Here is a 72,089-nt window from a genome sequence, read left to right on the forward strand (position 1 = left end):
TCATAATTGCCTCAGTGAAAACAGTTGCACATCTATTTGCTAGTAAACCAAAAATCTCTTCTGGTCTGAGCCATATTAAAGAAGTATCGCCAACCTAACATCTATACTATTGTCCCGTTCAGTGGTCTGCATTTCTACCCATGACAATGTGAATTTTCTGATTGAGCAGAAGAAGATCAGCAATGTATTACATTAAACTGGTGTGTTTTGTTCAGTCCTGTTTTGTACTTTGCACTTGGTCAGTTCAAGAAGCAGACTAGGACAGAGCAATGTGATCCTGTGGTCTTCTGTTAACTCTTCTCTGCTTTGAGCTGCCTTGTACCTGGCTCAGCACTGACCTCTCAGTGTGGTGCAGGAAAGGAGAAAGTCAAGGTCGTGGTGCTGGCTTTTCCATGGAAGGTCTTTCCTCCCAGTTGCTATCCTTACAGTTTTCTACGGGAATTTTGGTTTTGTCATAACGCAATGCAGGACAGGGAGAGAGAATGGAGTCATGTGAACTCTGGTATCTTTAAAAGTAAGTTTTTCGATTTCTACTTATGCAGAGTGGTCTGTTCAGTATTGAAAATTCAGAGATGCTTAAAACAAAGTACAGCTCAGGAACAATGCAGGAAAGCTTGCATAAGTGATTTTATTTTTAGTTTAAGAGCCAGCAAAAGAGCAAACAAAAGCATCCTGTATCTCACCAGCTGTGGTTTGTCTTCTTTCTCTCTTTCCCTAGTACATGAAAAAAATGTAACTGTGCATACAACAGATGTTATCCACCCAGAAGAGTACACAAAATTAAAGAAACTGAAGATATTTCTAGTGGTACTCAGGTTTTAGTTAAACTGATAAAAATAATTATTCTAGCTTCATTTTGCTTGAGGAGCAAGATCACAATACCAAGAACATGATTCCATAAGAACATGATTCCATAAGCAGTGGCAGCATGCCCCAGAAGCTGCAGCAGGTTATGGGCAAAAAGCTTTTAATGAACTTCTACAAGGTATAAAGTACCAGAGGTACAGTGCTGGCACTGAAGGGAGGTGTTAGTACCATATTAATTAGTTTCTCCATAAAGACAAAAATGTATTTGGAGACAGTTTAACCAAAGGTTAAAAATGAGTCTGAATTTCTTGAATTTCACATATCTACTTCTGTTTTGACCAGATAGATTTGGCCTTTCACTGTTACAGTGTTAAAAATCTCTTTTATAAATGCACATTCTAATTTTTCCCAGCCTTTTAAGGAAGAGCCATATTAAGAAATATCTGAACGTATTAGCTGAGGTGCAACAGAACAATTTAGCTTGAGGGAAATAAATTCAAAGAGGGTGTCTAGAGCATCAAAAGTTATTCTAACTTTCACCCTGAAGATTTCAAAGCTTTCCACTTTATATACTGTGACAACAACATTTGTGATGGCTTTTACAGTTGTGACCTCGCTTTGCTTTTTCTGTAGCTTTTCTAGGTTGGGGGTAATGGTGGGGGTATTTTGGCTCCCTGGTGGTATGTTTCTGGGTCCCTCTTGGAAACAATTTTACATGTATGCAATGTATAAAACTTCATCCAACAAAAATAATTCCTTGTAATTATTGCAGAAAACATTGTGGGTATAACTCATTGATTGTGCCTTCTGGTCCCGCCTGCCTAACTACATTGCACCAGTGCCTATCACTACTCCAGCCAAAACCAGAAGGCCTAAGGGAGCCTAATTATTTGGAGCCTAATTAACAAATCTGTGACATCTGAGATTGAATCAGTGAGGTTTCAGACCCTGTGGTAATCAGACCATAGACCATGCACTAGCAGTGGAATTGTCTCTTAACGTCATTTTAGAAAAGTCCATTAAGTAACTCCAAAAAAAAAAGTATTCCACAAAGAAATGATGCAATCCAAGATAAATTCATAAGCTGAAAAAAAACACCCTCCATACTACCACAGAAGTATGAAATTACTTGTATAGACTAGGAAACTCTCAGGTAAGGATCGAATGTGGTATTTAAATAAGTAACTGTTCCATAGTATTGGCTTGATCCCTGTTGCTACTAGGATTAAAATTTCAGTCCTGACCTGTGACTTTCGTTACTTTAGAGGGTTTGTCTCAGGTTATTAACATCATTTTATTGCAGTACTACTATGTAAATTATAGAAATAGTGGAGTATGCCAGATACTATGTAATTATTCCTCCATGTTTACAATAAAGCACAATTGAACATATGGCAGACATGGTTAAATGTTCTTTATGCTAATCTTTGCATACTATTTAGCTCACCTAATTAACTATACATGGTATGCTAGACACTGCCTTGCAGCAGAAAATTGGGGAAGAATCCTCTGTAGGAATCCATAAATGCTTAGGAGAAGAGGGAAATCAGTATCATACTCTATTATGACTTCTCTTCCAACTGTCTGTGTCTTTATTTTTAAACATCTATTCTTTCTTCTGTAGCCAAGACATGGTAACTATGGACCAGATCTGGCATTTTTTATCAGTAGAATACTGTCAACATTTCTAATAATCATATTATTATAGAATGCTCAGGAAAAACAAATGCTGAAGTATTTAAACATTCTCATCAGAAACCCATCCACTAAGGGAACCACAATCAATTCCTGTTAACTTATACATGTAATCAGACCAAATAACTGATTTTTTTAAAAAGGTAAAAGTCTGGTCTTGAATTAGATTCAAATTTCAATTTCTAAGTTGTAAGTTTATTTTAGAAAACCATTAAATTAAAAATATATGGTCACTGAAAAATAAAATTCCTCTTTTCTTAGCTGCAGTAGATTATTAAGAAGCTAAATTTTGCCAAAAGGATAGACTTTCTTTCTTTGAACTTAGATAAAGATCAAATAAAAACCATTCATTCGTAGTCTCAAAATTCTTTGCATGGTTACCAATATACCAATAGCAAATAGTACCCAACCATCCTTAACATGCAGGCCACAATCTGTTAGAAGGAACATAGCAGACTCCATAGATGACTGCATACCTGCTTGCCACTTTAAGACATGTTACAGAAAAAAGCATCTAGCAGTGATGGACCAGGCTGAGGAAGAGATCTCATCTCCTCGCTGACAGAGACAGACGGTAAAGTAGCTTCAGAACCAGGGAAACCTGAGGCAGAGCGGCCCATTCCCATGTACACAAGCCGCTCTTAGCTTGGGCTGTCCCCTGACTCAGGTTCTGCAGTGCGATTAGGAAAAGAAGCTCACTTTCTGGTAGCCTCCTTCAGGTGATGTTGCTTTAAATTGCTGCAGGCCAGTTCAGAGCCCATCCAGAATGAGTTTGTGGTCTCATCAAGCATTTGTTACTGATGGCATTAATTTTATTTTCTTAAGGCTCCAAGCTTAACCTTTATCTAGAGATTGCTGCAGCAATGCTGTTTCTGATGCAGCAAGGATATCCTGAGCCAGAGAGAGCAATCACAGACCTCTGTCTACGTGACAGAATATATATACTGAGTTGCTTGTTGCAGATCTCTGATCTTCCAGTCTAACAACTGCGCCCCTTAGGGCAATCTTGACGAGTCAGTGATCAATATGCCTATGCAATTAAAGGAGCAAGTGTTGCTTTTGCCATTTCCTCCAGCCAACCTCAATTGCTTCAGTCTTGTCTAGGGGATAACTCTCCATCTTGTACTAAAACACATGGCAGTGTTGGACCCATTGACCAATTTGCCAACACTATTTCCTTTAGAAACCTTTGAGAAAATACCAAGCATTCCAGAAAACAGATGTGCTAAACCTTTTTAGGGAAAAACAAACAAACACAACAACCGTCAAACTCCACCATGTTTTTGTTCTTTTGTTTTTGGCTGGATTATTTTTTTTTTCCTGTTGGTAGTGCTTACAGTTCAGATAAATGTGATTTCTGCTATGGAGTTCTAGAACAGTCTTTTTTCACAACAACATGGTTGGAAACAGGAACCCTTCGACAAACATAGCTTTTGTATGCTTGTTGTATAATAGTGATAACCTCACAAAAACCTCACGTTACCAAGATGCATTATTGTTTGATTTAACAAACAGCTTTTCTTTCCTTTGTTGTCTGTGTGCTGAATACACTTGCTCCTTCATGCACTTTATGCTGCTGCTGTAGAGGGTTATGACTTAATTAAATGTCTCTTCCTTTTTTCTTACAGTTTTATTTCAGAACCTTTAAGAAAAAAAAAAAAAAAGGCAGTCAACTGCTTGCCTCTGATCCACTTTTATCCCTCTCATTTACAATCTGAGAAAAAATGAGCACACTGGATACCTCCTAGTGAGTGGCTGACAACTAAAGATGAGCAAAACCTAATACTTTGTTATTATCTAGCCTAGAGAAAAGTTTACAGGATAACCAGCTATTGACCTTTCCAAGTAAACATATTTAAGAATTCAGTGGTTGTGGGGAGCTTAGACAAGCCACAGCATGAACCCTTCAGAAAATGTCCAAATGCTTGTACTTGAAGTTTAAGTGTATCACTGAAACAATTTTTCTTTTTTACCATTTGTCTAACATTTCAGACAAACACAATGGAGCTGAGGTTCCATTTTTCACATTATATATATTATAAACTAGGTGTACAGTTTGAACATCTCTCAAGTGGCACAAGAGCTGACTTTAATCAGTACCCTTCACTCCCTAAACTTGCAGAAATGCTGCTGCAGTGCTATCTGAAAGCATACACTGGTGAGGAAATTATGATCACTTTGAAGTATAACAGCAATGGACCTTACCTAGTGTCCTTCTTTTTTTCCTCTCATCTTTCTTTCTCTCCCTCTAACCTATTTTTCTTTTCTTTTTTTATTTTTTAAATTGTTTTTTTCTTCTGTCGCTGTCATCTGCCTTTCTGTTTCTCTTTATCTTCCTTTAAATTAGGTTTCCATTTAATTGACTATAACCAGGATTAAAGCGAGATGTTTTTCTTACAAAATTGAAAAAAAAAAAAATTAGAAGAGTGTATTTGTCAATTGCTGCCCATTTGCCATGGTGAGTTCTGTGGTGCATGTTGATATAGAGAGAAACAGGGATTGTTTTCCGACATGAGTAACCAGAACAGATGAGCTTTTCAAGGTTGTTGCTTCCCTTAACTCTTCAGGAAAAAGAAAGGTGGAAAATTCACACAAATCTCATTAACTGTAAACACATTTGCTTTAAATAAACTTTCATCAGTTTCCTTGACGTTTTTCCATACCTTTCTATTCAAGTTGTAAATATACATCCAAATTGAGGCTACCTAATTTTTTTCTTTCTCTCTAAAATGTTGCACTTGAGTTATTCTCTTGTCTTCCTGAGGACAGCAACACACAATGAGATATGTTATGTCTGATGACATTGTTTTATGTGTTCTGGTACTTTATCCTGCAGGTTGGGGTTTCGTTGGGGTTTTTTAAACTACCTTGTTTATTTTTATGCTAGCTACACTGTAATGTATCATTCCTAGTTAATGTTTGCAAGCTGAAGCATACATGTGTCACAAATCCTGACAGTAAATAATTAAAGTATTTAAATAAACGTGTGTCTGTATGGTAGTTTTGTGGTTGTACAAATTTGTAGAGCAAGATCTTATACTGATCTATAATTATAACTGCCACTGACTAGCATGATCCTTACTGAGTCAGATTAATTTACACATTAAGCAGCCATCTGTAGAAATTTTCATAGTACCTTGTTCGCAATGCCAGGGCTCACACAGGGATTCAAAAACTAACTTGGCCTCTAGGGATTTTTTTTTAGCACTGCTATGGGACACATTTGCTGTGAACAAATTATTCTAGACACTGACACCTTTTACCCTTTGTCACTGTTTTATATTACAATCAGCAAAGGCTTTTTAATATTTTGCATATATAACGACAATTGGTAAGCTCAGAACAGTATAGATACACATATGTGTATGTATATTTTTAAAGTCCTTCACTCTGTGTAAAAAATCTTTGCAATACTTCTGAACCAGAACAGATTTGCCATCATCTGTAGTCATAAAAGAGAAAAACACAACATATTTTGGCTACAGTAAGAAACATATTGCAAGCCTGTTGATGCTAATTCTCTAAAAAAGGAAAACGACTGCAGTGTACTGTGTAAGAGTCTTATGCATGAGTGTTTTATAAGTAAGCACAACTCGTGTGCTATAAAGGGGAGATAACAAAACCCACTTTCCCTGATACAAAAATAAATTGTAAAAAGTAAGTATAAATACCGTCTGTAAACCCAGTTTTCTAAGATGAACGGTGTGTTCTTCAGTTATCTTCAATCAAATGAGTGAACAAAAGAGCTGCTGAAGTTAGAAAATGAAGGTTATTGTCCCCATTTCTATCATCAACACGCTCTGTAGTGGGGAGCAAGTCACTTCATTGCTCTGCTACGCTTTTTCGTTTCTCACTTTTGCCTATTTTACCTGTTCAGACTATCAGCATTTTCAGACAGAAAAGTCTTCTAGTTCTGCTAAAGCACCTAACATCATGGGGCTTTAATCCACATGGGGGCTCTGAGCATTATCATAATACTAGTAAAAATAACTGTAATGAAACAGCAAAAGCACAGTCACCTGCCAGATTCAGCCAGAAAAACGGGCTCTCTATAATATGTAGAGAGTGTTCTCGTATGCAATAAAATATTCATGATACTGAGGCCAAGAAAGTCATGGGTATTCATGGAATAGATCCAACAATAATATATTAAGTCACTTTCCATCTTAGAACAGGGCTTTTAAACAGAGGAAGAATTATTTAGGGTAAATCTATACTATTTAAGAGGTTCTAACTCATGGCAAAGCAAAATCCAGTATGCCCACTTTCTGACGCTGTATGAAAAATGGTAGCAGGAGTCCACCCAAGCTAATTAAACCTGATTAACAAATACACTGGAAGAAATCAAACTAATTTGTACACATATGCACACACAAAAGAGCTTAATGCCAGTGAATAATTGGCCATGTCTTGCTAGCATTTCCCAAAAATATCAGCTGATCACAAACCGAAGGATAGTAACAGAGATCCCAGTTACTACAGTGAGTAGGAGGATGAGACCAAATCACCCAGCAGCTTTTTTCCAGCCACTGGCCGTCCGATGTGGATTCTTAGCAAAGGCATCTAAGGACAGGGCAAATGGACCACTCCACAGCAGAGCTTTCTAGGTTGTGATTCAGTGGTTCAGTCTCTCAGAACCTCCCATCCAACATGTTTAACAGCAACCAGTATGGATTTCTTTTGAAATAATTCACATCTCTTTCTCAATTAATTTTACTTTTGCTATCTACAGCAGCCTGTGTTAGTGAGATCCACAAAGGCAAGCTATGTGAAAAACTACTCTTTTTTTTGTTTCTTTTGTTTGTTTAAAATCTATCATCTGATCATTTCATTAGAAAACTTTAATTCTTATTTCACAAGAAATAGTGTACAATATCATTTCCTACTCATTTTTGCTCCATCTGTGGCTGTATGGGCATGTCAGTCATATTTTACAGAATGAATTCTAAAACTTCTGATTTTCTCCTCACACAGAGACCAACTCAGCCCTTCAATAATTCTTTTGTTTAACAAAACATTGTGCCATTCACCAGTGTTCTTTATGCAGAGAGCATGGCCAGAACAGCACACAGTATTTGGGAGGAGTAGCACAAACCTGTAAAATGGCATGACCGTATTTTCTGTTTTGTAGCCTTCCAATAATTACTAACCTCGCTATAATTCTTTACATTATGTTTGTCTTTCAGATCGCTCATGAGCACAGCTATGGAATTTTGGAGGATTATCCATAGCATTGTCCACTTCAGACTGTTTTATTCCTATATGAATTGCATGCTGTGCTGGCAGTTCAGTTTTTAAAGTAAATTTTCTGAATGATATTATCGAGAAAACTTTTTTTACACCGCCATTCACTCACCTTCCCAGATCATGTATAAATATGTTGAATACCTATGTTCCAGTATCAGTCCCTAGAGGATCCTCTTAGGAAACTCTATTATTAAAAGCGTTCCTGCACCTTATCTCTCCCCTTTGAACCAGTGTATGAAAACATTTCTTCCTGTTCCATAACAGCTGATTTTCTTTAGGAAGCTCTGGTGAGAGGACTATTGTGAAGAGAAGGCCGTTCTTTTTCTTACTGCCTCTCAAATACTTCTGCCTAGGAACATAATGCAGGACTTTCTCTATTGGTCTTCCTAGATCTACTAACTGTATGTTATTTGCTTGGGCACAAAAAATCAGATAAAGCTGACAAATCTGTAGTTGTACAGGTCACACCTGGAACCTAAATACTGACAGTGTTTGACACTTTCAGTTTCTGCAATACCACCATTGATTTAAGCAGCAGGTGTAGGCACCACCATTTACTGAGCAGCAGTTTCATATTTGTTGCCCTATCAAACTGTGAGGAACATCTGGAAATGTGCTACTATTTGTTTAAATGGTTTGTTCTTAAAATTTTACTGGTGCTTCACTCTGAGGCTCAAACTCTCCTTACTGTTCTCCTTTCTTTATTGCCCCATTTCCTTGACCTCCATTTTTACCTCGGTCATGTATAAAGGCTGGTAAGCGTTCCACAGAATTTTCTTTGTACTAATCTTAATCATGTTAATATTTAGCTTGTGTTATTTATTACTTTCTTCATCTGGTCATTACTTTCACTTTTGATTTCTAAGAGATTCTGCTGTGAAGAAATTCCTTTCCTCTTCAGTTTAACCAGGTTGGTTTTATAATGTTTTCCTGCACTTTTTTTTTTTTTTTTTTTTTTTTTTTATATAGTGATGTATACTTTACTCTCAGCCACTTGATGTGATGTATACTTTACTCTCAGCCACTTGATACTGAAAACTATGAAATAAAGTTAGTGAACAGAAGAGGCCTCTTGCAATATAACTTATGCTGAGGATTATGACCTGGTAATGTTGTGAAACCTTCAGAACTCTACTTGATAATCATGAAGTGATACTACAGAAGCACTTACCAGAGAGTGCGGTGGTGGCTAACGGCACTGTCAGCTGTCTTTTGCATATTCTGGGCACAGCAGACTTTCTGTGCCTTGTGATGCCGAAGAGGCTTCTTTCCCATACAGTTCACCCCATGCCTCAGCATTGTGGTTGCAATTAAGCAAAATTTTTTGTTTACTTGGACTAATCCTACTCACAATTCTCAGCTGGATCTTTGAGAAAATCACTCTGTAAGATTGGACAGGATGTTTGTGGGAATTTTCTTTTCATCAAGACTCACATAAATCGTTACAGTGGGAGTACTAGGATCTCTTAATATTTTTTTCAGTATTCAATTTATTCCAAGGCAGTTTGATGTATTACTTCTTGTATGGAATGATGACTGGGCATGTTAGATGTAATTCTAATTTAGAAACAGACTGGGAGTAAACAAAGAAACTAAGATTCATCAGGGTAACAATTACAGGTTACTAGTATAATACAAAAGTTGAGTATATTATTATGAAATATATTGTATATCTTCCTTGAAAATCAACTTCTTAAAGAATATCTCCTTTGGTAATAAATGTTTAAAAGGTCTTCTCGTCGAATATCATATGACATGCCTCTTGGGGCTGGCCATAGGTACTGGTAAATAGATTTAAGCTAAAAATGCAATGTGAAAGAAATTCTGTCCACGATTACAAGAACAATTGGCTGGCAAATGAGAGCTTTATTTCAATTCAAAGATGATTTGAGACAAAAACTTAGAGATTATATAAAAATTTTGTTAGAACTTTCTCTTCTGTCCAAGTCCATGAATTAAGACTATATAAGGGAGGGTGTGCGAGATCAACTTTTCTTTATGGGAAGAGCTATGAGGCGAGGACTAAAATAGCTACTATGAGTAGGAAACAAACTTGAACATACTGATCTGACAAGACAGGTTTTCTGAACAGTAAGTGGGGTATCACAGTTTATGAAATTCCAAATAATTTGGAGAAGGTTAAACACTCTTGTGATATGTGCACAAAGAAGTTTAACACACAAAATTGTACTTACTGTTATTACAAAACTGAAGATTACAATCACATTTACAGCACAATCTCCAAAAATTCTACACTAATTCCAGCTACAGGAATGACGCCACTGCTGGGTATTCCTACTATTTGATAGTGCTATTCTGCACTGCTGAGCAGCTATCTTCTCTATGAGGATTTCAAAATATTCATGTACATGCTCTAATGGTGTATTTCTACTCTTGAAAAAAAGAATGAAAATGTGCACAGTAACGTGAAAAGCTTAACAGTTGCCTGGAGAGTTAAGGAACACATTTCCAAATGTACATTACCCTTTGCTTAGGCTGCTTTCCTAAAATACAACTTGTCATACAAAATTCAGAGGAGCCATAATTTGCACAACCTTCTTTTAGGGTATGGAATAACTATTTACACAGTCCCCAGTCCAAAGCTATCAATGGTTTAGTCTCAGATTTCTCAGAAGAAATAAGTTGTGGCAGGATCAAGCAACTGACCCAGGAACTAAACAGGATTTAAGTTCATCTAAAATTACAGCCCCCACGGCCTGTACTCCAAACCACCCTATCTAAGAAATACCTAAAATTTACTATGTACGTGCCTGCTCGGGGCACTGCAGCAAAGCGTGCCTTCCAGATCCCACTGCCGTGCATCAGGATGACTGTGGGAGCTGGGTGCCTCACCGCGAAATCAGGGTGGATCTGCACCTCTGCACAGACAGGCCTCCAGGCAGCACGAGAACTTGCAAGAAAAATGCACAGCATTAGCGAGTCCAAGTGCTGCTCAGACGTTTTGCCCAAGTTTTTGTGTTGCTATTTTGGACTTTCATACCCAACATCTTGGTTTTGCTGGGAGAATCCTTTCTTTCAGTGTGATCTAAAGCCAGTGTCTGCTCTCCAGAATCCCTGAAAACTCAAAATGGAGTTTGCACAAGTATGACCCAAAACAATTACTTAAATACAGAACAACTTTTACAGTGTTACCTATATTAAGTATGGCCAAGAGCAAGGAAATATTGTAAATACAGGTGAGTTATCCTCTATCTGGAGGAAAATCATCAAGATTTGAATGGCCACTTCTGTGCCCCTTTGCCTGGCAAATATCTTCCATGTGATAATGTTTGAAGCTATCGTTTCAGGATTATTAACCACCTCATATGCCAGTGACCATTACTTTTACTGGGAAGTAAAAATACAGGGAATGTTTGAAGAGTAAAACTAGAAAAGGTGGTCCTAATCTAGGTAAATTGGGAGGACAAACTGAAATTTTAAAATCTATACAATCTGGAAACCAGGTGGCTCAGAGGGGAATTTAATTGTAATACATAAAATCTAATATGCTGCAGACATAGTCAATCCAGGTTATTGTTTTTCCCCTAAAACAGATATTGCAGCAAGAGGACATACTGTAAATTGAAGTTACAGAAGAACTCTAAGACACGGGGAAGCAATTTTTTCCTTAACTAAAAAATATTCTGCAAGACAAATGTACAGAAAAAAAACCCACTGCAGTCTTCCAGAAACAATCAAATGTTATTATACAGGAAAGCTGGGATAGAAAAGTATGCCTTAATTTGTCAGCTGTTTTGCATTAAATCCAAATTTTTAGGCCATTATATTTTTTCATACTGTGCATACATGTAAACAGAGAAGTTCATTTGTGTGACAGTTTGGAGACACAATAAAGAATTGCAATAAAAAAAGAAAATATAAAAGGTTGTGTGAGGGAGATTATATTTATTTATTTTATGGAATACAATTTATTTGAGGAAGCTAAGAATATGGCTATGTGGAAACGTGCAGACAGCAACCCGCTTAGTCAGCCTGTGCTCTAAGCTAGCTGGGAACGTGCCAGATTTGGTCCAGCACTGTATGACCATACAGTGTGTTCGAGGTAAAACGTTCTGTGAGATCTGTTTGCATCCATCTTTGTAGACATGCCTTAAGTTTTTAAAAAAAAAAAAAAAAGAAGAAAGAAAAAAAAATTCTCAGTTTGCATATACTGTGTGAAAATTCCTGGAACTTGGCAGCTAAACTGTCCAAGGATTCCTCTGCATTTAACAAGCGCTATTCTTGGGCTGAGCAGGATTCACTGTAATTTTCTCTGCAGTTGTTCCTCCTACCATCTAGAGACAGGGAAAATACTCCTCCAGGGAGCCTGTCGTCTACTGCCTGGTGCTTGGGAAAGGATTAAAAACAAAGGGTGCCAAACCCAGAACTGTTGGTGACAGAGGAACGAGGCAGACATGAGTGCCTGGAGAGCGACACTCTGGTAAGCGTGTCAGGTGTGGAGGGCAGAAAGGATGGCACGGAAGGGGAGGCCCCCGGCCAGAGTGCCCGAAACCATGGACCCCCAGAGCTATGGCTGCCGTGGTGCTGTGCAGGGGCCCAGCCCAGACTCTGCGCATTTCTCTGGCTCTGAATCTCCCTCACACGTGTGGGTTTTCTCCCCCTCGCTCCAAGGCCAACAACCACAACACCAACGCCATAGACACTGCAGCAGCAGAGAGTGTTGTGGCGAAGCAGCACAGTCATAGATGTAGTGCTTAATTCTGCTTTCTACTTACTTTGTATAAGGAAATATAAATAGCAATTAAATGCCTCATTTTCCTGTATTCATATTATTAATGTCATTTCTAAGAATCACAGTCATTACCCTGAAAAAAAAAAAGACTAAATGTCCAAGACTGTCAACTCTTTGTAGCATCATCCATCCACTACTGTTTATGAAGATAAGTTTCAATTGAAATAATAAACTTATTTTAAAAAGAACAGATGAGGTCAGATGTTTGTCTCTTCTTCAAAAGTCTAGAGAAAGGAAATGTTTTTTCAACTATTTAGTTGATGGAAATTTATTGTTAACTTTTGCTATGTAGAAATTTGACACAAGTTTTCATTTAATTATTTGCTGTAAATGTCTCATGGACTACTGTCTGAGGAACAACATGCATGGAAAAGCACTTAAGAAGCACCTGGAAGAAAAGAGCAAAGACCTAAGTTTTTATTCGTATGGTTCAGGAAGAAAGAATTGAGAAAAGCTATATTCAAGTCCATTTGTGAACACCCAGCAAAATTTTAAAAGGACTATTCAAGAACTTGTCTGCAGTAATAATAGTGACCGTTCCTAAAGAGCCACAAACTAAAGCAAGGACACATGTGAGATATAAAGGAATCCAAATTTATCCAGTCAGACCTTTAGCAAAACTGCATCTTTTCTTTTCCCCTTTCTATTGCATTTTTTAGCTATGACAAATGTCAAATCAGCACTGTTTACCAGTAGTAAAAAGGAAATTTGAGGTTTTAAGTCCATAAGCACAGATATTTAACTTTTAGTTTAGGTGACTATTCCCACTGTCTAACTGTGAGATGAATCTATGGAAGAACAGATCTCCGTTGCTCTATTTGTGTGAACAGAGCTGTGATCTGCCACACGGACATGCACAGCAGTCCAAATTTAGCTAGCCTAGATTCCTGCCCCTGTGTTTCCTGCTGGCTGCTTGGGGGCCTTCAGGGGCACCTGGCCAGTGGGAAACGTGAGATTAAGGAACTTAGGTGGAATTGAAGCCATCCAAATCTGGGCCAATGTCTCATTATTACTGCATCTGTAGAAGTGCTTATCAGGAAATTCATTCTACCTATTCATTTTATTCAGCTATTTTGATCATTTATGTGCCCTAGTTCATTCCCTAAATTGCCAGTAATATGCAATGATCGCAAAGGCAGCATGGTAAATCAGGGCAATGTAGCACAGCTCAAGTCTTCAAAACCAATTCCTGCACATTCATTAAAAAACTTGACAGTATGTTGAGCAAAGCTGGTAAAGCCAGTAAGGTGGTTCTGTTTATAGCAACGTGGGTAATCGATGCACATGCATCTTTTCCTGCAAGGTTGCTCGAAGTAATTAGTAACAGTGATACAGGGAATTAGAAAGCAAAACTGAAAAATAGCAGGTATCAGCTACGAACCACTCAAACATAAGGACAGCAGGGTACAGAAAATTCTTGGCTAGAAGTTACTTTCTTCATGGGGGATTTTAGCTGCTCATAAATCTGTTGGGAAACAGATATATCCAAGCATGCTGTGTCAAAGAGAGAATTTCATCGTTTGCAAAAAAAGGCAAAACTGCCCTAGATCTAATTCATACTGAGAGGATGGAGCTGCCTGAGGATATGAAAATAAAGGAATATCCCAGAGCCAAGGACCATAAGCTGTTTAAATTTAGTATGGCAAATGATGGATCCATTGCAGAGTACAAAGACAAATGAACAAACTTACATTAAAACATTTAAGCTAAGTTCTTGGCCATTTCAAAGTCAATATCAATGTTGCCATTGACTTCAGGAGGTCCAGAATTGCTTTTCTGGTTAACAAAAATGCATGGAAGATGACAGAGGAAGGATATTAAAATCTTCCTCTTTTCTACTACTCTTAAATAAAGAAGCAGCCAATGCTACTTCACAAGAAAAGAGCATGGAGTTTAGTAAAATAAATACAAATTTCTACTGAAATTAGAATATAACCAAATTAAATTACTTTATAGCCAACAGAACACCTTCTTATCACTGTAGGATAAAAGTTGTAAAAGAAAAGAATAAGAAAGAAATGTTTAGGGGCTGCGAGAACAAAAAAGATTTAAAGTGCTCCTAAAAATCCTAATAAGAAAGGAAGTCCTTTCAATAGAAAAGGAAGATTACATTAATAACAATTCAGAATTATAAAGATGATGAACTATTATTTAAAAATATGCCCTTAACAATAATAAAAATGAAAAAGAATGGAAGACAGTAAAGATAAATGCGAACAATTAACAAAGAGGAGTTTGTATTAATTGACTCTTACAAAAGAGCAGATAAGAGCATGTTTCACAGATTTGAACACAGCTGAGTCAGCCCTCCCTAATGTTATTGTCCTCTGATATTAAGAGATTCTACAAACATGTTTTGTACCATTGACAAATATTTGCTGAAAAGCTACTGGAAGAAAGGAGGAAGTTTGTCTACAAGAAAATTGCAGGAAGCCTAGCAATTACCTTCTACTTAGGTTAATCACTGAAGTCTTTGTCCTGGAAGTCATAGCTCAGTTTAGGTGTCCAGAGGCACATACACATCCTTCTGAGAGTCAAGCCTACCAAAAAAATAGAACAAATTATAAATAAACCTCTTATCCAGGCAGGAACAGTTGAGAGAATGAGTGTAAGGAATAAAACTTGCAAGTACTCAGTGTAAGTTAGAATTGCTAAGTATCTTACTGTACTAAATTCAGGATCGAATAGAGGATCAGGAGAATGCCACCCCGAAAAAAAGAGCAAAATCAGGAAGGAAAGTAGCCAAATCCTAGAAATGGAACCTTTCTAGAGAATCCTTTAAATAGAGTTCAATAAGAAACCACAATTCCATCATTTACACGATGATGAGGAAAGCTGCTTTCTCTGCTGTCTTTATGTCTGTAAATATATTTGGTTCCAGCATTTTAACAACTGGGAACTGCAGTTGTCTTTTTTTCTAGCAGCCCCTCTTTTCTTATCACTTTAGGTATTAACAGTCAGGAATCTGTTAATCTGGGGAGCATGATTTAGCTTGATTAACGTTAACAGTGTATCCCTTCTTCTTTACTGGTTGACTTACTGAGAGGGACATGTAACAAACTCCTCACCTGGCTTTGTTATCCACCTTTTGTCTCAGTTTAAAAGGTAATGAAAAGCACACAAACGCTCTTCCGCTTTCACAGATGAGGAGGTTCCGCAGCTCAGCGTGATCAAATGCTACTGTCACAGGAGCGACGTTGAAATGAAACGGCAGCATCTCACAGCCTCGAGAAAAGCCCAGGCACTGAAAGGGATGTGCTTCCAGTCCCCAGCTCATCCTCCTCCCGAGGCCGTAACAGGACTATAACTGTGTGACACGGGAAGAGACAGGTACCCAGGTATTTATTAGTATGCATTATGGAGACACCTACTCTCTTGCATTGCCCCGCCCCAGGCTCTTCCAGTAGCACCACTAGTCAAGCTCTTTCATTTGGGAACGCCTGCTACAATTTCAGTGCAGAAGGAGCAAAAAGAAACACTCCTTCAAATTGAATTTTATAAATATTGCGGTCTGCAAACACGGCAAGCAATTCCGACAAATTCTTAGTCGTCTTCAAGCCAAGTTCATCCAATCCAAACTGTAATTACATGTAGCCAGGACAGTCATACTGTACCCATATTAACTTGGATTAATCTTGCAAAACAGTTCTCACAGAAACAAAAATGCTCAGTCCCTTGGTTTATATTATGATGTGCAGAAGAATTGCTGATAAATAACACTAGAAATTGAGTAAAGCTTCTCCAGAAATAATCTACAGTACGACAAAATGAAGGCTACACAGTCATTGAGATATTAAATATGAAAGACCTTTCCGATTTACTTACAGCATTCAGTATAACGGATTTATTAGCAGTTCCTATCTTTATGGTAAATGATGCATAAATGATGGCAAAGGTGTACAAGAGAACTGTATAAAGACTCTTGCAGAGTGAATAAATTGGTTGAGTGCCAGCTTTTCTAAGGGTGAATGGTTCCACTGACTTGTTTAGGGCATATCATGCAATGATGGATGTAAAATTACATTTTAGAATGCCAGCAGTTCAAGGGAAGATTCCAAATTTATGAGGGACAACACTCTTATTCTGATAAACCAAACACGTGGCCTCAGCCTCTCCCCGCAGGAGAATCATTTTTCTGTTCCAAGGCAGGAGCAGTGGAACAAAGCCCCTTGTATGCACAAGAGCTCGATTTTTTTGTATAAAGCTGAAGCTCAGCTGAAGACCAGACAACGACTTATTTTTTTTGTTTTCATAGTTGTACCTGTGGATTTTTAAGGCAGTCATTTCCACGTGTAATAATGTCATTTTGAAATGAGACCAGCATTCCAGCAAGCCTTCTGTGAGATTCGCAGCTTCTTTTGCACCATAGTCCATTGCCATTTCCACAGGGCTTTTACAGTATACATAGGGAAAACGTCAATTCAAATTCAAAGACACAGACTACCTTATTTTGATGAAGCATCCTGTATATCATGTTCTAGCTGGAGGTGTTCTCGGCTGCTTGACAGGGAACAATGACATGACAAGCAGGGAGAGAAGGAGCTTTTAACCAGTTTAATGTGCAGAGAGTTGGCACTCACTGAAAAGTAATTTGCCTGTTTGCTATTTTTTTAAGTATGTCTCTTTCCTTTGACTTGTCATTACTCCTGTAATATACAATTTTGTCTTCTGTTTGTAATTTTCTGCTGCAGTGATTCCAACGGTTCAAAATAATCTCTTTCTATCTTACTGGAAATAAGATAACGGAATGTGTATCTAAGTAGTTTGCTTATTGCAAAACCTAAATGAGGTCCCATTTGGTATACCTTTCACTGCTATACTTTTCTTACTGCTGCTGCAGAGACCTTACATGAGTCTTACAGTGCTTGTGCTCTATACTTTTCGTATTTCCTGGGAGTAATTTGGGCCAAAGACATTTTTCATAAAAGAAAATGGAAGTCTGTTAAGCACTGTTCTGTGGACAAAAAAAACTCAGAAAGTCATCGCCCTTTTCTTCTGGGAGAGAGAATTAGTCTATTAAATGCAAGGCAACGCAGAATTCTACTTCAAGCTAAATAGCATTATTTTGAGCTGTTATCTGGCACATTACATTAAAGATAAAAGTTAAGAATTGGTAGAATTTCTACCATTCTTGCCTGCAGATTATTTTTCAAGTTAAGCTTTCAAATATTGAAAGTTCACATTAAGTGCCTTGATCAAAAATGATAAATGAACTACTGAATTAGAAGAAGATGCTGCTATTATTTTAACCAGTAAACTAACTCAGGGTTAATCTGGGTGTTATTTAGCCTATTGAAAGTGTTTGGAGTGAACATATGGTTTCTATTGTGAAATCAAGGCACAGTTTTAACTATGAATATAGATAATTACCCTTTGGACTTTAAACATTTATATGTGTCACGTTATGTTGGAGCATTTTTCATGGTCAATAGGTTGAAAGGTTATAGAGTCGAAAATGTAAATTAAGTGTGTTTGAGTAAAACTATCTAGTGTAATGATAGTACAATTCACTACTGCTCTCTCTTGGAAAGAGGTAGTAATAACAGTCAGCATGAGCAATGTAACAGGCTATGCATTTAAATACAGATTGTTATGGTAAAATATTTTAATACGAGAATTACAGGAGTTCAACCATAGTATATATAGCTAGAAAATCCCTGGTTACTGGAGCTTAATTTGATATATATACACAGTATATTTGGGGGCCTAATTATAATGCTAACAATAAAACCTTTAAATAAACCGTTTGTGTGTGTGCGCACGTGTGTGTGCGCGCCTTAGAGCCAGGAGTATTGCTATATCCCCAATACATTCTGCTCCTGATTTAGGCTTGAGAGTGTATTTAGTTTTACTCCCTGAGTGCAGCCCTTGGCAACACCCCCTTCCAAGGAGCCAGACACGCTGTCTGCACTGAGGATGGCTGAGGGACCCAGCCGGTGTGTGCGAGGAGCACTGATGTCCCGGCTGCAGCGGCCACCTCGCAGCAGCCCCACCATCCTGCGGCAGCTGGAGTGACCCCACCAGCCCAGGTTACCATCCCACCAGGGGCTCCAACAGAGAAAGCTAAAGGTGCTTCTGGTCCCTGGGCTAAGGGGGCACGTTCTCATCCTCCCTGAACAGCTGGAGGCATTTCAGGTGAGGTGAGCAGCTTCCTGCTTTGTCCTCATATTTCACCGAGATGCTGAGCACTAAGGCAGCTCCTGAACCTGAGCTTATTTCTTCAGGGCTAGCCTGCATTTCTCTGAACACCAGTGCACACCTCAGTATGGATGTGCCCTCATGTTAAATGTAGAATGCCTGTCTTATCTCCATTGAACTTCCAGCCGTTGGCAACCTGTGACCCAAATCAGCTTTAATCAAAACTGGCTAATTATTTATTAATAATTAATAATGTTGGAGTGTTTAATGTGCCTTAACGAACACAGAATAAGGCAGTAGACCACAAACAGTTGCTACAAGAAAACCCAGAACTTCCAAATAAACCACACAAATGAATGTTTATTCTTCTGAATACTCTTCTATGTGTTAATTATGTTTTAAATTTATATTTCTGTCCATTGTATCAGACTTTGCAAGAGAATACAGTCTTTCTCCATGCACACCAAACAAACAATGAAATCACTTTTTCCCTGCCCCACGTGTTGTGTGTAATGGGAGCCATTTTATTTAGAGCACATCTCTATTCCTGCTATTTCCCATTTCCAGAAACACACACACAAAAAGCACTTTTTAGTCATTTCTAGAAGCATGCATATTTAAAATATCCTTTGATTACTCTTTATACCATTGAACTGCATCCAAAACAGCTTCACTTATCTATTGCTTTCCATGGCAACCTGGTTTTTAGCACTTTCCAGTGTTGTTTTCTAACTTCTGAAGAATTACTTCTTTCCTTCCCTTCCATCATAGATGGTCACTCCCTGTCACTGTCAGTCTTGGAAACACACAGTGAGGTTATTGCTAATATCTAGTAACTGTTCATCAGTAAGAGCAATTAGCAAAAATACGTTGTTCTGTGAAAAATCCCAAATAGTCACATTTCAGGGTGTTATTTTGAAGCAGGATTAAATGTTGAACTATTTTTTTAAATAGATTTTTAAAAGCTGGGATTTTCTTTCATTGCAAAAGATGGGTTTTTCTCAGGATTTTCACTTAAATATATAATTTTATTTGTTTCAAGTCATCCTAAGCTGCGTGCCCTATAGTAGTTGCTCTTTTGGTGTGTAACAGACTCTTTAGCTGGACTTAAGGTGTAATAAGCCCCAGCTGCTGAGTGTCCAATGGATTATGCCATTTAAAAGATGAATTCCCATGAATCCATTTCCAGTTTATAAAATGCAGTTTCTGAAATGTTTTGGATCAGTTCAGGTAGCAAGCATTTTTTATTTTGGGTGAACTGAGATGAAACACGATAGTTTCTTCCAGTTTTCGTGACAGAAAAATTGAATATCATTGGCCTAGTTGAACTGTGTCAAGTGTCACAGAACTGTCAGTTGCTGTTAAAAATCTTAAGGTGAAAAATTATTGAGAAGGTGTCCCAACTATTACCATTACTGCTCTTTACTGTTTGTGCTACAGTGATATTAAAAGGCACAAGCTGAGAGCAAGGCTCTATTTTGTTAGGCATTGTAAAAATATATATAACGGGAGATCTTTCCTGAGAGAGTTTAGAATATCTGTGGAGAAGATAAGATTGAGGTGAGTGACCAGAAGAAAATGAAGGCTGGAGCAGGTTGATGGCAGAACTAAGAATAGGATACTTTCATTTTATTTTTGTTTTATTTTTAAACCTCAATTTGTTATTCCCTCAAAATAAGCCTTTTTGCTTCTTTTTAAAAGTGCATTGTGTTTATTTTCTTTTTGTGTGTCACTTTGCCTTTTTCTGTGTCACTCCTTACCTTCTTTTCCTTTCTCCCTCCCCTATCCTCTGTTTCCCAGTCTGAAAATCATTTTCCTAAAACATTCAGTTATACCATCTCATTTAATCTATTTTGTTTAGGTTTTATATCAACTCTTGGACCCATATATATATACCTCCTCTGTAAGGAAGTCTGTCTTTGTTAGTCCACTCCTATATCAAGTTTTCAGTTTTGTCTGCTGTTTTTATGTTTCCTGTTTATGTGCAGACAGGACTTTAGATTCCTTGATTAGAGATGTGCAGACTCTTGGGGAAAAAGAAAAAAAAATCCCTGAAGATTTCGTAAGCAGTGGTGGAGAAAACAAATTACCATGCTTTGCTTTTAATGAGGAAAGGGAAGAAAGGAGCTACCAGCGCTCTCCAGAAGTTATGCCTTCCTACCAGCTGGTGTTGGAGGTAAGCCTAGAAAGAGGTGACAATTGCATTTTGTCTCTTCACTTTGAATGGGATTTCTGTCGAATACTGCATTAACATAAAAACAAGCGCTGCATGGAAATATACTTTCAAATATGCAGGAAACCTTTTTTTTTTTTCTTATGAATTTTCAAGCCACTGAAGTGACCACCGTATTTTAGGTCACACCAGAAAAAAGTATCCCAGCAGCTGGCCTTGGCCTTCCTGCCACTGTTTCTGGCTGTCTGTGAGGCCTCAAGCTGCAGCTGAAAAAACATTGAAAATGGGGTCACTACATGTTTTTAATCCCCCCTCTTCCTACCACCAAAAAGATGTATTTTCTTTTGCCATGCAAATATTCATCCCTATTTCTCTCCTAATAAGCTTATCTTGCTGATAGTTTGACTAAGCTCATGTTGTATTCAAAACTCAAACTTTCCTAATTAAAGCCCAATTCCAGTATTCCTCCTTAGATATTCAGTGCTTCTGCACACTATGAAGAAAGATATTTTTAGAAAACATGGGCCACTTAATTCCCGTTAAGTTTTCTATAACAGATGGTATAGTTATTTGATTTATGCATTCACCTTCACATGGCCCTGCTGACTGCCAGGGTTTTTTAAACCTCTGAAATTCTTTTTTGTTATGCACTGAAACTTCACCCTTTCCACTGTATGAAATATTAGTTTTACTTAGAAAATCTAACTGCGTGCAATTTTCACGTTACTGAAATTGTGCACGGTCTGGTGATTAATTGTATTGTCTTGATCACAGCCTCAGCCTGATGTTCAGGGCTCATTACAGTGGGAGGAATTCCGCAGAACACGAATCTTAACCAGGTGTGGCTTATTAAAGTGGCAGTGCCCAATTTAAAGAACATAAAGGATTTGTATCAAAATTGATGCTTTTAGCTACTTTCCCCTCCCAGTATCATAGATATGTAATACAAAAAGGACAATGTAGCTTTCTCATGAAAATCACTCACATCCATCATGTGAAAAAGCAGCTCAGATCTGTTCCTCCCTTGAGTGGGAAGAGTTGCAATATACCTTTAGTACAGCACATTCATACCAAACATCTTCAAAACTTTCCTTAGTTTGACACAGATTACAGTTCCTAATGCAGAGTTTGCATTATCTACTGAATTGTGTATTTCTCATCTCTCAGGAAAACGTTTTTCTTTCCTCTGAAGATGCCCTTATAGCATCAGTACAAATACCGAGGAGAGGTAAATCTTGTAGGAAGCTATTGACAGCATTTGTCTTGAATTCAACCCAGACTTCATATTTCCATTCCATATTTTATGCAGTCTAATCTGATGTAGGGGAAAACGGCATAGGGAAAAGGAGAGAAAAAGAGAGAAAGCAAGCAGAGAAAACTTTTTACTACCCGGTGAGCTTATCTTCACCTCAGTGTGAGTGCTGAGTACATCACGGCTGATGCTAATATGCTGGTGTTAAGATGTCAGGTGGTCAGCAAGGCTCATTACCTGCCAGAGAAGCAATACAGCTTGCTGTTTGTTTAAGTGTTGGGAGCTTTCAGAACAGAGAAGGTTTAAGTGGGATTGTTGCCCCACTCTCAAGCTTTAGATAAGCCATGTGAGTTGGTTGTGCTTTTGTTGCTACTGTCGTGAGGAACTACAGCCTGACGCTTCTCTGCCTCAGAAATGTGAGTAAAACTTCACGCCTTTTCACAGCTATAGAAAACAAAGTCTAGGTGAATGGGCTAAATTTGAAATTGTAGTTGGCTGCCATTTCATCATGCTCTGTTGGTGTCAGGTGAAAGTATCAAATGTACCCACATGTTCATTGGTTATAGCATTTAAAATAGCTGCTCCTCGCAGGTCAGTGCTGGTTTGTGCTTCCCTAAAACTGACAAGTATTTTCCTACTGTCAAGAATAGAACTGGGCATGCTGTGAATCTTTTGAAAAAAAAGTCTCTGTGACCTTTTTTATGACTACAAATGATTTGATCTGGTGACTTGATAGCCATTTTCTCATAGTACGTGCCTCTGAAGTGCTTACAAGCAGAAAACAGTATGGGAACTCCAGCAACTTAGTGTAAATATTGAGTGTTTAAGGATAGTGACTAATGTAAGACTAGTTTTGTTCTTATTAGAGAAAGCAAAGAAAGAAACAAAGTGTCTGTGAAAAGCAATTGAAGCTTAATCCTCATAAAATCCAGAACTTTACATGAGATTGTTTTGTTTTGTGGGGTTTTTTTATTCTGAATGCTTTAGCATTGGTTCTAAATGAATTGCAGACAAGCAAAGAGGACTTCATTGTTCCACGTCCACATCCATCTGATATACTTCCAGTAGTCATTGAAGGGAAGGATTATGACAATGAGAAGCAATTGATGATAAGAAAGCCATTGGAAACAAAGGTTATCATTTCAGTGACTTCTTGTCTTTACTTTCACGAAGATTGTATTTAAATTCTCCTTGATACTTAAAAATTGTGGATGGAGTGGTGTATATTTTTTGAAGGAGGTTCATTCCTTAGATTGTGTATCTGACAAATGCTTTGATCCATTAATTCCATGTGGCTGACCAAGAAGTTTGGCAACAGGTATTCCTTATCTGAAAAGGAGTAAGTAAGTGGAAAATCAGCCTTGCCAAAAGCTGTTGTTATGGGAAGTTCAAATAAGGAAGTGGGAGAAGGACAATTCCTGCTGACAGCAGTGACTCTGACGTGGGCTGGTAAGAAAGGGAATTCCCAGGCAGCCAAGGCTGAACCAAAGGGAAAGTGCATGTCCTGGCAGGCTCTAGATAAAGGAGAGGACGCTTGAAAGCTTACACAGCTTCAGTGGCGGTGGGGCCTGAGGAATTAGTGAGCCAGCCCAAAACACGTCCCACAGGAAAAGCGGCATTGTTTCAAAGCGTAGGAGTGTTATCTCAGTGGGCAAGAAGGGAAATGCACGGGAAATGCTGTTGAGGACGTCCCCAGGTATGGTGTCTGCCCTGGGGCGCAGCAATGCGCTGCGTGCGTGCGTTGAGCTGCTGGGTTCCCGTGCAGAGCTGCTAATGCTACAGTGAGATTATCCATCCTGCTTCCAAGCCTGTCATTCCTAATTCTTGTGTGGCTATTCCTTTTACTGCCTCTTAGCGACTGTGGAAATCTAGACTGTGGCTGGTGTTGTGGTGTATGTTTCTTTAAGAAGGTGCTCTATAGAGATATCTTAGAATTAGCATGTGTATCATGAGACATAGAGGTTGCCATGGTAAGTACACATTTTTTAATTGAATAGCAGACTAATAGGCACATAAAACCTCCATAACTTGTTGGCACATAAATTACCTCTCCTGGGGCTGTAGGCAATTAAACATACTTCTTTTCTGAAATTCTTTCCAAGTCTTTTTTTCTGTTTTTGTTTAGATCAGAGCCTGTCGTATTTCTTTCCTTTTTCCCTCAACAATGCTTCTTGGTTTTCTTTTATCCCTTTTAGATTACTCTACCTGTCTTTCCTGCCTTCTTTTGAATGTCATATACTTCACAGAGCAGGGTAATAAAGAGGATATCGAACTATAAAAAGAGTCTGGTTGCTTTTTTGTATTAGTATTATTATTATTTAAAAGGCAAAATTTGGTAAATTCGCTGTTCATGGAATTCTCAGAGTGCAAAATAATGTGAGGCTTACACAATATTACTCACCTGTTTGGGCAAGTAAATAGAAGTGGCCAGTAAATCCCCAAAGGTATGTTCAAATCATATGCATTGGTATACTACAGTCTAAGTAGATGTTTCAGTGATCACCTTTATGCAGCTCCCCTAAGACCACATGTTCACCCCAGAACATAAGTTTGTGACATTTTGTAACTTTAGAAAATGGACTAATGCTGATGTAAATCTTGTTTGTTTCTTTTGCTTTATTTGAGCTATTCTGATTTGAACTGGCTGGCCCAGAGATCCTCTGATGTTATTCTCGACAATACTTTCCTCATTGGGCATGTTTTATTTTGCACTTTCAGTGGGGTAATGAATACATCATTTGCCTATGCCCATTGTTTCAAAAGTGGGCATTGTCTCTAATCTCTTCAGCAATACAATAAATCAGAAGCTGAGGCACTGCCTTCTCATTCCAGGTTTTAAAGATTTTTTTTTTTTTTTTCTTCCCTCTTTTCCGGTTACACATTTGTTATAGAGAAGCAAATCGAGAGAAGGTTATTTGTACTTGCTCATTCCTCAGCTATTTTTAGAACCCGTATTGACAAATTTTCAACTAGACATTGTATTTCTTAAAGAGCGCTGCCTTGAAATCACTGTGGCTTGAACAATAAGAAAATTCAGGACTCCAGGAGGCCAACACAACAGGATATCCATAAGTAACAACGCCTACTTATCAACAAGGGGTGAGCTTAACAGTCTTGTTCCTGGCTGTGACAAACAGTGAGCAGAATTCCTGGCGAGCCAGAGAGCAGCAAATAAATGCACAAGATAACTCTGAAGAAAGATTAGGCGCGTCTGACTTGGTCTGTTCCTTTGCACAAAATCGAGAGCAATTTAAAGCAATAATGACTGATAGTTTTCCACAGACATCCTGACTTTTATCCTATTGCAGTACGTAGTTCATCCACCTTTGTTTTTTTGCTTTGTTTTCAGTGTTCATTTTTTATGATGATGAAAGTGGTCTTGTCTTGAAGGAACAGATGAGTAGTCTTTTTTTCATTTTTTTTTTCTTTCCCCTGCGTAGTTCAAAGACACATTTAACAGCTTAGAACAAAAGGAAATTATTGTACAGATCAAGGGATTACAAAGCAATGTTTTTACAGATTTAAAATAAAATATAAACAGCTGTTGAGAGATGAATGGCACAGAGACAGTTGTTGCCAATTTATTAATAATACCAACACAAATCCACTCTGTTTATTATGTTTTTAACCCATGTTTGTCAACAGGGAAAAGAGTCATAATTTGAACTTGTAAAAATAATGAATGTATACCAGGTAGGTTCAGTACAGAGATTTGAGAATACCAGCGTGACTAGTGTTTGCCAGCTGTGTCTGTGTAATCAATATTTTCTAACAGTGTAATGAGAAATAGCTCATTTATATCCGTGCCCCTTTGGCCAAAACAATTAGTCACTGTTTGTAGCCTTGTAGGTTTGCCTGGTTTAGGAGGGGGGTTGAGAACATAGGCAGTGGCATGTATTAGTGCGTCCTGTCTCAAGTTGGAAGGAATGTACACAAAGTCTGTTTCCTTGAATGCGACAGAAACAAACACGTTGCCAGTCCTCCCTGGGCATGGAGAGCTTTGGATCTCTGGACTATTCGCTCAGCTGCTTCTCTCTTTGCTGCCCACTTTTCCAGCTATGTCTGGGCTGCCACCGTGTCCCTCCCCACCGTTGTTTCAGTGTGGAGCTCCCTGACCACCTCGGCTGCTCCCGCAGCCCATTGCTTTGGGCAGCAACTTCACATGTTCCCTTCTGGCTGCAGGAAGGCAGCAAAAAGCTTCTCCAGGCAGTCCGAAGGAGGGAGGTTTAACAGTTGCACAGCTGTAACCAAATCTGTGCCATTCCAGGGGAAGTTTGATAGCTTCTATTAATGCTTTAGGATAGCAGAATTTATTTGATGTAGACTGCCCAGCACACTAGAAATACTGCTTTCTAATGGAGCAGTAGCAGCGCATAGCAATAGTGATCAGGCTTGAGTTCTTTGTGCCATGTGACAAGTACACAAAGAAGGGACCTGGGACAAGCAAGGTAATGCTTCCTCAGCTCTTGCTAAGGGCATCGTTGTTGTGTAGACTTGTGGCTAAACAGAAGTTCCTGGGGGACTTTGAGTACAGGACAACAGATTTTGTAATGGAGTGGTAAACTACATCAGGCCTTCATCTCACAGCTGTGTAACAGCTCTCACGAAGAAAACACTTAATTTCACTGTATGTTTATAGCAATTTTCAGGCTATAAACTGCAAGAATTAGGTTCTTAAATATATGAGAGGGTTTTGTTGTTGGGTTTTTTTGGCGATGAAAATCTCACTATCTCTCTGTACCTGTAAGGTATATTACAAATTGATAAGGTACAATCTGAGAAGGGTAAGTACGGTAGATAATAGTCCACTCTGCAGAGAAAAAGCTTTCCACTCTTTGGAAAAAGCTTTCTGTAATTGAATAGACTTATATGAAGCTTTCTATAGAATTTCTAAACTGTCTGTCACTGTATACTAGAGAATTACAGCTTTCAGTTTTGGACAATCAATTCTGAAACTTTTGCAGTTTTTATTGGCTAAAGTTGATATCATACAGGTCTTTAGGTTTCAGTGAGCAAAGGTTTAGGCTGATGTTAATAGTGTTAGCTCTTTTCCTAAAATCAGCCATTAAATCAGTTTATATATTCCCTAAGTAATCTCCCAACTGTCAGTGTTATTGTTTCTTGAAAGGACACCTACCAGATATAATGATATTTAAGGGATCCAACAATATGAGAAAGATAGGCAAATGCATTGGATTTTTTTTGTTTTGTTTTGAATGTCTTGTAAATATTAAACCCGTCTTCCTGTGAGAGCCTTACTAGGTTTTGAACACTTGTCAATGGCTACCAGATCCCTTCATTGCTGGCAGCAGCCAGCACAAAGGTAGTACAGGCTACACTTTCATGCAAGTTTGTGTGGTGGAGATGAGAGCTATTTCTCTACGCACCTCTGAGGGCATTACACTAACTGTTGAAAGGCTTTAATTTAATGACACTCTCATGGTGTATCCTCTCCATCCTTTGCTCCTCTGTCAGGACTCCCCGAGATACCAGTGTGTTATCATAGTGGTGCTGCACCAGCCCATTTGCTTTGTTTGACCTGTTAAACCTTCTCTAGCCACTCCTGTTCCTTAGCTAACAGAGTGCAGGTATAACTTGGGCATTACTATTGTGACTGCTTTTTTTCTGGCCAAAATAGGCCTATTTACACTTTTTTCCCTGTCTTTCAAAGTAATACCTTTTTCATGCAGAAAATGTAGCTTTAAATCATAAAGACTTTTTAAATATGATGTCTTTACTTATGCTGAATAGGACTTAAATCAAGTAAGTTCACTTACTGACTTTTTATCCAAAATGAGAATATGGCTCCTATCACCTCTTGAGAGGAATGTATTAAATGAAAATTGGATATATTCAGGTTGAACTAATTTGTTCAGAACTGGTGATAAAGCGGTGTCTATGCACGTGATGTACATATGCGAGCATAAGGTATGAACTAAAGATTACCATTAAGGAAACTCCAGTGTCAGTGCTGAACTTCCCAAAGGGACCTAAGAAGGACCATTAACTGTTAAATGTGAGTAAAGTCTTGCTGCACAAAAGAATTAAGGTACTTGCATCCAGACTCTCTAGATGCCAAAGGACAGATTTAAAATGAGATAATACAGATGGGAAGTATAGAAAGAAAAAATTAATACTTAAGAAGCTGGATGATACATTTATTTTATTTATTTACAAAATATTCCAGGTCTTATACTGCTGCAACTCATACGCTTTAACAGTTTCTTTTCTGTGAGTAATTCTCTTGTCCCCAGTGCAAGAGAGGACAGTAAACAGATCTTGAGTGCTTCATCAAAATTCCCTTTCTATCACCACTCGGCACTTCACTTGACTTAAATAAGCCAAATTAATGTGCCACAGGAGACTTAAAAAGCAGTTTTCTCCCCCTGCCCTCAGGTATTCTTCTGCTATAAAATAATTTAGCCATGTTTTATCAGCAACATTAATAGTAAATGCTTACTCAGTAGTCCTTCCTGGCATTTAGTATATCTACTAGTGTGCTATTATGAATCAGATGGATAGGTAAGTTTTGCCTGATAAGATACCTGAGAAAGCCAAACTGTTGCTCTTGCTTTTATGATGGCCTAAAATCCACTATATCTGTTAAGATGAGATACAGTAAATTTGTGCTCGGACATGTGCTTAGTATAACCTCTCTCATTTACAATAGCTATATATAAAAGTAGCTTCTTTTTGCAATATTTACCTAACTATTAAATAGAGCTGATTTATGAAAATACAGAACATCAATCTCCAGAAACTTGGATCCCTTAAAAAGACACTCTTTTAGATATGAAAATAGTCTCTCCAAATTTTTCCTCTTTTGGAAGCCTAACCTACTTCTTGAGTATAATGATTGCTACCCGAACCAGCGTTATGTGACTGTTTCTCCTGCTGTGCCAAAAGTGGGCATTCATAACTTAATTTTTTATCCGGCAAGTACCAGAAGAACAGGTCCAAATAGCATGGATGCACCTTTCCATTGCAATGTAAGGACAATGGTTTGCAAACTCAGGTTATTTTAATGTGGCTTGTATCTATATGTTCTTCTGCACTTCACTTTCTGGGTGTTTTCCCAGATTCCGTATTTAAATGTTGTTCTGGGTGCTGGATTTCCCTAGGCAGTTTCTGGAAGTTTATATTTTTAGAATAATTAATCGTGAAATGTCTCCGTTGCATAACTACACCAAAGGACATGTTTGTGCCATCTCCTGCACTTGCTGCTGATTAATTCTGAAGTGTGTGAATAAAAGTTGATGTTCAGGAGGGTAGAAAATCTTAACACTGGGTTTAAGATGGTGTTAGTGCGAACAATTTGTGGGAAGTTTATGCCCACTGTATGATTTCTGTGTCATCTGATCTGAACCCTGACATGTTGCTGTGCCAAAATTTCTACAGCAGGAGCTGAAGAAATAGACTTTTGTTATAATGGGCAGTTAGTGTTTCTCCATCATGGAAGAGTGATGGTGATGACACAAGAGATGCTTTGGGAAGCTTGAATGACACTTGGGCAGCAGAACAATCCTGTTGGGCCTTGTGCACTGAGGTCATGCTAGGTCGGCACTTGAGCAGCTACTTACCAGTTGCCCAAGCAACTACACGTCTCTTTCAACTACAAATCTCATTCATTACATCTCTATATATCTTCCTCATATCTTCTCTTTCCAGGCACTTTAAGCACCTTTAAACTCCTTTCACCCATACTGTTTGTGAAATTACTAGGGGAAGGACAGACACTTATGGTGGTGGGGTTGGGTTTCACTTTTCTAGCCCCCTGTATGCTTTGGGATTTTAAGAAGCCTGAAAATATCATGTTCAACACAATCACAGTGTCTTTATGTAATATGACTCCTGGTCTGTCAGCCTGTCATAAAGTGACAAATATGACAAATACTTGTTCTAGATATTTTTAATGTAATTACTTTAAGCAGGGTAAGATAACGCAGTTTCATAACAATGTAGTTTCATAACAAATTACGTTTATTGATAGCAAGTGAAAATTTATAGCACTTGATACAAAGTGACAAGTCTTGTCATATAGCCACTGATTAATATTTGTAACAAGGTTTATGTTGTTTGAAATAGTCACTGCTCAAATAGAACACGTAATCTTCTGACATTGATAGTTTGTCTATTTAAAGCAAATTTTATTCCAAACTAATAAACATATAGGTTTTTGATGTATTTCAAGGCACAAAGCTGAGTCCTGCTCTCTAATGAGCTCTTTGCCATCCTCTTTAAGAGCTTAGTGCATTGAACTATGGCAGTGCAGTATTGTGGCTATATGTCTTTATTGGGGCTTAGGTCTTGTGTTGTCTTTGTCCTCTCTCTGCAAATATGAATACCATCTAATGCAATAAAAATACTAACACAATCCTCAGAGGGATGTAAAAGGCAATATAATTGCCAAGTCCAGGAGTAAGATTGCCCAGAGGAAGGTGTGGGTGGCAGATGTCCACTCCAAAAAAAGAAAGGAACCCACCATCTGCTCTCCCCTGAAGAAGCACATTATATATCTCTGATATGCTGTAAGAGTATGTAATTAAGTCCCAGTACCGCTGAGAGTTACTTTCTTGAGGCTTCTTCACCAAGCTGACTGTTTTGACTTTGTATTATCCAAGTGATTTTAAGACCCACTACACAACATCAAGCACATGATGTGTTCAGTGCCACACTCTGAGAAGTACAAGGCTGGGTACATATTGTGACATGTAAGACAATTTAAATCGCACAAATTAGTCAACAGCTGCTCTAAAGACTCTTGATTGTACACCTGGGTCTGTGTATTTCCACTTCTCAAAAACTTGCAGGATTAAGACAGATCCTCATTCTGCAATGACACCTTTAATGGCATAGTTGTAGGCGATGTCTCTGGCTAAAGATTTTGTGCATCTGGTGCGTGACTCTCTCAGGCTCCAGTTCCTCTTAAGCACAAGATAATCCTTTTCCTTGTGACAGGTTTCTCATTTCAGGTGCTTTCGGCATAACAACTCAGAATTTCTCCCTTGCCATCTTTTGAATCAATAACTTGAAAATGTTGCAGTTCCCATCTGAATGCAGGTCTGAAACTGGATTCCAGTGTAAAAATGAATATCGAGGAGAAAAAAAAAAAAAGGTAAAAGAGGGACCTGTCATCAGATTTGTTCACTGAAATTGTAGCCTAGACTTCTCTTGTTATAATTTAAAAATGCATCCAAATACACAGTACAACCATTGCTATACAAGAGAGATTAAAAAAGGCATAGAGCAAGGGAAAACCTTTATGTCTGGAGACTTATAGAAGCCTATTTTCTTAATCTGCTGCTTAGCCTTCCCTTTTCTGGGTGATGTCTTCATTTTAAGGTATTTTGTGCAGATTCATTTGAAAGGAAGGAAAAAAGAAATCCAGAAAGATAGTCTAACCTCACAGCCAGCTCTTACCATCATGGGCTCGAGATGCAGTGCTCTTAAAAATGGCAAACTGCTGTCATCACACTTAGAAGCAGTTTCAGGGTGACATTCTCCTGGCAAAGGCCATCTGCTGTTGTGCAAGGCAGGTTAGTGCAGTGGTTTTTGTGAGATTGGAGTGCAGAGTACATCAGCAAAGCTCTCTGAAAAACATCAAGATATATTATCTTTTCAGTGAAGCAAAGAGGATAACAGGTTTCCAGGTGCTGGCATGGCTGATGAGAGTCAATGTCCATCAGTAGTAATGCTCTGTATCAACGTTTACCGCACACAATCCAGGAAGTTTTCTGTAGGGAGTATTCCCCAATATAGCACCGTATTTCACAGTAATTTTTGTCTGAATTCATACTCTGTTCAGGACAAAACACATGTTTGTAGTGGGTTATAATTTCAGAGCAGTACCTGAATTTCTATCGTAAATTGATGATTACTATCACCAGGATCTGCGCACACAGATACTAAACGTGGATCAAGTACAGTTGCCTATGATAATGCACCAGTTGTTTGTATATACACATTATATATGTGTATATATATATATAGAGAGAGAGAGAGAGATGCTGTTTCGTATTGTCTACAGAAAAGCCCTGCTGACTGGTCGCTGGCCTTGAGCAGTCAGCTCCTCCCAGTCAGGCTGAAGACGAAGTGGGATGAGCGGGAATGACATACAGAAACAGTTTTGTTTAGAATTATGAAGGATACTGCTACTAAGCACATCTCGCCTTGAAAGACAAAAATTTTTAACGCTCTTTACTTAATCTCTTTCCTTACTCAAAAAGTGGCTGTAAAACCACTTTTCATTTTAGTTTTACATGGTCATATTATTATTTTTCTCTGTACCAGTAGTTGTATTTATTCCAGTTGTCCTTGTTCATCACTGATGCAAATCCAACTGTCGTATAAATGCCATCACAGTTTCGCACATGCCTCATGTCAGAATTAACCATGACACTTAGAGGTATTTTAAAAGTAGTGCTGAGTAAATACAGCCATATCAGATGATATTGCGGGAGAGGGAGGGGAAATGTAGTGAAAACAAAACTGGATTTTCTCTTTTAAATGTTATAAGACAGGAGTAAGAGAGAAAATTCTTTCCTTCCCTCAAAAAGAATGTTTTGTCTGTTGGGCATTTTGTTACATGCTCATGTGTTTTACCTTTAAAGTTTTAATTTGGAACCCTTTTCTAAGCAATCAAAATGACTTTTGGGAAGTGAAAAATCCATATTTCTTAAATAATCTGACAACACAGTGATTTGACACTCTCTAACTTTTCTTCCAGCATTTTTTTGTTGTTGTTGAAGTACCTTATGGAACTTGAATAATGGTTTTGTCTCTCCAGCTTAGTTGTGGTGTTTTTCTTGTTGTTTGTTTGTTTTATTTTTTCTTGTTTAAAATGAATGTCCAAACTAAAAATATAAATTGTAGATAAAGTGAATCTTAGCATTTCAAGGTAGAAAATTTTCTTATTATGCATATGAGAAATACTTGGTTGATTGATTTCTATAGATCAAACAGTTTAATTGAGATATCTAGTAAACCCAAAATATTACTTGAGGGCAGAAAACCCAGTGATGTTTTCCCACTAGTGAATGGTTAAAGCCACATTAACATGCCCTTGGTATTCAGGGGACAAAGGAGGAGTGAGGCACAGTAGGAGTGGGTGATGTGGTGAAGTAAAACAATAAGGGAGAAGTAATGTGTTTTTCTAAAGCATCTTCCATTTGTGAGTAGAAGTTCAGTAATTATATGAATAGATGGGCAGTAATGTTGATGTCTAGGATCTCTTCAAAACAGGAATATTTCCAGTAAATATACTTGTGAACAGCATCCTGTTGAAAAATTGTCCTGTTTGTATGTGGGTTTAGGGTTTTTTGGACAGAGAGAAGGGAAAAAGCTTGAAGGGAAAAGATTTGCCACTGATATATGAGTGTCTTTCAACTGAACTCAATGGAGTTTGGTTGCATTAACTAACAATTGACCCTTGTGCCATAACTGGAAGGTTTAGCTATGATATTTGCAGGGCTATCATCTCATGTATCTATTGATGAGAGATTGAGACAGACAGCGTGGCAAAAATCTCTGTTATGTGGCCTTGTCTTTATTGAGAGATCTGGGAAGAAGCTGTCTGAGGATGAGAGGTGGAGTCAGCCACAGCAATGAATCAAAATGGACTGAATCGTGGTGTCTAGCCTTCACTCCTGCAGTATCCGTGTCCTGCACCACCCTGTCTGGCAGCTCCCTGTGCCTGTTACAGAGATACGCTGTGAAGAGCTGGTTTTGGTCCCAGTGCCGGGGCGGGATAGAGCTGTACCCGTCACTTCTGCACCACCTGTCCCTGCGGCTGCTCAGGACTGGGAGAGGAATGGGGACTGATGAGGGGAGCTGACAACAGCCAAAACGCAGTAATATTTCAGATGCAACTTTGGTCTATTCCAGTAGCAGTTCTGCGTGTGACGTACCTGTGGGCAGGAGGGTGGCACATAGCCAGGTATGTCAGCGTTATTCCCACTAGGGATTTCTCTGTGTCAGTGTTCCTCAGGTGTGACAGGTTTACATCCACTCTGCGTCACTAGACAGATCAGTATCTGTCCTAAAACGTACCCTTGCTGTTAGAAAAAGCAAATAAGTTACTGCAAAGTGATGTCGGGTTAATTAAAATAATATAATTGCCTGTTCCTAAAATGTAGCTTTTGGTTTTAGCTTATTTCAGATTAACTGTTTTAGCTCTGTGCTTTTCAGGCCATTAGAGGAAAGCAGCAATTTACAGCAATAGAGTGTAACCAAATATCGCTCTCCAAATTACTCTTATTACATGCAGTTGGGCCACAGGTTAGTGGAGAGAGAGAAAGATGAGTTTACAATTGGCAAAGTTTATAGAAATGTGGAACCCCTTATGTGCACAAAAAAAACGTGAAGCATATGGTTTTAATTACAAGTCTTCCAGATAGTGAATTACAGTAAGATGTGACATCTAAGGGAAAAAAAACCTGACTGCTACTACAGCTGAAATGCACGCCCTGCCACTGCACTGCATCTTGTTACAAGAGATATAATTTGATATAACCGTATCCCAGAATCCTGTAACTGATTATATTTGGTCATGTTTTCTCATAAATGAAGGATGACAAGATTAGTGATGGGTGAACTTCCAATATTTTAGAGGTTTGGATCAGCGAAGCTTAATCCTAAAATGTCTTACTCCTTACTTGAACCCTTCGATGTATTTTTGATTCTGTCCGTTTCTGTGCAGCACCCTCCACAAATCTGAGGCTTTGCCCTTCCTTTCTACTCATCCAGCCTAATCCTTCTGTCCATCGGTTTCATTGTTTCGAGCTTCTCACAGCAGGCATTATCTGCCCACCTGCATTCCCAAACTGGGGTGAGCACCCCATTTCTGTTCCCACCTGTACTATTTTCCTTCTTTCTTTTGGTCTTTTGTATGGTGGTTTCAAAGGATCTGGTCTTCCCAGCTGTCTCCCTGGCAACTCCTGAGTAAAGAAAGGTGCTACACTTGATCAAGATTATGGTGCATAGAAAGGAACAAACACTAGGACTCATTTTTTGGGTGGAAAATTTTGGCTGAGAAAAGCAGAAAGTGGACAGTGTTGGAAAACTGAAAGAGGAAATACTGAGCAGAGTAGAGATAGAAAAGAATGGATATATAGAGAGATGTGTAGGGGAATGGGGAGGAAAAATGTTTGAGGTGCAAGCAATGAAACGCTGGCCAAGAATAGATGATTTTACGGTATGAACTAGAAAGGGATTGATTATCTAGCGTAACACATAGGCTATATTGCACAATTACCTTTGTTGTTTTGATTTGAAAATACTTTGGTTTAAAGTAATATAAATGTTAGCAGTTGTGGTAAAAACAATTGACTTGTATAGCAGAATGTGCAGGGAAAAATATATTTTGTTAGAGGATAGATCTGAAGTTCTCAAACTACAAAGTTCTTGATTTACACCGTGACCACAATTGTCTACGTAAAGTACAATTCAGCAGTTTAATGATACAAAGTTTACCCCATCCAGTGCTCAGGACAAAGGCAGCCAGTCTGTAACGCTGACGTAGCAGGGCCGAGTCCTCTGTACCACAGCATGGTACAGCCACACTTACAGTTTGGTTAGGATTCCCTTGAGCTTGGGAGTTTTGTTTGCTTGTTTGCTTTTTCTTTTGCTGTTATAACAGAGAAACTGAGACTTTGACCGATGTGGTATGACAAGTATTTGTTATCACATTTCACTGCCCTGCAATGGTAGTTCAAATAAAATACAGAAATTGCACGCTCAGCCCATCCAGGCTGAACATTTCCATCTGTGACATCCTTCCACTGCAGTCAGTGTGATGTGTTGGGATTGTTACTGTGTATATGAAGAGCCAGGTTTTTGCAAGGGAATGTTGGATTTTCAGTTAAGAGTATCTGACATTCCCCCAAATGACTAACCTAAGCCCGTGACCATGGCATTCTGCTGTTCAAAGCCTAACCCAAACACGAGCCAACTTTGTTGAATCTGAACATTTGAGATGGGTATCCAAGTTCTTCTGTTTCCTGTTTTTATTTCTCTGTCAAAAGCAAAGAATGATTGCTACATGACAGGTAGTCTCACCAGCAGAAACACAATAAGAAATATTAAAGAAAAGTTTTGATTGTCTGACAGCATGTCCCCTTAGGAAAAACTGCCACATAATAGCTGACACTGGTCCTGGCTCCACACACTTACGCCATTTGATTTGATGTGAAGCACAGTGAGTTGCAGCTGGCAGATATTACTGCAATATTGAAGTATTTTACGTATAATGGTACATACAGGCAGTATGGCATATTCCTAACAGTTTCTGTGTACTTTCAGCTCAACGGTACAGTTTTGTATACAGATACTGAAGTGCTCTCCGCATTTAATTGACAAGATCTCTGCAGTGATACAGCATGTTATTTTACTTACCACTGCTCGAGTAAACTGACAGTAGAAGTATAATGATTATAAATTAGTTATGGACCACACAGGCCGTATCAAAACCTTCAGAAGTGTGTGGAGTAAGATTAAAAGCCTGAAATTTCATGCAAGGATGTTTGCGTAAGTTTTTAGAGCAGGCTGTGAAGGTATTCTGCATGCAGCCAGTTTCTCAGTATTTCAGCTTTCAATTTTGGAAGAAAGCAGAGACTGCAAAGCCAAAGAACAATGAATTTTAACAAACCTTGTGCTGATTTAACCCATGGTTCTTGGTGTACCTTACTGTAAACTGTTCATCTTGGACTTAAAATTCTTTTTTTAAATCTGGATCACAACGAAGTTGCTCCCCGATGAAGGTCAGCAGTGTAGGTCTTGTTTCTCTTACTTTTTTAACAGAGTATTTGGCATCTACCAGCTCAATTTAAGACTTTCAATTACATAAATTATTCTGGAAAGTTTAGTGGTTGAAGTTCTTTAGAATATTTGAGCAACCTAATTCAAAATGTGACTAAGTGTTGTAGAGTTTAAGATGCTTTTTCTTGGGATTGTACTTAAAATGCTCAGAACAACCTATTTCATCACTTAGAGCAGACAGCACCGTGCACTGGCAAATGGGCCTTGCTACAGAGGAAGCGTTCTCTCAAGATAAGTCAAGAATTGTGGATTTCAAAGGTCAAACTTTTAATGGAGCTTATTCTGTTCTACTGTTTGAAAACAGAAATAAAATGCGGCTACGATTAACATCCATCATTTAATCAGAAGCTGTTCTCTCAGTATTCATGCAGTGTTTGTTTTGGTAAGCTACTTGCCAAGTCTGAAAGCCAGAAAACCTGTGAGAGAAAAGAGAGGAAGGAGGAATCTAGAGATTACAGAAAGGTCAATAATAGTTTTTGTCTTAAGAGACTATGGGAGCTGGACGCTTCTGGTGTTTGTGGAGGGATTAAAAGGAAATTACCTGTTTGTATCATTCTGAAGCCTCAAAGTTTTGAATTTTTCACAAACTCAGAAGTATGTTAGAGGAACAGTACAGCTCTAGCACAAGTATGCATTGCTAACTTGGGCGGGATGAAGTAACAGCCAAGGATCAGAGTCTTTCTTAGGGCACCCGCACACATGCAGTGCCCCCAATCTGGTGTGGAATGGATGGATGTTAACACGGGAGAAGGGGTGAGAGCTGCTGAGGAAACTCTGTTGGCCTCCAGCAGGTTACGGGAGCAGCAGGACGCCTCAGGGCAGAGTGGAATGGCCCCTTCGCAGAAGCTGCTGATACTAGAAAAATCTTCCCTTCACCCTAAGAACAAAGGAATGTTGAAATTTTAATGTTTGGGTTCATTACAAAACTCTAAAAAAAAATAAAAACTTGAAACGCTCGATATCAACTCTTGTTACATTAAAACAAGCTGAAATACTACCTCAACAAGTTGTTTCAGTAATGATCCATCAAAAATTTAGAAGAAATCAATTTGCAGCTGTGAAAAGTTTAAATTTTATGAAATCATCATTTTCTGGTGGAAAAACTGTTCCACTGGAAAAACTTCTGCAAATTTCAGTAGAAAAATCCCTGGACAATTATGCAGTCCAATAGCTCAGCAAGAGTGTCTCTCCTGCCATTTTATATTCTTTTGATGAAAGCTTCTACCTCCTATGGTTTTTGCAGTTTATTCTTCTACTTTTGCAGTGTATCTGGTCAATAGAAGAACCGCTCTTTCCAAACACAAGAGAATACTCCAAAAAGATAAATCTATGGGTATCTGTTTCAATTGTGCATGAAGTTCCTTTGGGCTAACCCCTTTCTTTGTTTTATCTTATGGGAAGGCAAATTTTATGGCCAAATGTTCATGCAAAGGAAGCTTATAAATTACATGGGAAGGTGCTTGTAGGGAGAATATACATTCACTCCCTCACTGAACAAAACAGACTCCCCTGACACAACTGAGCAACCACAGCTAACCAGTGCTGTTGAGATTCAATCTATAATCATAGTTTTAAGTAAATATCTTGCTATTAGAGAGTAGAAAGGGAAAAAAAGTCTTGAATAAATCAAGGGAAACTGACTGTCTCAGGACGTAGGAAAAAACCCCACTAAATTGGACAGGTAAATAAATCATTATTAACTACTGGCTAACATCTGGAGTTTTTACAAATGTTAAGTGTTTATTAAGGATGTTCTGACTTCATAGAGCCAAACCTATATAAAAATTGATAGTTTAATCACAGTGTTACTCATAGACCTTTGCCTAGCTGTCTGTCAAGTGCCCATGTGCCACCCTTCTCAAGACAATGATTCTTGGACTCTTTTACTAGGGAAAAAAGCAATTAATGATTTTATTCATTAATTGTTCAATTGATTCATCTGCATGTCTGTAGAGGAAGGGTACTTTTTTAAATGTGGCAGTTTTGTTGAAGTATCTCCTCCTGAAATTCTTTAAATATGCATCAATTTGTCTGGCCTTTTTCCAACAAAAGTGAATATTCCACTGATTATGATAATTTATTTTAGAAATGGCTTCTTCCTTCTGGGAAAAAAGGAAAAAAAAAAAGAAAAAACCTGGCAGAAGTGGGGAAAAGTTCAAATATCAGAAACTCTTCTTGGACTAGCAGAGAAAAACACCATCAAACAGTGTATCTGTCACGTGGATATCACAAGCTCTAGACTTAGGTCTGCATAATTCTGGAGAGGGCCTTTAATTTCATTCTCAATACCTCAGAATTGTTTCTTTGTTCCATTTCAGTTTCTGTAGATAATCAGCTGTTAGGGAAGAAATTAAGGGAGAAACTGACTCTACAGCCATGCTTGGGGACTCTTCTTTAGATGTAGGAGATGCTCATACAGAGCAGATGCTTCCTCCCAGCAAGGGAGCTCACTTCCAAGGCCCAAATGCTTTAGAATTCAAATGTCAGGCTCACAAACATGGAGCTGCTGAGCTGGAAAACCAGGATGCCCAGGGACCCTTCCGCAGACCAAAAAGGACAGGCAACCTGAGGCACCATTTCATTGTCTTAAAGAAGTGGGAGCAACTGGAAAGCTATGAGACCAGTGGGTAGCATGTCATACAAGATCAAGTCTCACCAGCCTCTGAGCGGGCTGAAGATGCAAAAATTAAATCCCTACCAGTAAACACAGTCCAGATGAAGAAGAGATCAGTCTGCCATTGGGCTATGGGCTGTACAGCAAGAAAGCAGAGACAATGTGGATTTCTCATGGGCTTCCTCCTAGCTGTGCTGTAGGATGGAGGGAGCTTAGCTACTCAGTATATATTACTTGACAGTTGTTTGTGACCATTTTCGATGTAATAGTGCTGTTTATCAAGAGGAAAGATGGCAGATGCTCTGGGACTGGGGCGATGTGTTCAGGGTGTCATGTTCTGTGAAGATACAGCACCAGCAGTGAGACAGGAACCAAGAACCTCAAGGCTGTTACTGTAAGCAGTGACAAGTGTGGAAAAGTCAACCAGAAGGATAACTACCAGTCCCACACCAAGCACCCGGGCCAAGTCTTGTGAATGGCAGCAATTGCAGGGAAGCACCTTCTAGAGGCCATGTATTACATATGAGAATTGTCTGATGTCCACAGGTATAAGGAGCCTGGATGTAGTTGAAGAGAAAATTACATTTTTCTCAAATAAATTTTTCAACCTTGGGTTATTCATTTGACTAAACTCAAGAGTAACAATTGTTTCTTTAAATCTGTGTGAGCTCCTGATCATCTTAAAAGGCAAGAAAAAGTTTGAATAAGCAGGAGAAAGTTAAAATGTTGTCTTCAGCCTTCACAGAAACATATACATTTGCTTCCATGATTTTCAAACAAATATAGCACTTGTTATGTGTACATCTTATGATTTGCTATTTGGTCTGTTAATATTCACACTGAACAATTTTATACCAGTCTTGATGTACTGCTAACCATCATAAATTTACAAGGAGCATGTAAGCTTAGTACACTTGAGCTGGAAAATATGGTTAATAATGCAATATGTAGCTTATCTTTTCAGTAGAGAATGATTATAACAGAGGTCTACTACTTATGTGTGGATTCATGGCAACTGTACATACAGGTACTGGTGCTTCCATAAATGCTGACCTGGCTGATGCTTCAGTGAGATGAGCTGTAAAACAGGCATTGAGGTTTCATTGACAGTAGAGCAAGTCATTGTACAACGACTTAAAGGACTCTTGGCCACCACAGCTAATTCTACATGTTCGCATCACTCTGTCCTCCCCAGATGCCATCCAATTGGGTTTGAATTATCATATTTAATCTTAATAAGCTGCCAGTGTTGATTGTGCAGGTTCACTGTCCTGCTCAGTTCAGCTATAGGGCTTATTACAGGAAAGGGGTGGGGGGGAGAGGAAAAGGAGTGGATATGAGTGGCTGTACTGAACAACCAAACGCCAGGGTTGTTAGCTGTGCTACTTACCCCTCCACATCAGTAAGACTGTCCCCAGTATACAGTATATTTTATAGGTGCATAAGAAGAGACAGTCCATGCCCTGTAGAAAAAATAAGATCAGTACTTTTAATATTTCTTTTAAAGTGTTCTTCTGACAATAGCTATAATAAAATCTGAGAGAATGAAAACTTTTTGATAAGAGAAAACACTATAACTTGATATTAATAGCTAGTATATGTGTGAAATGCAGCTAGGAAATTATTGATATTTCCAATTGTTTAAGGTGAGTTATCCAGTAGGTTTTAATTCAGTTTCTTTTGGGTGTACTCATGCAATAATGTCTTCTAATAAAAGTCTGTGCTTTGTGTTTGAAGACCCAGGAAAGCTCCCATTGTGTCTCCTGTCCTGGAGATTGAGTGCACCACTAGATTCTCCGAATGATCTGTGGGGCAAATATTTCTGTCAGCTTACCTCATACATCTAGTGAAATGAACACATGAGAAGAGAGAAATAATTTCTGATTTCTTCATTTCCACACCAGCCTATGGCCATTAATCCTCACCTCCAGCCTGCTTACAGTGTATTATCCCTCCACATGTGCTGGCCTGGGGACAGAGGAAGCTAAATCCTATTTTAAAAACAGATGGCCAGAACCATATACTTAATAAAATACTAAGCAGACGTCAGTATGAATCCACCATTCCAACAGTTTTACCTTCTGACTCTCTACTGGATCTCTCTCTCCTGGATATATTGCTTTGCATATATTTTGAGTGCTCTCTGAATGGTCCTAGCTGTTCTCCCTCCTTCTCTCCTTTTAAAAACAGCTTGTCAAATTAGGGGATTTTTGCTGTATCTCTAGCCTGAGCAGTCTTCTCCAAAAGAGATCATCTTGCCTTATTTTCAGTTCTGACATGCTGATATCTGTTTGAGTTAGCTCATCAGACTCCACTTAAAACTAGAATAAGTTCTAAGTTCTAAGAGAAAAATTAGCTTCTCTTGAGGGCATTTTAGGTCATAAACTTAAGACAGTTGTTAAAATGCTAATTACTGTCCTTTGACTGTAATGGACTCTAGATAAATAGTTCAGACATAGGTGGCTGTGATTTATAGGGAAATACTATCTAGCAAGTGTACTAATTTATAGTACACTGCTATGGAAGAACTCTCTCTTATTTGTAGGCTTTAAAGCTGTTCATAAACATTATTTCAGATCCTTTATATGGGCCAAGTCTAGAGTCTTATCCCTGCAGAAAAGTTAGTCTCATCTCATCCAGCTTATCCACTGTAGTTTCTCTTCTAGCTTCTTCTTTTTCAAACTTTTTTTCCTTTTAGACATATTCAGGTTTTATAACTGTCAGCAAGAAGGGGAAAAAAAAAAGTGTGTGAAATAAAATGGTCTAGAGTAAAACTAAGAGTGAAATATTTGCTAATAGACAGCGACTTGGCAGCTCCGGAGCCAAAAAACAGTCTGGAAGCCAGCAAGTAATATGTTTGTGAATATAGCAAGTAGGGACCTGAAAGAGAAAAGAGGGACCCAGCCATGAGAGCAAAGAGAAGAACAGAGTGATAGAGTTAATTTTTTTTTTTTCTCTTGCATTTACGAAGCTTATCTTCACCTAGAAAATGTAATTTCTTTCTTAGCACTTCTGTCCTTCATTCAGCAAATATTTTGCCTGGCTGCCTCATGTTTGCGTCCCACATGAGCAAGCAGAAACTATGCCATCAGCTCTGGAAACAATATCAGACACTTCACTGACACATCAGCTGCCATTTAGGTCAAAAGATTTGGGGAGCTCAGATTCAGAGGATGTTTTTACAACAAAGAGGCAGACAACATTCATTCCACATCTGACTTTATCACTCACTTTTCTAGGTAGGTATTTTAAATTAGCCTCTGTGCAGAGGAGAAGGCTTTTCATTATGAAAAGAGTCTGAAAATGTGTCCATTGAACATGAGCAATCTGACACTTCCCTTCGCATGTTAACTGAGCTCCGTTGAGGGTGTTACATCAGTGTCTGTAACACCACCATAAGAAAAAATACCATCAGAATGATGTGATGGATTCAGCTGTTGAAATAGATACACAAGCCCTGGTTTATCACACGGTTGTCTAAACCTCCTGTGATGCTTCTGCCCAGCTCAAATCCCTCCTGAAAACTAATCCGCTCCCGCAGCGAGTACATTCCACCAGCGTGCGTGTCACACCAGGACTTGCTCCCGGGGCTTGTGACGGGTGTAGGAGGTGGATGAGTCCCCAAACAGTGGGAGGCTGAAAAACCTTCATGAGGAAAGAGGTGCAGGAATATAACGAAATGTTTAAAGAAACACAGGAAGAAACATCTAGAGTATTTCTAGTATATAAAAATGAAACTAGCGCAGGTACCATTTTAGTAGTTTTGCCTGTGTATCACACAGAAACAGGTGCAGAAAAGGCCAAATTTTGTGCTAGCATGCCAGGATTAGGACTGAATTGTAGTGAATGCTAAGTGGTCAGAGACTTTTAATTCAAATTGTTTTCCTTTGTAATTCATGGAAACTGTGTTTCTCTGAGAAAACTGGGATTCTACCAAACTCTGGATTTACCATTAGAAAAACGGATTCATTGTTTCAAACTAATAATTCCATTTTGTAAAAAATCAGGAAAAAATCCCCATTTCTGGTTTTCATTAGTTTGAGACAGCTGTCAGTTTGAGTCACCATAGTGTCAATGTTACCACTTTTGCATTTTGTTTTTTGGTGCATCATCCTGAGAAAGGAAAATGGAATAATAAAGAAGCAGTTTGCTAATTATGTGCATAGCACTTTAGTGACACAGATTTGTACTGAAATTACCCCATTTTGCTTAGCTTAATTGCATAATAAAATTTCACTGCTGGAATATCACATTTTGTGTGGGTGTTTTTGGTGGTGGTGGTTTTTTTCTGTATGTTGCGGGGGGTTCTAGATATTATTTCTGAATTTCTGTTTTCCTTTCTAAAGAGAAATATGCTTTAAGAAAGAAAGCAACTTTTCATCCTGATTCAGGGAGAAAAGTCAGAAATTTCCCATGAGGCAGAAATTCAGATTTTTATTATTATTTGTCTTTGAACAGCATGAGTCAAGTTCCACATCCTACCAGATAATACAGCGGATAAATGTTGACATTGCTTTTACATAGTGGAGTCAGCATTAAGTGAGTTGAGGGTTTTGGTTGGCTTGTTTTTGCTCAGTGTTGTGTGTTGTCGGGGGGTCTTTCAGCATAAATGATGATACTTGACATTTCTACCTATTTTAACTGTGAAGGACTGAATAAAACTTTAGAGAGCTACTACTCTGGAGGAGATAATATTGTGATATGCCTTTCTTTAGGCCACCTAGACTCTGTACCCTATAAAGCATACATTATAGAATACCCTTCTTATCCCTCTACCTCGAACCTCACTGCTACGTCTAGCCTGAAACCCTTTTTTACTAATCAAAAAAAAGCCAAGCATTTTGAAGAAGAGGAGCTGATAGCCATCTCAAATGTTGTTAAAAGTGAGCACTTATTAATATTTTAAATAACTGAATATATTGCAAGTTCTGAAGAATTAAAATTAGTTTTAAAGGCTCTATAGATCAAATTAATTTCTTGAGTAGAGCTAGAAATGTCTCTTTCAAGATAAGAAGCCACTGGAAAATCTCCTTGATACTTTTCTAATTTTCCTCAATACTTTTCTTATTCTTCTCTTTCACTAAAGGAGATTTATCTTTTATTTAAATAGAACTAGGTACATTTCACATAGAAAACTAACTTCAAAAGTACAGAGCTTTCTTCATAACACCTGGAGGGCTCTAATAATTGATGGTTAGTCTTCTGCAGAATTATAGAGAACTTAGGTTTGTAACAGGAGGGGTTATATAGCCAAGAAATTCACCTTCAGCCTCTCCTGAAATTGTCACAATGTAAAGCTCTTGCAAATGGCAAATGTAAGGATTTTCATGATGCTCATCAAAGGAAGAGGCTGTGGGATGTCCTGCCCTTGTGGCAACCGCTCACTGCTCCCCCAAGGACAGCCTGGCCAAACGCTGGCAGGATGAATACAGGTGGTTTCTGTGCGACAAAGGCTCCTGGCACTGCTGCAGACACAACACCTCTGAAAATCAATTCGGACTTGTATTTTCTTCTATTTCTTTCTGAGATTTATTTCAGCTGAATGGCTGCCAGTGCTCTCTTTATTACCACCTCTTGGAGCCTACAGCCACTTAAACCAACCAGCCCTGTCTAACTCTGTCTTCAGTGTGTTTTGAAGTTGTTGTGGCTGAAGGAAGAACCAGTGATTGTAGAAAAAGCCTCTCTTTTCTCTAAGCCATTGCTGGGCTTTAAATTTTCTAACGTTGGAAACAGATCAGAAAAGAGGGAGGGAAGCCCTGAAGCCCTTCTCCAGGACTGCTCTGCCTCCACCTACGGGACAGGCTATCTCTGAAGATCGGGTTATGTCTGAAACACAGCAACTCCTCAATGTACGCCAGCAGGATCTGCAGAGCCCTGGCAGAAGCATGCTAATGTCTTTGGGGTAGTTACTTTATGTTCATTTAAAATGCAATTAAGCAGAACAAATACTGTGAGGAAATGGACAAGATTTTACATTTGCATACAAAAATTAGGGGGAAGATCTTTTCATCACGTTATAAATTTTATATAAACATTTTGGAAGGGAAATAATATGTGGCGATAATACAGACTGATATAATGAAATAACTGGAATGATTATATTGTTGTCCATAGGGTCAAAAATTGTTCCCAGAAAAGTATTAATATTTTATGAAAGTGTTTATCCCTGTAATTAATACTGGAATTGTGAGCCACTTCCTGCCTAGTTGTTTTAAGTCTGCAAAAATTAGTCCTAAACTCCTGAAACAGAAACTTGCATGAATAAAGTACCTTTGGAAGACTATTGTACTTTCTGTCTAAAGAAAAAGGTTCCTTTGCTCGGCTTTAGAATGGGATGAGCCTTATTTTCAAACAAAACTCTGCATGCAGACAAGGAAAGCTGTGGGATTTGTCATGGAAAGGGAACTGGAAACAAGCAAATCTATGCTTTTGTACTTCCAGCACAGTTGTATTTAATGGTAATAAGATATTTCTTATCAAGTTTAAGACCCAAAATGCTGGACACTGTCAGCTGGAGCTCACCTACCTGGCCATTGATACACATGGCAAAGCTCCTGGCTGGGGCTTCTCTGAGCTGGAATGAGGCATTTTCTGCGTTATGTCGCAGAACTAAAATTGTAATAAAGGCAGTAATATTGAATAGTACTTTTCTAGGAGCATCTTCTGAGCCAATACCCCTTATAAAAGCTCTTTAAATGTGCCAGGAGTTTAATTCTAATCCAGAGTAAAGGGATGAATTCCCGTTTCAATGAACTTTACTGGATGAATGCGAAAGAAAAGGCTTGGCTTTTGGCAGGCTACCTCCCATATTTTTTCTGCCTAATGGTAATGAGTTTGATATAGCATAATATAACTGCTTCATTTTATTTCTAACCCAAATAATCAACCCCCCTCACACACACACACAAAAAATAAAAGGAGGATGAGGGAGAATAGGAGAAGGGGAAAATGGCTTGAAATACAACCTGCCCTGATTTCAATTCTTAGATGCTGATCTTTCTTAGAAAGCTGAATACACTGAATTTGTTTGTGCTGCCGAATATATAGCACATAGCACAGGCAAATGGGGAGGAAAACATGAATTCCCGCTTGCCCTTGAACAATTGGCCACGCAGGTCAGCCCTATCATTCCTTATGTGCCATAAATCCACAGAAAGGTAGGCACAGGGGAGGGCTGCTTCTCTAAATAGCTGAGAAATATTAATAGCAACAGGGCTTGAAAACACTGTGTGCCTGTGGGAGCAATGAAGAAATGCTAAAGGACTGAATCCCTCATGCTGCCTCTGGGTTTGGAAGACGGTGAGGTTGAATATGACACTGTGGGAGCCACACTTGCCCAGATAATATCTGCATAGATCACCAATATGCCCAGTCCTCAACGAGCTTGGTAGTAAGTCACATCCTTCCTCATTACCACCATAGAAACACAGGATTACAAGTGCCACAACTGCACGCTATTAAAAAAATCTTTGTCCAGTGACCACTAAGATGCAGCTACAGGGTCATCATACAAAAGCAATTAATTATGTTGATTAGTGTAACACTTAAAGGCCAGCTTGCACATCAGCTATTTTAATTGTCAACTACAACAGCACTGTGGTGTAACATTAAAGGTGCTCTAAAGTCTCCTGTTTGCTGACGGTGCATGACAGTTATGCAGACCATAACACTTTCACAAATGCTCTGAGGCAGGAGATATATATATATTTTTTTTTTTTCTGTCTAGTTTCAATTAACATGAGTTTATCTGAGAGAAGGCCAGATGGCTGGATTGTTATAGTCATCCACACATAATGTTCACTTGTAGAAAGAATGAGAATTTCAGTTCTGAAAAATAAGGATAAAGTTGTCTTGTGTTTGTTTTCTTAAAAAAAAAAATCTGATTACACCAATTACTTTATGAAAATGTTATTTTTCTTTAATCTGAATGAAATTCCAGGGAAGTTGCTCTAGCTTTATTTAGTAATTGACCAGTTCTCTTCCCCATAAACAGTCATATGTTTGTTGTCCCTCTCCACAGCTGCCTATGGATGTTTTCCTGAATAAGTCTTATATTTTGATATTCTTAACCCTTAAAGGTTAGAGAGAGTTTGCCAAGGAACCTCTTGCTTGTTTTACTGCCCTCGGGCAATGGTCTGCCTCTGACTGCAGTTTCTTCCTGCATCACCACCTGGGACAACATGAAGTGCCCTTGTTTCTCTAAAGTGTGGTGTAAATTCTAATGACAGATTTTTCTCTCTGAATCCCACTAGTGTTCTCCGAGGTAGCCCTCCTCCCTGGGGTCTCTTTCATCCCCTTTTCTCTTTTGCAAGCCTATCACTAGATAATAATTTTGTTCTGTTTTTAAACACCTTTACGAGGTCAAACTGGCCATTCGGTACCTACTGGGGCTGCTGGCTGCTTCCGCAGTCATATCAAGCCTTCTGCTGCCACATGTCCTATAAACCCTTTTTTTTCATAGGTAATGGCATTTGAATTCAGAGTTTGTTAGTCTGGATGAGATTATGGAAGAGATTTTTCAAAGGCATAAACAAGACTTATATGTCCAAGTCCCATTGGCTTTTAGCAGGAATGGTCGATGCCAGAAGCATTTTGTCCCCTTGACAATTTTCCCCTATTTCTTAAACAAAGATGGTACAAATAAAAGGTTCTTTCATTTTAGAGGAATTTGTAGAGATCATAAATTAAGGCTTAGTTAGATAAACAATTTAAATCCAGTATGCTTTGTAGTGGAACTGTGCCCCAGAGTGCACTGTGTACTAAGACCCAGAACATGCTTAATGCAACAGTAGTCAGGGCCTTGGCTGATTTACTGCCAGATGTGCCAGACCCACGAGGATCTCCTGGCGCGGGGAGAGGGGCTGAGTGAGGAGCCTGCTGGGGTGGGACAGGGGGAAGCGACGAGGGACTGAGAGGTGGCAGGTGTCCAGTGTCAGGAAATGGAATATTTATGGGGAAACCAGATGGAGCAAGGATCTCTATTCCTATCCTGCTTCTCTCTTAATTTGAGGAAGTCTCTCTCTGCATTACCGCGTAACACAAAATTTGGCAGTTGTGGTGACTACTGTGTGAGGAGACTGCTAAAAATATCAAGCTTCCAGCAGATGAAAAAGCAATAGTATGTGAGCTACCTAATCAGCTTTCTACACCTCTCACCTTCACAGATCGAAGTACTTAACTGTATACTATTCATTAAATAAAATCCCACTGCTGAATTCTGTTTACCAGGTAAAGAGACTTTTTTTTTTTTGTCAGTGTTCCAATTAATCGGTGTTTCCTGTGCACATGGAAAGAATCTCTAAGCTCTGATTCATCACAGCGAGTCCCCTGCTGTTGTGGATAATAGCAGAGTGGGGGTGGGCATGGCTGACTAATATGCCTTTAAATTCCATTTGGGTTATAAGCTCTTGAGGCATAATCATTTTTTAGGTACTCTGCTATGTGTCATAATGTCACATCACATAAGGTAAATATGACTCATGTAATCCAGTTTGATACATTGCCATTAGAATATGCTGAAGGGGTTTTTTTGTCTGTGCAGTAAAATACCCCATGTGAAGTGTTTTCCCCTTGCATTTTAGTGTTTCTAGTGGGAATGTTTGCAGGAGTGCATCCAATCCTTCCCGTTTAGCCTCAGACAGAAGAATCTCAAGTGCCTCTTCAGAGTCCCTTGACATGGCAGAGTATGGAACAGTTAAAATGTCTGCTGAAAGCAGTGTGAAAGTGGCAAGTTTTGACCCTCAGGAAGACAAAAATACAGCTATTTTAAGAGAAAGAACCTCTTAAATCCCTCTGGTAAACAGCAGGAGTTGCAGTCTGTCAGTGTCTCGAAGTCTCTAAAATCTGCTGAACCATTTGGCACTGCCTCAGAGTTGGAAATGTTTTCCTTCTTCATATGGTAATAAGAAAATGGGGGATGTTGTTGGGATTCCTGTTTTTTGCTTGTGTTTTGTGGTTTTGTTTAGTATTTGACATCAAGGAGAAACCTCACAGTAGTAACTGTCCTATATAGGCATTTTTTCCACTTGCCAGGTAAACACAGCAGTGGTTTGGTGTTCTAACTAACAGGAGGTCAAGAGGGAAATAAAGAGGCATTTCAGCAACCAGGTCACTGCAATCTTTTAAAAGTAGTGGCTAATTTTATTTTTAAGAGAAAAAGCTCTTGCACAAACTCCTGGGACAATAGATTGCTGTTTCCTTACCCGTTTTGGTTGGGGTGGAGTCGCTGAGATGGAGCCGATTACCCCGCTGCGGGGCAGCGCGGCGTTGCACAAACAGCGGAGCACAGGCTGTGCTTTCCACGCAAAGCCCGCGGATTGTTTGGAGTCCACCAGGAAGTCAACTCTGCCCTGATTTCCGATGCGATTCAATAGGCTATTTTCCAGAGACGTCTGGAGCCAGAATAAAACCCGTCTGATAGGACCGCTGAGAATATTCCCATGATTATAAAACCACAGAGGGACAACTTGTTTTGGGAGGTGTACTGACAACTAATGACAAAACAGTGCCTGTGTTATCAAGCAGATATTGTGTTCCTGAATAAAGGACTGATAATGCCCGGGCACACAGGGCTGCTTTTGGCTCACAGCTATAAACAGACTAGTCCTACTGACTTCAAATAGGTGCGTGTAAGTTGGAGGAGAAACTCAAAGTTTTTCCTCTGAGATGTACTTTATTACTAATTCTCTCTGGGTCTTCCACTTTTCAAAACTCACTTCTGCAATGCATTCACTTCTTTGAGCTGGGCTGTAGCCTCATGCGTGTCTGAGAAGAGGCATGGTGTGAAGAGCTTTGCCTTCTGAGCTGTTATCTGATCTGGTGAAAGCAGAGAGGACAGTACTTGTCCTTCGGACACCATGCTCCCCCTCCCACATACTTCCTCCGTAATGGCACAAGCAGCTGAGGCACCAGCGCTCTCTGCCTGCCCCTGCTCACAAATGCCTTTGTCACACAGGCTGGTCACAGCCTCCCCTCTCGCTTGTCGTGCAGCCTTGGAAATTCATACTAACCTGTGAATATCTGGGATAGTCGTGACTGAGCTTTTCTTCTTTCCCCCAGTGTTTGTCTTCGCTCTATAATGCTTCCAGCCAGCTACATGTTATCGCAGCCAAAAAGGCCTTTTGGATGTGAGAACCCAGCCCTTGCCCAGAGTGAACTTTTGCTGTGGTCATTGTCGTGGAGGCATCTGGATGTGAACAGATCTGTCTGACTCAAGTGTAGCAGTCTCAGTCCCTCTTACTTGGTTCATGTAGGTCCACCAACTGCTGTTCATTAAGTGCTCCTCCTTTGGACTGAGGCTGGCTGGACGAGTCCAAGTATGTAATGTTTTCCTTGTGAGGGTATTGACGTAGCCTGAAATCTTCCTCCTCCTCCTCCTCCTCTCTTTGGGCTCAAAGGAACTTAAACACTGCAGAATTATTCTGGTTTTGAACATGGTGGCTGAGAGAGGGACAAGGATACAGGAACACTTAAGAACATTTCGTCCTGAGGATAGTATTCTATGGCATTTCGCAATGACGCCCAACAGGATGAACAAGGATATTCAGTTCATCTGGTTATTTTGGAGACAGGCTTCCTTTCAGTGGGACGGACCAGGGTTACTTAGGTAGCTGGAGTGTGAATTAATGTCCATGAAATAACCTGAGAAACTATTGGCAATGAATGTAACTATTCTAAATTTCAAGTCTTGTCAAGGACAAGTGTGCAACTCCCACTCTGAATAGTGGCTATGAAAAGAAAATAAGAATCTGAGGCCTTCATGTCCTTTATTGTGCATGGTGCTGAGCACAGGGAAAAGAAAAAACCCTTCAACAGCTAAAGCACATGACACAAATCTGATAGACTTGCGGTAGATACTGCACTCACTGTTTAACACTTTCTCATCTTCTGTCCTTTTTACAAAATTGCTTTGCAGCAAAATGTTAGACTGTTTCACCCTGTCAGTTTTTAATTGGGAGAATTTGATCAGCACTAATATTAGTTCCAAGAACTGTTGTGAGGAGTTTAAAAACTTGTTGCTCCTGCCAAGTAGGTTTTACAGGAGGGAGAACCTGCTGCTGCTCTCACTGCAAGCAGTGGAAAGCAGAGCAGTTCTCCTGAAATCACCTTACTGTCTGTTGCAAAGATGATCAGCAGCAGATTAAGAGTGGCTTTTAAAAAGACTGCTGGCATATGGGCAACACAAAGAAAGCTGCATGTTGTGACAGTCCTAAAGAAAAAGAGGTGAGAGATTCAATGATTGCTGTATGGATCTCACAGCTGGACCACTAAGGTAGGAAACATAAGCAAGCTGTCCTGTCACCCTCACAGGAGTGGCAAAAAGATGCTTCCCTCCCTGCATAGAGAAGCTGAGATGCTGCAGCACTTTTGGTAATCCATGCACATCATACATGGTATTTGTGAGCTTCAGCTTAAAAAATAAAACTGCAAAAATGCAGTGTGCTGCAGCGTGTGTTTGTGTTTGGATTACAAAAGAATTTTAGATGTGTATTTTCTGCCAGCACACCACCTTACTGCTGTGCAGCTTGACTGACTTCAGAGTATTTAAAGGAGAAATAAAAAGGTTGCGTAAGGGTTTACAGATTAATAAGCGTGGCAAAATCTTCAATAACTAGGTGACAGTTTCAGGCCTTGGTGCTCACATGTCTTTTCTGATTCTTTTCTGTTCTCTTATTTCACTGCAGATGGGTGTGGGGTGGAACAGCCGTGTATGATGTCAGGACAGAGATTATCAGTAGAAATTAGTCAAACTTTCAGTGTTCTCACAAAGTAACTGTTCCCATGCTGCGGAAGAAGAGTCCTTTGCTGTTATTTCTATGGCACAATGACAAGCAATCCCAGCTGCACTTTTCTGAGTTATTGGGATGCACACTGTAGTCGAGAAATACCACCATCTTTTTTCCAGGAGGTTTCAGGATAAGCAGTGTGTTCCAAGTAATATCTCATACTAAAGTGTTTGGGTTTTGTGTTATTTGAGAACAAAAAGGACTCCTCTTTCTCTCTATCAGTTTTACGTATGGGGATTTATAGACACATAAGCCACAGATATGCACTTCTGTCTCTCAGACTTGCCGACCCGTCATGTACTCTACAATTAAAACGCTTCACTCCTAAATTACTGGATGTCACTTTGACAGTCTTCCAGCATCTCTGTTTTCGTTCAAAAGAGCATTAATGTCTTAGAACTGTCAAAAACAAACAAGTTGACATTTATGACTTTATATTCTGAATGAGGGAACTATTTGATAAAATTCAGATATGGTTTTGATCTTTTTTCATGAAAATACAAAATTTGTAAAATGAAAAAAAATATTTTAAACGGTACTTCATACCATGCCTCATGGCATGTCTTTCAGAGTTTTATATTTGAGGTTCGCTTCTATTACACATATATAAAAAGCCACATTAAAGAGGCACAATACTAGGACTCAGTTTGTGCATCCGAATGCTAAAATTAAATCTGTTCAGGATTTAACGAACATCCACCTACAAAGATATCAGTCTGTTTGAACTCAATTTAATCTACAGTAAGTGTACAGAGCTAATGCATATGGAAGAAATGGCTGCGCTTCTCCATATCTAAAATGGTATAATATACAAAGGCACGGTAGCTTTTATGTTGGCCAGTATTTTGAAATATTCATTTGTCAATCAGAAAGGTCACAGAAATCATGTCCCCAAGAGATCTAAGACTTTATAATCAGTTGAACCTGAGATACTGAATGGGAGGCATAATTTCTTGATCGGGCCAGAGTTAGACATGTGTTCACATTGGAAATACATACACTAAAGTGCTCTTAAAAAGGGATAAATGTGAAAATATGGCTTGAGGGTTAAATGAAAAGCATTGGTGTTAATTTCTCTCAGACTGACCTTAAAAGGTCTGTGAGAAGGATCTATAAACTCTCCTAATGTAGGGAATAGTTGTACAGGGAGATAAGGAAAAGGAAATTAGGATGGTGTGGAAGGATGAATGAGCTAAACATGATCCGAAAGAGAGCTGAACAATAATTTTTAAGTGCGTTTATAATTTTGCAGGATGCACTCTTTTAGAATTCTTCCTGTGGATTAATAAATATGCTACATTGATGCAAATGAGTCTTTTCTACCAAAACGACAGTACTTTGGTAAAAATATTTTTTCATCAAGATAATTAAGCCAAATTCTGACATAATCCATGCAGAACTACACTGGATGGGACAGATAGAACTGCATTTGGCCCTTTGTATTTGAGCATATATCATGAAAATTATTCTTTGGGTTGGACAACGTATGTGGCAAAGCCACTGAAATGCCCTTGCAGGAGAGGGACAAGAGTTCTGATTTCATGGGGAAGGTAGGGATAAAAGCAATGTTTTCTGCAGAAGAAGGTGTGAAAACAAATCTTTTCTGGGAAAGGTGCTCAGGAGGAGGTGGGGTGGGGAGCGAGACTGCAGAGAGAGGTGGAGTGTTCTGCAGACAGGGCCGAATCCCCTGCAGGTCCCATGGGGGCGCAAAGGGATTTCCCAGTGGCTTGAGCAACTCGTGCAACCGTTTCTGCCAGCTTGTGTGTTTAACACAAGATTGCTTTACATGGGGATTTTTCTGAGCTCCTTTCATACAACTTACACACCTATTAGATTAGGTTCAAGTTTCGCTTGCATCCATGCCGTATCCAGATGGCACGGATAAACTGTCCAAACCTACACCCTGTTCTGCACGTTAATTAAGATCCGTGGCACCTGAGCTGAGCACACTGGTTGCCTGGCTCCTAGTTCCTGCCTCTTTTTCAGCGCCACTATCCAGCCACAAAGGGGAACAGCTCTATTAAAAGGTACCTCTCCCTAATTGAGGGTGAAGTGTCCCAGCCACAAAGGAAGGATGCTACTGTGCAGACACTCTGTCTCCGGAGCTAGATTATTCAGTACAGCATTGGTCCCTAGATTTTTATTTTTAAAAAACTTTGAAATCCTACACTTATTCAAGAAGCTCAAAGCATTAGGAAAATGCTTCATGTTTCAGCAAATGTACAAGAGGTTCAGGGAACTGGCTACCACATTAAACAGTTACCCTGTGGCCTGCACTGTAAATGAAGAGGAATAGCAGTGGTTATTGAAACTTGTTCTACTTTGTCACAGAGCTACTGGAGCTGCCTGAGCAGCATTGCTTGCTTTTTGGAAACCCTAGAGGAGAATATGACCTAGGAGCAGTTATACCTTTGTAGTCCAATTGTTCCCATGCTTGCAGGAAAAAAAAAATGATCAGGGTAGCAATATTGTACAATGTGGCTATGTTTTCAAGTTACTTGGAAAGTCTGTATACTGTTACATTGCTTTCAGACACAATAAAAGGCCAGTTATTAATCCTGCAATTACCCAGCCTTATCAGTGCTGTCCACACAGGCTGGCTATGGCTGGACTTCTAGATGATATTGTTTTCATTACGGTGACCAAAGTGAAATTTAATTATAGACCCATCTCTCAAATGGACAACTGAAAAATACGAGGATTAAGAAATTAATCCTGATACTTAATTACATTAAGATATTTTACCATTCTGGATGAGGGATTTTTGATACTCTGGGCAACTCTTTTCTATCAATTCGGTCTTCAGTGGCTGCAAAGCATGACTATGGGGATGGGGGTAGTGCTGTTCATGACACTAGAAGGCATATCCTTCCTGTCAGATCTGAGCACGGAACAGGAACATCTAATCAAAAGGGCTTGCTCTGGATGATATCAGTTCCTGACCGCAAACTCTAAATCCACTTTATAGGAGAAAGGCAAAATGATCTACAGGTAATAGAAATGGAAAAAATGAATTGATAGGGAGATCAGACAGTGACTAAATGGAAGCAGGGAGGCTGAAAGGCAGCGTTTTAATAAGGAAGGCTTTTGTATGGTTTTCAGGTACAGCTGGACAGATTAGTATAAAACAAAATTTCATCCTGGAGACCATTTAAATTTCATTGATAAGAATGCACTTCATTGCTTCATATAGAGACTTCCACTGTGGCTTTTTTTCCCCATTTGTATAAAAACAACCATTTGTGTGGAGATTTAAAAAAAAAAAAAAAAAAGCTTGTTTGTGTGACTGCTTTGCTGTTGTTGTTTAGATTTCTAGGAAACAGATGCATGTTTTTCATTTGGGGAAAGCATACATCTGTTCATCTGTTCTGCCGAATTCTCTCCAGAAATCCTTAATTTTCCAGTAAGAGCTTATTCAATTACATTTGAAAACAAGAAACATTCCCTTCATCATCTGGGTACACATAAATATGTGTTACAAGGAAAAATGGTCTTTTTTTTTAACACAGTGAGGAATTGTTTTCTCAGCAAATCCATAAGACTTTACAAAATAGTATATAATAATTTAGGTTAGAAGAAGAGAAGGTAGCAACAAACTTACTTCTGTAACGTGAAAGATATATGTGCAGTTGGAGCTGTTAGAGTCTCATATTGAAGAGCAGCATATAATTTAACAAGGCTGAAACCAATAAAATCATATAGAAGTTCCTGTGTAAGGTTCAATGAAGATGTAATTCCTGTCTACAAATTGCTTAAACCATTCAATGGAATTCCGTAACAGGGGTATTATTCTCTTAAATTCTGTGGGATGGTTTAAATATTTTATAAGGAGGTTTTCATTCTTTGTTAAATTTACAGATTTTTTCCAGAAGGGGAAGTTATTTTATGTGTTCTAAATGTTAGTCTACTTTGGGATCCACTTCAAAAAATTACATGGTATATTTTTCAATTGTTTCTTGTTTTGAAAAGAAACAAGCACTACGATGTAACTTGTAATAGCATCTGACTCATGTTCATATGTGCCTGTTTCAGGGTTTGTATTGAAGTATCTTCCATTAAGGTGTCTTCCTTTGGCTAGGGGTTTTTTATCTTCAGCTTAGAAATAGAAGATTAAAAAAAAGCATGGTCAGTAGTCACATTTTAGAGAAGAGGGAATCTAAGAGTACATGAAGAAGAGTAAACTTATTAACTTGTTCCCCTTCAGGGAGAAGATCCTGCAGTAATGATGCATTTTGGAAATAAATTCGAAGCAGGTGGACAGAGCAGCAGGAGGGCAGTATCAGGCTAATACAGCAGGAGGGCAACACCAGCCAGTTAGAAAAAAATGAATCGAATGGACTGTAGGGGACTGCATATTAGAATTGCCAAGCTGAATATTTCCTACTGCATATCCTAAATAAATTAGACCTGCACAAAAATATGGGCAATGATAGCTCCCAACATGGCACAAATAGCAATGGAAATGGAAGCTGCCCTTTTGTGCTCCAGTAAAGCTCTGCACGTTCAGGTGGGGTGTCAGTTCAGTTCCATTTAAACCTGTCACTGAGAGCGAGGCCTGCGGATAGATGTAAATGTCCCCTTCAGTATTTTTTAATGATATTGCTGGTATTGTCTACACAGCAGTGAATTTCTTTCTCTGTGATAAATACAGCTCCATCTGCTTTTTGTTCTTCTCTAGAGCCAGTACTAGTGCTCTCTGGGGTTGGTGGTGTGGGACTGGTAGGAGATGAGAGCCCAGCAGAGAGGTCAGGGCTTCCTGAGGGAGCAACAGGGAGGAAGAGACATCCCTGGATAAACTAGGGAGTGGCAGAGCTGTGCTGAGCTCCTGCCATGGCAGGTCTGGTTGAGCCGCCCTGCAGCCTCCAGACGTCCTTACCCAGGTCACGATGGGGACTGTACGTTTTCTCTTGAGAAGTAGATACAAGCAGCTGCCTTGAGTTAAAAGTGAGCACCCAAGTGGCAATACAAGACCAGGAACTTTTGTGCAGTTCCAGCCTAACCACTAACGTTTCAGAAGGTGTAGAAGAGATGGCTTTGTTAGGCTACTCTGCTATGGACTTAAAGTACACTTCAGTGTACTACCCAGGATGCAACCTGGAGCAGGACAGGTCCAGTCATCCTCAACCTTTATCTTGCCAGAATAGATCCCAACTCTCTTGATTTGTCATGCTAGCTAGTGTGTGGCTGCTTGCATTGAAGTATGTTAGTTTGTTCATTTATCCATGCCTCTGGTGCTCTGTTTCTGCAGGTCTGTGATGTTGGCTGGTGCTACTTGGGCAGCCGTTGGCAGTAACTCTGCCTGGATATTGCCCACCTGCTTGTCTGTCCATAGATGCCTGATATTTTGCCTGCTGTCACTCTGGCTATATCTTTTCTTTCTTCTGTGGCAGCTGGCCTGGTTGCAGGTTGATTTGTTGCACACAGTGCTTTTCTTCCCCTGACTACATACCTTAGGCTACAAATTACACTCTGAATTTTCTATTCCACAAGGGTGCAAAGCAAAGCCTGTTGAACGCAGCAGAAATCTCCTGCTGACTTCAGTGGGACACAGAATCAGATCCTAAATCACTGATGCTACAGGGTTCACCACAGAGTTGAGCCCTTTGCTCAAAATACTGCACGTTTGGGAAGAGTTTCAGCGAATTATATTTTCCTAGAAATGTCCCTGCTCCCTTAGTGAGTTGTTTTTTTAACATTTCTGCTTGTAAGCCTCACCTCCTCTTCTTTTAAATTCCACTCTTGAGAAGGTGTTCTTAACAATTTCAGCCTGATGGATGTTCTGCCTTATAGTGTGTCTTGGTCTCCATTTCACTTTGCTGTTTTGCCAGGGCAAGCGGTTTCCTGCTGCTGAAGAAAGTGCTATTCCAAGAAAGAGATCCTCCCTTTGGTCTCCTGGGAATGGATCTGAATTTTTGAAAGACCAAACTTCTCTGGACCTTTTAAAAGAGTCACTGGAATTTCCAGGCATCCCTGGGGCTCCTCTCTGTCCTCCCAGTAGATTGCACAAACCGGTGATGCACTCAGCATTTTTTTTTTACTCTCTTGTCTTTATTTTGCTGCTTCACAGAGGGGCTAGAGATATTGGGAGAGTCTGTCCACAACTGAGTCACCAATGGGCAGAGATCCCTTAACACTATTTCTTAAATAATACATGGTTCTCTTACGCAGTCTTGTACCATGTGTGCTTTTGCAGTGAGCTTCTTGTGAAATTCTTTCCACTTTAATTAGTGGAGTGTCAACGTTTGTTTTCTAACCATGGGTCTAGAAGAGGTTTAAAACTAAGCTATAAAACATCATCTGAAAACTGACAGGGATTTTAGTCTAAAACCATGTTTCTCAAACTTTGGTTTAATGAGTTTGCTGTGATTAGGTTAGAGGAGGACATCAATAGAGACATCATACAGATGTAGGTATTTGTTTTCTATTTCAATACAGAAAAGAATATGTGACCTAAGTTAACACATCATAACACCAGCTTCACCAGCTTTGGAGCTTTTGGGATGTGTTCTGTCAAGGCTGGAGGAGAGCAGAAAGAAGCAGCCAGGACAGAGCCTCAGGATGTGTGCTGGGGGCTATCTGGCCAGATAGCTGGGGCAGAGTAGCTTGGTGATGCTGCTGCCATGCACAGACCACAGCTCCTACCACCCTGTAGCACCACAGGCCATGCAGAAAGCAAAAACACTGGCAAAACTGAGGCTATTACATTGTACTCTCAATTGTGAGAACATTGCTTCCCAGCAAAATCCATTTGCAGACCACCTAAGCAATAAAATGACTCACCTAACTAGAAAAAGGCAAATCTCTTTCGAAAATAATTGTAATGAAGTTTGAGACTTTCAGTTCTTACAAGTAAGAAAATATCTTGCAATTGAACATAGCAGAGATGATCTATGCTAAATCAATTTTATGGTCATAAAAGTCATTCATGGACACTCATCGTTAACCATCCAGCAAAAAGTTATATGGGCTTTTGGCTTCTGCTCCACTATTTGCTTTATTTCTTTTGGAGTACACACCCTGCCCCAAGGTCCTGATTTTTAAGGTTTTCAAGGGACCAGTGCTAATTGTCATTCATGAGGTCTGGTTGCCAAAATGTCCTGAATGCGTCAATATTAGTTTAATTATTATGATGTTAAAACAGATGAAGTTTGGGTTGTTTTTTTTTGGTTTTGTTGGTTGATTTTTGGTTGAGTGGTTGGTTTGGGTTTGGTTTTATTTTTTGCACTGCAAGGTTTTGCTGATATGTTTACTAGAAATGTAGTGGTGAATACTGTCATGTAACAGTCTCAGCTGATAGCCCTTTTTTAAGATAGGAAGCACATAAAAAAAATGAAGCTTCCACAGCTGTGGCCATTGTGAAGCTGATCTGGAGAGCAAAGTACCTACAAGATGGATTTATTGTTGCTCACTGTCTAACAAATGGGCTTGCACTTTTCATAACTACAGGAGGTTCTGCAGAGTATGTGGCTTCTTTCACAGGTTAAAGAGTTTGACAGTATTACCTCAGGAGCAAGTGGTAAGCTCTGCCAGTTTTGTGAAAGACAGCTGTTGGGAATTCTGTGGACACAAGCTCTAGTTCATCCGTGCCAGCTGAGAGAAAGACTAGACTGAGGAGATAGGAGGGAGATGAAGGAGTTAAAAACAGAACTTACCGAGTTTTAACTCAGTAACAACAACAAAACCCCCAAACAGGTTAAGTTGGACCTATTCCATTTCAAAGAGCTCCTAAAATATTATATAATGAGTAGCCGAGGGATAGAAGACCGCAGTCACTTTCTTCAGCCATAGGTTGACCTTATCACTTGAAAAATACACAGAGCTCAATGTAGTTGCAGTCAGGTTAAAAATAACTGATATGTGTATGCTAATATGGAAATCAAACTTTCCAAACTTTCCAAAACCCAAACAAACAAAAACACCACAAAAAACAAACAAAAAACCCAAGCAAAACTCCTCCAAAAATATTTATTCAAATATGGAATTCTAAAAAGGTAAACAACTTCAAAGGTTGTTTTAACCAGCAGGGTTAGATATTCCCTTTATTTTCTAGATATTCCCACAATGACAAGAGAAGACGACAGGGGTGCAGTACAATCACTGATGAATGAGAAAGGAAATCAAAAGTAGGGCAACAAGTCTTATACACAATTGATGAAAAATTTACCTGCTTCACCTGACACTTCACTATTGACTCTATATAATGTGGAAAACAATCATAACAGAAATAGTAATATACAGTATCAGTAACTGAAAGCAGCACAAATTGAGTGCAAACAACATGAAAAGAGAAAGTCACCAGTCCAGTTAGTCAATAAAGATCACAATTTTCAAGGAACATGCTTGAATCACTGTTATTAATCAGGCTCCCAATTTACAACAGATGATATTGTGCAGTTGGTGATTGATAATCCTTTCAGGCGTAATGTTGGTTCTTCCTTGAACCATGAAGACACAGTTTGTGTGTGTTTGAGAACTCATAGATTGGTGAGCTCCACAGTTCACCAGCTGCCCAAATTACTTTCTATTGAAAAAAATGTTTTTATTTGGAGGAGGGGAGGAACCAATTCGTAATACTTCAGTGTTCTGTTTTTTTGGTTTTGTGTTTTTTAGAGTATGGAGGTGAATTTGCAACACATTGAACATAAACATAAAAGCTATTAGAAACAATTGTTCTATAATAAAACATAATGTTGCTAGAGCACAAACATCTGTCACTCATGCAGACATCATCCTGTAAACCCATCTAACTAACTCTATTTTCCCTTCTGATTGTATCAGGGTAGCTTGCGGCATGACAGTGATTTAAATGACAGACGTCCAACCTGGAACAGTGCTATGCATACTTATGTTTGTTTACAGGGCCTCATCACTCCTGAAAGATGTAAATTTTAAATTTTGTTCTTATTGAGAAAAGGAACTATGAGGAAAACGTTGTTACCTTGGAATTTGGAGTCAAAGTTATTGTAGGGCTCTGGCTTTCATAAAAATTTTACCAAGTTTTCAAATTGACTTCTTGGTTTTCTAATGAAAAAGAGGATTAATAATTTAAACATAGACCACATTTTCTATATTAGAACCATACTATACCAATACAACGGAAGAGATGACACTCAAGACACAGCTTAACTTAATCCTCCTCCTCCCAGACTTTGATTACAATCTTCAAAACAGCTATAGAACTTCTATATTAAAGGCAGATTTTCCCTGTCTTCCTATTAAATGATTGTTAGATTTCTGGAATGCAACCTTAGTAAGTTTAATCAATGAGACTTCTATTTTCATATCTGTCCTGGAAAATTGGCTAATTATTTAAAACTTTAAATGCAGAACACTAGACACTTTTTCTTTTCAAGAGACTAAAAAACCTTTCTATGTAAAATGTTTTCCCATTTTTCTGTTATGCACCTATTGTAAGAAAGCAATTCCCAATTCTGACATGCCTGTGAAGAAACAGTTTTGTTTGCATGACAATCTGAATACTTATACTTCACAGTGTATGAGATGTAAAGGGTCACATATCCTGTATAAACAAAGCTTTCTGCCCCAAGATCTGCAATGCAGGCAACATACATTCCCTCGCCAATAAAACCATGCTCTCTCTTTAATGATACCAATCTGTAAGTTGGCATTTTGCATTATGTGCTTATTTGTCAAGCAGTAAATTGATTTGTTGGAGTGAGAAAGAGAATAATGTGCAACCTAATAATCTCGAACAACTGTAGTGTATGACAGAAAGGTTTAGGTGCTTATTTTCCAAAGACCACGGCCTCATTTCAAATCTGTGCTCTTTGACCTGAAATAAAAAAGAATGGGAAAGTAAGGTAATTTCTACCTGATCACTGTTTCCCTATCGTGGGTCCTCTAATCCGGTGTCCATCAGGCAATCTGCACGCTCAGCTGACTTCTTTTAAAACTGTGTCCGTTTTCCTTGCTTGGGGCTTTCTGCAGAGGCAGCTTGTGAAGACCAGAGGAAGGAAGGTGAAGTGTTGGTGAATATCTCGGGAAGGATCTCTGGATGGAGCTTTTTACTAGGCAGGAGAGAAAGCTGTCTCAATTAAAGTTACTAGGGAAAATATTAAATGAATGGCAGTAACGTTTAATCGAGTTTAACCATTAGTTTTAAATTAGAGATACAATCTTTATATGATGAGCCAGAATTTTTAATCTTAACCATTTGTCCAGGATACTGGACTAACAAATATTCTTAACTATTTCTGACTGTACTTTTTTGTGATAACCACAGATTCTGTGATAACAGTGCTCCTTTCCACAGAAATAAAAAGCTTCTGCCTTGAACAGTTTCTTATTTTGAAGCCTGTGTTACCTTAAATCAGGTACTAAATGACTAGTGTCTGATTTTCCCATAATAAAGCAACCTTCCCAAGTGGCTTCCTCTTCCCCAGATCTCACTGATTTATGGCCAATTGTGAAGCACATGTTTCTGTCGTGTCTGTTACTTATTTTCTTTTGTATTATTGTTACTGTTGTGATAGGGCATGGAGTATCTTGTTGGGAACGCTATGGGCACTGGTTAAGAAAAGACTGTCTTTTCCTTGGCAAGTTTAAAATTACTCCATAGACAGAAACTACATGAGGAAAACTAAAACCATTGCAAGAAATAACAACGTAATCATGAAATGATTATGCTTCCCATCAGAGAGGTAGTCCAAAATGTGAAAATGTCATCAAGTATCATGGGAAAGACATTTTTTGAAATTACAGCCAGATCTACACTTCAGCCAACAGAGCTAGCAAAATGAGATATACTCTGACTCTTTGTACAGAGAAAAAGGAAGGTCTCTTAAATATCTTCTAGTCTGAGGGGGAAACTATGGAACTGCAATTTTGTGATTGAATTAAACTGTTCCATTTCCTAATTTTATTACAGGCTTTGTCAGAGGAATGGCTAAATGTCTGCTTATTAGTTCTGATCTTAATCTTTATCTCAGGAGACCTTTATCATAATGAGTGTTAATTCTATGAAATTAATTGAGAGGTTGTTATTTTCATTTCTAAATGATGTGTATTTTTGACTGACTGGTCAATGACAAGTCTCTTCTCATTTTCCACTGTAATAAGGCTATGAAAAGGAAAAGAAGTGGAATAGTTGGCCAATTAAGTTATACAATAATGACAAGGTCAGGCCAAAGAGAGTACATTGTGGTAGTTTACAAATTACTAAGACATTTGGGTTTTTCATGTTCCTGACAGAAATTGTAATGAAAATAGAAAGTGACACATGAATCCATTAACGTGACAGCACAATAAAAGGGAGGAGAAATAATTTTAAGCATACAAGTATACATCAAAATAATTTGAAGGGATCAGAGACAAACCCACAAGAGAATTCTGACTCTTTCCAAAATAAGGTGATACACCACAGAAAACATACATTTCCCATTTCCTCCTAAATCCATGTATTTTGCAGTTTCCTGTATTTCAGGAATGGTTTTCCTTGCTTTGTCTCTCTGATCTGCCCTATCTCTGAGTAAGAGCTTTGAGTCATGCAAAGATGGTTCTATTCATTGAAATCTTGTGGTTTTGGTTCCTCCTGCTGTAATGAAACGTGTTGTTTGGCCAAGGAAAGAGCAGCTCTCATCATCAAAAATGTGTGAAACTGTTCCAGTAAAAAGTGACATGTTTATAAATAAGGAACAATGTAGTCATATTGATCCTACGCCGGCAAATATCCTGCGTATTACATCACTTTGCTTGAACTGCTTTACCCAGTAGTCTTATGGGACTCATTTGTTGGAAAAGAAAGAGCAGCGCTCCTGTCTTAAACTTTAACAGAAATATAAAAGCTTGGAGGTGGACAATTTTACCACTAGCTGTTTCTTGTGGCTAAGGTACAATCATGCATTGTGTTAAACAATGATCACGAAGGATTTGTTGGTTTTGCCTTTAATAAAATAAGAAAAGAATATTACTTCATCTGAACATGTTACCAAATGATGTATATGATCTCTTGAAACATCTGTGGTACTCCAGGTTTTCTAACAACAGAACTAGTATTCTTCATTAGTTATCTTGTACAGAACCTGCATAGACAGCCCTTGTAAATGGATGGCAAAGATCTAGTTGTAATGTGTAAAGTGCAAGGTCAAAGATGGAAAAAATGGGCTTCATGCTGGCTTTCCCTGAGATCCTTGTTTCAAATGAAGATGATCCCTGAAACACATTGGGAAGTTAAGGGATTTTTAAAGTATGCTGCATGGGAGAGATCCTCCCGAGCCTGCTGTGCTGCACCAGCACAGTTCACTCTGCACCTACCCAAAGCTTTTCTTTTGGGCCCACCCTGCAATGTTCCCAGTGACTGTGGGCAGCATAGCACTGTCTACATCAAAGCAATCTCCAGCTGTCCTGTTAAAATAGCTCTTCATTCTCTTGGCCTGATGGCACAGTACAAAGGAGACAGCCAGGGTCAAACTTCAATGCTGCATTGAAGAATATTCTCACACTAATGCTTAGTTTGTGCCAGTACAGCAGCATTACCCAAGGACCTTAGATTATTTTGAAAAAGCAGAGCAAAACAAACTCTTTTATTTGCAGATCTTAACTCCATTTGATGCAACTAGGTGCTGCACAAGGTTGAGTTCCCAAAGAAGGGATCGCTTAAGACTGTTCTTGCCAGGAAATCTATATGGCCTTGCACACAGCATGGACACTGCACCAACAACCAGTTGTTTTCTGAATACTCTAGACTAATATAATCACTTTCCCAGCACCGTTGCTCTTTTTCGATGCCTTATGTAAATGTGATGAATCAGCCTTGCTGCTAGTGTTGCAGTGTTTTAAAATAATAGGATGCACAGCTTTCTGCAAGCTGAGTCTGTAACACGTCTCGTAGAAGCTGACACTTTAGGGTGTCAGATTTCAGGCTGTTCAGTTATCTTCTGTTCTTGTGATAGCAAATTTTGTGGGATTTTTGACACCTTGTCTTTCAGTCTCTCTAACTCTCATCCTTTCTTGCCTTGTGGGAACGAAGAAGAAACTTTCTATCTTATGTCTCTGGGCAGATCACAGCAGATCTCTGAGTGGTTCCCTCAAGACAGCTCTTGAGTTCTCTGGCAAAGGAAGAAGGAATTAATGTGGATTTTTTTCCCCACTTAGTATTAAAAAGGCAATATATCTATTGATGTATTATTACCAAAATTCATAGTCTTCATCCAGATTTTGTGTGTCTTTTCACTGAACACAGCTGGTATCCACAAATAGTATTTGATAAACCTGGTTTTTTGGGAGGTGCTATTACCTCTAAGCAAAGGATATTAAGGTGCTGTCCTTGTCTCTCATTATGAATTTGAGGACCTGATCAGGGTAAAGATCATCAAGCATTGGAAAAGTTTACGGCTGTAATAAATCTAATTTTTTCAACTAGGAAATTTCTGTGAGGTTTTAAAAAATGCCTGGTGAGCTCTGGCCTCTGGATCATGGAATAGTTGAGGTGGACAGGGACCTCTGGTGAACACCTGCCCAAAGCAGGGTCAGCCAGAGCAGGTTGCTCAGGACATGGTCAGTTGGATTTTGAATATCTGCAAGGATGGAGACTCCTAACCCTCTCTGGACAATCTGTTCCTACATTTGATCACTTGAACAGGAGAAAAAAAAGGAGGGGGCTGGGGGGTGACTCTTAAGTTTGAATAGAATTTCCAGTATTTCTGTTCACACCCATTGCCTCTCGTGCTGTCATTGGGCATCACAGAGAAGAGTCTGGCTGCATATTCTTTACTTCCTCCCATCGTGTATTTACACACGTGGGTTTGATCTCCCTGAGCCATCTCTTCTCCAGGATGAACAGTCCCAGCTCTCAGTGTCTCTTCGTATAGCAAATGCTGGAGTCCATCAGTCATCTTCGTGGCTCTTTGATGATATTTATTAATGTTAGAGATCTACATGTTACCAAATTAGAGACCAGTTAAGATCACATTCTAGGCAAGTTTATATCTTTTTCTGGAGAGAAAGGGACGTTCCTGGCGCTTTTAAGGTTGTACAGGATGGAATTTTTACGTTGTAATGGGGAAGCTTTTTCTGCTAAAAATTTCCATATAAATGCTATTCTCAGAAAACCATGATCTATACTCCTGATAAATGAATTCACCCATGCTTCTGCTGAAGTAAACAGGCACAGATCAGGTAATACTTTTACCAATGCTTTACTTGATTGTAATTTAGTAGTAAGAAAGTACTTTCCTTCCAAACAGTGTAAGAATAAGAGATGGATCGCACAGTCAGCTTGCAGGGGTAAAATATGCTTCAGCTGACAAAGGAGCTGGTTTGCAGTATTCCTATCTAAGTCATATGGTGATGGCAATAATGATCTGTCACAACCGATATCTTCAGAGTAATTTCTCCCATACTCATCTGGATGTCAGGAACCTAACAGAGAAAGAGAAGGTATGAGTAGAACAGTAGATGGCAGAATCACTTACACAACCCAAGCTTTCTGACCCTTAGCCTTCCTGCCAAACACTGTCCTCTTGGAGGCATTCTTTGAATTATTTTTTCATAAATAATGTTAGTTAGATGCTTACTGAATACTCAATTGTGTTTTCACAGCTACTGGACTGCACTAAAGAGTATTCTTTCTCCCAGGCAAGTATGATAAAGAACGAAAAAAAGGCAGCGTATCTCAATCCTCTGTCACCGTTGGGTTCTTGAGCATGAGCTGACACACACCATGAACTCTGAAGATACAATGATCGAATCTGTGCAGAGAGGAAGTAAAAGATGCTGGAATTCTATAATCTAACATTGTCCTTAGCAGTAACTAATATAGGACATTAAAATTCACCATGAATGACAAATCATGATTAAATGTGTTAAAGATTTTTTTCTCTAAAATATGTTTTATAGGATTTTTTAAAATAAATAATAACAGAATAGGGCATAAAACAATGTTGCAAGCCAGTGTCACTGTACAGTTTGAAGTATAATTGATGCATTGTGATAGAGAAGGCAAAAAGTATGCCCAAGGATAAATTTCTCACTAAACTGACTAACAGGGCAGCAAAAGCCATGGAAAAAAAGTGGAAGCACTGCTTACAATAGATATTTTATTTATATTTAAATATGCTGCTACTTTTGTACTCTCACTAAGCCTAACACACAGTATTTGCAAAAACATCTGTTTCTCCCATCCTTCAGCTCAGTAGTCTTCATTGCTATTTTCTTGTCCCACATACAATCAGTAATTTTAATTATTTCCATTATCATGTACTTAGCTAAGAGTTTAGTTTCAGTAAATTAGACTGAATCCAGTTTGCTTTCATTATTTTCTATTTGTTCCACTTACTGCAAATTATTCTCTTTGGTTGTTATTATTTTTCATTAAGTTCTTTGAATTCTGTGAATCCTTTCTTGAAATACCCAGTAATGCACATATCTAAACTAAGTCTGTTTTCACTAGTTATTCTATGCCTTTAGTTTTTGCTGCAAAAAACACAGCCCGAATGACAACATGGTTTAATTCCTATATGCTAAAAACTAATACCCTGTAGCTATTTTCCTTAAATATCACTGTGGGGGAGGGAGTTGCCTACCTTCCTCATGCAACTGTTCCACCATCATTTTTTCTTTCTTCTCCTCTGCTACAATATGATTTCTTAATATCGGAGATGATGCCTTCTTTTTTTAACCTCCCCATACAAAGTTACATATTCATTACCTACCTCTTGCTTACAGTGTCGCGTGAGCCTGAAAAAATTCGTCTGGTTCGCGTAGCAGAGAAATGCTGATGTGGGGCTCAGCCATTCGCCCTACTCCAAAATGCAACAGAAGGCTCCCATGTAAAGCGATATCCCTTCTGAACCCCCTGCCTGGCATGGCCAACAAACAATGTAGAAACAGCCATGGATCTTCTACTTTTTCCAAGGTGTGTGAGATACATAAACCTTTGTGGCTGTCCTCTTCCCTGAGGTGACTAATTTCTGAGTGCTGGTAGCTAAATGGCTGTGTCTGTACAGCCTGTTCCATCTGCTTTTGGAGTACAGTGGGCCTTAGTGCAGCTGCAGCCCACCTGCTAAAGTCTCCATCTCAGCAAACCTGGATTTCTAGAGCTTGATGTCCTGTATTGAACTAGCCCTGGCAGCCCCCCTGCATCACAAAAATGTATCACAGCCTACGCAGGAGCCTTTCCACATCAGGCTGCCTTCACACAAGAGCTGGTTCCTCAAATCAGACATCTATAAACAAATTGCTCCACTAACTATTGCAACTCTCTTACCGATCTTATAAAAGATTGAAATTCCCAGCTTAGCTGCTAGGGTTTTTCTTACCATAACTGATTTGCTTCAGTCTGTTGATCACGAGCTTTACATCTACTATTTAAAACAGAATTTAAACTGCACAGGTTACTTGCTTATCAAATACGTTTTGCAAAGATGGATCAAGGAAGGCTTTGGTGACAAGTACCGGGTCATTGCTTTTTCTCATTCTACAAGCACTGAAACTTTCTATGAGGTACAGCACCCATTGCCATAGCTGTCATGGATTTCTGGCATCCCATATAATAATTTAATGTTTGTAAGAAGAAGTAAGAGGAAAAGATGCACTGTGTGTGCACATCGTCAAAAACTCCTCAGAAATAATTGGTTTAAGTGACTAAAGTTGAAAGAGTGCAAGAGCAGTGCATAGCTTCATCTTGCTTCGCAGCAGAGACAGCATTGGCTGGCTGGGATTAGCACAGCACAAGTCATCTTAGGTAGATAAATAATGAATGTCACCATTAAAAAATTATCTTCTGTGTGACAGTCAACAAAGTATGAATGGAAATTCAGTGTAGTAGAAATGGAAGAGAGCAGATTGAAGAGCAGAGCAGCATTTCCGTGCAGATATTGCTAATGTTTTGATGTGAGGTAATTTCAAGCAAGTACTGGGTGTGCCAGAAATTATTCAACTCGGTCCTTTTCGTATCACACTGCAAAATGAGGTCATTGGAAGCCGGGAACGGACAAATGAAAAAGCTTCCCTGCAAATACTAGTGAATCTTGATTATACTTTCAGCTCCAGGCACACTCAAACTTGTGAACGTGCCAAGTCCTTGGAGGCAGCTTGGCAGACACACGGGCTGCCCAGAGCCGCTGTGAGGTGTACGGGTGAGAGCACCAAATTCCGCACAGCAACGTTTTGTAAATGCATATGTAGAGTAAACATACACATTTTTACACCTGTTTGAGATATCTTAACATGGAATTAATATTCAGTAATTAATGTTAAGAAGGATGTCTAACATCTGGAAACTCTTCTTTTTCAAATATAATACTGTGCTTGCTCAAAAGCACAAAACTGTCACTTTTTCTGATCTTGTTCTTCCTCCTTGAAGGCCTGTTACATTATCTTTTTAATCATCTACATCCATTGGCTTAAAAGCCTAGCTTGTAAAACACTTGTCTTTAAGTGTGCAATATCTAACATCAAAATTCATACTAATTGCAAGAGAACAATAACATAATCATAACATAGCAAGAACTGGCAAATTTACATTAATAAGATCAAGTCCATGCTGTATAGCTGTAAGCAAATCTGCCTCATAAACCTGAGTCACTTCTCCCAGGAATTACTTTGTTGGCAGCAGCTTGCGCACGAGAAAAACCGATGGGTACATGTTTGTTGTAGCGAGGCTTTGCTTTTGAAAGCGCTGCTGAAGACAAGTAGATGGGTCGGTGTTGTCTGAAGGACCAGGCATAAACATCAACCTGCAAATTTCCTAAGTGAGTCAAAACAGCTTGTGATGGGCTAATTTACAAGTGTGAGTTTCTGACAAGACATTCAATTTATGTCCCATAAACTGTGCCACTTGGCAAGAAGAGAAATAGATGAGAAAGGGCAGAGGGAGTGTTTAAGTTTCCATGTCTCTTTAAAGGGGAGGAAAGGGCAGTTTAACTTTGAGAGTGTGCTAAGAGGGTTAATTCAGGAGAAGTTCTGCAATTTATTCTCGTTCTCAGTAATGTTGGACCTTAGGGCTTAATGTAATGGAATGTGATTTAGAGTTCTGAATGTGCTAATTTTGTAATTCAGGTGTCCTGTGGAGAGGCTGTGTTCATGCCAGCTGTCTGGGGAATTAAATGCAGCTGATTTGTGTTGGGGAAAATGTGTGGTTTGCTTCAGGCCAAAATTGTTGTAAAATTTAAACCAATGTGTTTTTCTCTCTCCTTAATTTAAAGTATGGGATACAGGTGGGCCTGAGGGGAATTACCCAGGGCTCCCACATACTTCCTCATGTTTAGTATAGAAAATTCTCATATTGTTGAATTATAGCACTTGATAACCAGCATGAACTAGTTTTATTTATAACACTGCTCTTCTATTTTCCTTTGCTTTTGCCCTGCTTTGCGTGTTCCATCTTCATCAAACACTAATTACAGTAGGATTTTGAGTTTCATGCTCTCTGCAAGCATGAGATGTCAACCCAATGGCCAATTTCTTCAGAAGAAACTCTCGTGTTAAGTATCAATTTGATTTTCATCCATGAGAGAGATCCAGGGTGGGGAAATGGTTTCCATAATGTTCTTGAATCAAACTGAAGATTTTTTGATGTTGGTGTGAAATTGTGAGCTAAGAGCGCCTGGTACCATAAGGGGTGTGCTCGAGTGTTAGCTCGACAAAGCAAGCAGAGTTTGGTAGGTGAATAACACAGCACTGAACTATTTATTTATTTCACAAGTATCCTCGGGATATTCCGAAATGTGGTTCGGAGAAATAAAGGACCATGTCTTCAGCTTATGTAAATCAGAGTTGCTCCATTTGCTTCGGTGAAACTATGCTGATTTATGCTAGCTAAAGAGCTGGACCACTGTTCCTTAGGCTATAAAAATGCTTGTTGCTTTACAAATGACTCTGCATTTGAATGGCATTATCGCACCATAACACCCGACCTGAGAGGTGAAATTGGTTACTTTTATTGGAATCAAAACAATTATATTTCTATCTTTGCTGGTTTACTTCAGCTGCCTTGGGAAAACATTGTAAGAAAGCAGGAAGGTGAAGTTGTCTTTTTATATACATTCTTGCAAGAGAACTGCCTTTTTGAAATACAGCAAAGACCTCTTAAATAGAAATGCCAGTGAATAGCAAATGAAAAGTGCCTGGTTTGTTTTTTCCTCCACCTCCATCTTAGTCTCTTTAACATGTCTTTTTGAAGATAAGTGCAGGTAAATTACTTTGGATCTCTTACTGTTAAAAACAAAATGCTGGGAGGACAGGATACTCAAAGATGCTAATAGCACAGTGAATAAAAGGATTTACCCAAACCAGCTTATGGAACTATGCCAATTCAGCCATTCAAAACATGATACCTACATCCATCAGACACAATGTTTTATGATCCATGTGGTTTTGGGTAGCTATATTCTGTATTTGTTGTTTTTGCTAGAGAGGAGATGAAGTTAGCAGAAAATCCAAAGGAAGCACTATGCGGAAGTGATGTATGTGTCTCAAGGTAACATTAGAATCAATTTCTGATACGCACAGAATAGATACAGACTCATTTAATTTGTTCTGCTTAAGCATGGTTCAAAATATTTTCTTCACAAAATCATTTTGAGAATGCTAGTATGTATGTGGTGTGGGTACATACTAATATTCCACTAATACCTGACAGGTAAAATTTCATTTCTAAAAGGACAGTGCCTGACACCGTGATACAAACAGCTTGTTTCTGAGTGGATAAAATAGAAGACAAATGTTGCCCTTAATGGAAATCAAAATTGTTCAAAATTGCAAAATGATTGCTCTCTGACTCGACCACACTTCAAAGCTTTGCATGTTGATGTATTTAGTTCCTGCCTTTATTTTTATTCAAAGTTCAAGAA

Source organism: Caloenas nicobarica, chromosome Z (assembly GCF_036013445.1).
Source record: "Caloenas nicobarica isolate bCalNic1 chromosome Z, bCalNic1.hap1, whole genome shotgun sequence".
Lineage (NCBI taxonomy): Eukaryota > Metazoa > Chordata > Aves > Columbiformes > Columbidae > Caloenas > Caloenas nicobarica.